The 67,979-nt window shown below is 36.6% G+C and overlaps 2 protein-coding genes across 2 annotated transcripts; both read right to left on the bottom strand.

The window, feature by feature from the left end:
- Positions 1-15,183: 15,183 nt before the first annotated feature.
- LOC126811075 (zinc finger protein 235) lies at positions 15,184-23,794 on the bottom strand. The gene is made up of 2 exons (XM_050536550.2): positions 23,691-23,794; positions 15,184-20,019 (listed from the first exon to the last, which is right to left on the bottom strand). Exon 2 carries the CDS (start codon positions 20,001-20,003, stop codon positions 18,978-18,980), a length of 1,026 nt encoding a protein of 341 aa, XP_050392507.2. The 5' UTR covers positions 20,004-20,019; positions 23,691-23,794; the 3' UTR covers positions 15,184-18,977.
- A 15,717-nt stretch (positions 23,795-39,511) lies between these two features.
- LOC126811233 (uncharacterized) lies at positions 39,512-49,716 on the bottom strand. Its single transcript, XM_056103218.1, has 9 exons — positions 49,602-49,716; positions 48,303-48,477; positions 47,681-47,808; positions 47,136-47,361; positions 46,046-46,179; positions 45,552-45,780; positions 43,957-44,007; positions 40,409-40,525; positions 39,512-40,148 (listed from the first exon to the last, which is right to left on the bottom strand). The coding sequence occupies exons 1-9, from the start codon at positions 49,713-49,715 to the stop codon at positions 39,772-39,774; spliced, it is 1,551 nt and encodes a 516-aa protein (XP_055959193.1). The 5' UTR covers position 49,716; the 3' UTR covers positions 39,512-39,771.
- Positions 49,717-67,979: the final 18,263 nt, after the last annotated feature.

Raw genomic sequence — 67,979 nt, 5'->3', positions numbered from 1 at the left:
TAGGTCTTAACTGTTCTATTGATTAGAATTTATTAACATGATAAGACCATAATCAATTCTCGATCTGATGCCATCTGGTGGGTCTGATTTTCAACAGATTTGATTAACTATAAAAATGGATATTCAAGACTTTGTTTATTATCGTAACGATGGTAACAATTACATTCGAGTGAAGTAATTTGACTGAATTTTTCGTCATATTCTCTGTATATTATCGATTTTTATACGCCCACATAGAAATGTGGACGTATATTGCCGTCGCATCCGTCCGTCTGTCACTCAGTCTGTCCATCGTCCACAATTTCTTGTGAACGCTCTAACGGCAAAATTTAGCATCCAATTGTTTTAAAATTGATATGTGTTGTTTACATTAGTGGGATGAAGAAGCCTATTTAATTTCAATAATTTCTGTTTATAACGTCTAGAGGTATGGCCCTTGTTTCACTTTGTTGAACCTTGTGAACGCTCTAATGCCAAAAGTTAACATCCGATCTTTGTAAAATTTATTACTTCTAGAGTTATGGCCCTTGTTTCACTTTGTTTAACTTTGTGAACGCTCTAACCCCAAAAGTTATCAACCCATCTTTCTGAAATTTATATGCATTATTTAAATTAGTGAAACGAAGACGCCTATTGAATTTCAGCAATTTCTGTTTATTACGTATAGAGGTTTGGCCCTTGTTTCACTTTATTGAACCTTGTGAACGCTCTAACATGAAAAGTTATCTGCAGATCTGTATGAAATTTATATGCATTATTTAGATTAGTGAAACGAAGAAGCTTATTGAATTTCAGCAATTTCTGTTTATTACGTCTAGAGTTATGGCCATTGTTTCACTTTATTGAACCTTGTGAACGCTCTAACATCAAAAGTTATCTGCCGATCTGTATGAAATTTATATGCATTATTTTAATTAGTAAAGAGAAGAATCTTATTGAATTTCAGCAATTTCCGTTTATTACATCTAGAGTTATGGCCCTTGTTTCACTTTATTGAACCTCGTGAACGCTCTAACATGAAAAGTTATCTTCTGATCTGTATGATATTTACATGCGTCATTTAAATTAGTAAAGATAAGAATCCTATTGAATTTCAGCAATTTCGGTTTATTACTTCTAGAGTTATTGCCCTTGTTTCACGTATTACGTACAGAGGTTTGGCCCTTGTTTCACTTTATTGAACCTTAAAATTGTGAACGCTCTAACATGAAAAGTTATCTGCAGATCTGTATGAAATTTATATGCATTATTTAGATTAGTGAAACGAAGAAGCTTATTGAATTTCAGCAATTTCTGTTTATTACGTCTAGAGTTATGGCCATTGTTTCACTTTATTGAACCTTGTGAACGCTCTAACATCAAAAGTTATCTGCCGATCTGTATGAAATTTATATGCATTATTTTAATTAGTAAAGAGAAGAATCCTATTGAATTTCAGCAATTTCCGTTTATTACATCTAGAGTTATGGCCCTTGTTTCACTTTATTGAACCTTGTGAACGCTCTTACATGAAAAGTTATCTTCTGATCTGTATGAAATTTACATGCGTCATTTAAATTAGTAAAGATAAGAATCCTATTGAATTTCAGCAATTTCGGTTTATTACTTCTAGAGTTATTGCCCTTGTTTAACTTTGTTCAACCTTGTTAATGCTCAATTAATGAAAGTTATCATCTGATATGTATGAAATTTATATGCATCAGTTAAATTTGTGAAACGAAAAAGCCTATAAAATTTCAACAATTTCTGTAGATTACTTCCAGAGTTGAGACCCTTGTTTCAATTTGTAGAACCTTGTGAACCCTCAAACAGCAAAAATTATAATTTGATCTGTATGGAACTTTCTTGTAAAGGCCCCCAGTTACCTACAAAGGAATAAATATGTGACTGCCCGGACGATTTAGCTGCTGTGGGCGTATTTTCGTTGCCTGGCAACCTATCTTTAACTATTATTGTGCGAACTGTCAGCTCTTTATCTAATCATCCACAATGCCCCTTTTTGACAGTGACAGCATTGTATGAAAAATGAACGCAGAAAGAATGTTTTTGTCAGTTTGTATACGCACAGAGGCTAAAGTTAATATCCGATTGAAATTTAAATTGATACAGTGTTAAACGGGGACATAACTCTGGTACGTAAGGTCTCAGAATACTGCATATCGATAGGATTTGTCCTCTCAAAATCACAGTGCTTCACATTGAATGTACGTGCTTAACTACGCATGAAATTACATACATATATATCATGTGACACATATCATAATATGATCGTAATTTACTGTTTGATATGGCTCAGTATAATCAGTTCGTGGATCTTTCTTGTTCTCACAGTAAGCTAAGCTGGGTCTAAAATAATATAGTAGAATTCCAAATAAAATCTATATACTGATGAAGACTGGCAGAGTGGGTAATACTGCCATATACATGTAGAAACCAAACGGACGTTAAACCGCATTTCATTTTACAAACCAAAAGTTATGATCATTTGAGAAATTAACGATACGGATGAACAATGACCGGTACTTGCTACTGCCATATGAAATTTAAAACATTTAAAGATGCATTATGTAAGATTTAGATAAAGAGGTGACAGTTCTCGCTATGATAGCTTAAAAATAGATATTGATAATGAGAAGAGAATTTGTTCAAAATGTCAAATTACATCATTCTGAGCTAAGTTAGGACTGTTTTGGAAATAGCACATTCTCGAATGTCATTACTACCGTTGTGTGTGAAATAGCTTTATTTAACGTCCGCTTCCATCGAAGTGATATTGCAGACAAGCTACCGTTGTTATGACAGTAAACAGATGTAACATAAGATCTAATGATAACGATGGCTGTGAATTTGACGACTTTATTTCAACAATATCAAAAATTACTATTCACTACATCTATAATTCTAACCACCAATGTACACAGGAACATAACCTATAGCATTTTTTAGTCATTACGGCCATCTTTCTAAGTCACACCTGCTTCCATTGCTACCGAGCTCACTTTCCCCACATCTATTGTTTAGAGTCTGGGTCCACCAGGCCATGACTAATTAATCAACAAAGGGGGTTTAAAGTATAGTATGTAACAAGTTTGTGACACTTCAACAAAATGATTTAAATAATATTATTGAAAAAGATTACATGTAAAAAAAATACATATACTATTCAAAAAAGTAGGGGATATTTGATTTTTAAGTGTTATTAAAGTCACCTAATGAAACTGACGAAGAAACAAATGACAAAATGAAATGAAGTTCACATTCATCGATTTATTCCAAATGATCGTTAGACTAAGTAAGGCACAGACTGACCATTATAAGGGTAAAATGATACCCGGGGTCAAACAGCAAAGTTACCACAGCATCACAACCAAGTCAGTAACGGGTAAATCCTCCTCTGTTTGCCAAACAAGCATTGATCCGACGTGGCATACTCCTAATGAGACGTCTAAGGTCATTTTGGTCCAGATTGTCCCATTCCTGTTGCAACGCAGCAGCAAGTTCTTGGACATTGGCAGGACGTTGTTGACGTTGACGTAACCTCTGTCCAAGCATGTCCCAGACATGCTCGATGGGGGAGAGGTCGGGACTCAGTGCTGGCCAAGGTAATGTGGTGATGTTCTGTTGTTGGAGGTAACCTGTAACGATCCTGGCCCTGTGACATCTTGCGTTGTCATCCGGGAAGATGAAACGGCGGCCATGACGTCATGCGAACGGCACAACATGGACTGCCAAGATGTTGTCCCGGTAGTACTGGCCTGTAACACGCCCTGCAACAACATGTAAAGCCGTTCTTCCAGCAACAGTGATGCCTCCCCACACCATAACAGAACCACCCCCAAATCGATCATGTCTGATGACGTTAACGTCTTGGAAGCGCTCGTTTCGACGACGCCACACCCTCCTACGTCTGTCCAAAAAATCAACAGTGAACCTTGACTTATCTGAAAACATCACATTGCTCCAGCGTCGATTATCCCAGTGTTGACGATCCCTACACCAACGACGTCTTGCCTGAATGTGATGATCTCTCAAACAAGGGATCACGCGAGGACGTCGGGCGCGAAGGTGACCCCTATGCAGTCGATTTCGAATCGTCTGGCCACTCACTCTCACACCAGTGTCTGTTTGAAGACGAGCGCTGATCTGATTTGCTGTGATGACACGATTTCTCAAGGCCAAGGTACGGATAAATCGATCCTGGGCTTGAGTTGTCGCCCTTGGTCGACCTGAGCGTGGTCTGTCCTGTACAGATTGTGTATCACGGTATCTGGACCATAGCCTGCTTATGACAGACTGAGAAACATTCATCGTCCGCGCCACAACCGCCTGTGTTGTGCCGATCTGTAGCATGCCAAGGGCACGTAACCTTTCATTTTGGGTAAGCCGACGCATATCAAAATTTGTTTTCTGGTCACTAAAACAATTAAACTGATGTTTCCACCCTGGAATTCAATGCCACAATGACTGTAACATTCAAAGTCAGAGTCGTGCAAATCTTGGGTTGGACCCCCATGATGATCCCAAGCATCACCTGCATTCCATGCGGTAGCTATTGGTGCGTTTGGGCGTCACAAGTAACTGGAAATGTTTCTTCTGTTCGGTTCTATAGTGACTTTTTTCGTAGTCATTTGCATATTTAAGTATTATGCCCCCAAAATCAAATATCCCCTACTTTTTTTGAATAGTATAATATGGATTCTTATATTATACCATTTCCAGAATTTTAATAATATACAAATTAATACATATATAATATAATAAATATATAATAAGTACAAATATATAATAAATATATATATGTTATATTATAATAAGTAATACATAGTAACTGCATATATTAAAATGAGTAAATGAATAAATAAATACATTTTTATAGTATAAATACATTTTTATAGTATAAATATTTATAAACAGTTTGATAAACATGACAATTCACAGTCCAACAAAATTCATTATAGTGTTGAGGTATTCAATGGGTGTAAATTTATTAGTAAACTGATTTCACCAATTTGCCCAATCTACTGAGAGTGGGAAGTGTTCACCAGTAACAATAATTAGAGTGAGGAGTTTACACCAGTGATACTAATTAATTATGTTGTGGAAAGTAAGCAGTGGTCTGCGTCCCGGTAATAGACGGGACTATTTCGGACGAATCCCTCCGCCAAAGTAGGCGATGTATAAAAACGATGGTGACCATGTATGCGAGGCAGATTTTCTAGAAGTTACACAGAGTTTAAAAGGTATTGTTATTTATGTTCAAGCGGACATATTCTGAAGTTAGACTTCAGGGCCACCAACACATTAATTAGAACAGACTATAGTTCTACACCCCCGGTCTAGTAACCTCCTAATCCTTTATCAAAACAATCAAATGTGGGGAAAGTGAGGTTAAACCGTCAAATAGATCACCATTGCGTGAACAATCATATTTTTAGTGTTGTAAATTGTTTCGTTTCAAACGAGAGTGTCCAAGTTTTATGACTCCGAAACAGAGTACGTCCATATTATCTAATCAGACTTCACAGCAAAAACAGGTCAGTTTTGTAAGTGGTGATAATCAGTGTTTAAACTATAAGGATCGAACGAGTGGACGAGCGTTTGATCCACGATGCTTTACCATCGCCGATATTACTTTCAAAAAGTGAGGCGTGGAGCGAAGCTGCGATTGTAAATGAAAGTGAAACCGTTAATTGTTCTACCGGTTGTAAATCCAACGTTTCCGCCAGTGACGAACAATATATCACTACTCCTGGCAGTGTGTGTGTTTGGGGGGGGGGCAAAAGTTCCAGGATGCCGTTGCCAATGGTGTCATTCCATGAACCGACTCAATCGATTCCGCGGGTATTGAGGAAACGTCCGTATTAGCTTCTAAGTCTATCCTCCGACTCGATGTATAAGCTTAAGCATATATTATACAAGAGCTAAATCTGCCTATATTGCAGGTCTTTCTTTAGGCCTGAAATGTTATAAAAACTATACTCTTAAAAAAAAAGTAGGGGATATTCAGAAACAATACAAAACTGCGGAAATGCACTGTTGTTTTTATTAGAGGTAAGCAGTGTATGTTAATAACAGGCCAATTGCCTACTCATTAACATAAACAGTTTACATGGGCGGCTTATCTGACGGCCCCATTTCACTCGCAAAGAGATACACTGTCAAAAGTGAAAATGGACGTTTTTGATTTTTGTCTTAATAATGAGTAATTGCTACACCAATCCTCAGACATTCAGCAATTCGTCGTGGCATACTCCTATCAACCGTCCAATCACGATTTGGGGCAATCTGACCCACTGCTCTTGCAGTGCCACAGTCAATTCTTGCAGTGTTTTCCGTTGACATTGATGACAACGAACACGTCCCCCGATCATGTCCCAGACATGGTCTATAGGGGAAAGGCCAGGACTCATGGCTGTCCAAGGCATACGGACAATATGGTGACGATGGAGGTAGTCATTCACGACACGAGCGCGGTGGCCACGGGCATTATCATCTTGAAAAATGAAACGTCGACCTGCACGTTGAGCAAAGGGCAGAACTATCGGTGCCAGGATGTGGTCACGGTAGTACACACCAGTGACCCTTCCTTGAACAATATGCCAGTCCGTTCTGCCAGTCATGAGTGATTCTTCCCCACACCATAACAGACCCACGCCCGAATCTATCATGCTGTCTGACGTTAATGTTAGCATGATGCTCATTTACACGCCTTCAAACGCGAGCACGCGCATCGGTGAAATCCAGAGTAAATCTGGACTCTTCTGAGAACATTACACGCGCCCATCGACTTTCTACGCTGCCTACACCATTGACGCCTGTTTGTCATGTGCTGGCGAGTTAATGGAGGCACAACACGCAGTCGTCTCGCGTGCAAATGGGCTGCATGTAGCCGATTTCTAATCGTTTGGGGTGTAACTCGAATTCCTGTAACTTGGTACAAATGTATCGATCCTGGGCTTGTGTAGTGGCCCTAGGACGACCTGAACGAGGTCTATCACCAACATTGTGTGTTTGTTGGTACCGGTTCCACAGTCGGCTGATCACAGACTGTGACACATTAAGCACGTTGGCTACTGCTCGCTGTGTAGAACCCATTTGTAGCATGCCAATAGCACGTAGACGTTCATCATGTTGAAGACGTCTCATTGCAAATTAAACGTAACACACTAAAGCAAAGATACGCTAAACAGTAAATCTTATGCAAAAACCGATAGGAAAGAAAACATGGATAGGATAAACCAGCACGCGACAGTTTTCATCAACCCTTGAAGTGTCAAATTTGACAATGAACCCCTCCCACGTGTATGGCGCTATTGGTTCTGTTAGGGCGATACGTTCATCTGTGAACATACTCTCAAAGCATGTCCAGTGTCCATGACTATTTATCATATCACAACCTGCATAGGTATTTGCATTTCAATATCCCCTACTTTTTTTGAAGAGTATATTATAAAACATGGCACAAAACACAAATTTAAAAACGAAACATACATTCATCTAGATTTCGAGAGGACAATTTATGTTGAATTGCATTGAAGTCTCTTTGGTAATAAGGGGCGTCTTCCTTTTTCTGTAACGCTGGGTTACATAATTATTTCTGCGCCGTACCAGCCTATGTAAATAAAACAAGTGGAGAGTTTTGGTCATCGCGCACACTATCTTCTTATATCGATTTAACCACGAGAGTGTTTGTTCCGCTGTTCTCAGCTTTTTTCAAATTACACATTATTGTCATAATATGCTAAAACCAACCCAAACCAAAAGACTCTATGACCACAGACCAATTGATTTTTTTCTGGTGGAATGCACATACAAGATGATAGGATAAAATATACTGAGCGCCATGGAAAACGCATCACTTTTTTTTCCTAAATATTTTATTACTAGGTGGTTTTGTATGTATAATATTATGCAATACTATGAACTATTGTTTCACACAATGCTCCCAAACGCAAAAAATATCGGCCCGTGTGCACAAAAAAAAATTGCACAAGATGCACATAAAAAACCCAATATTCACGTGCGGCATTGTGTGTGAGCCCTTTAAAAGCATGTTTTCAACTTAATGTGCAGTACATGAACTGTGAAACGTCAATCTGTCGTAATTTGTTGTTGGACGTGTGAAGAAATCGAGCTAGAGATGCCGAGACTTACTGAAAATCAACGGAATGAAGCCATGGGAATGTCCAGGGCTGGCATGTCTACACGTGCTATTGCCACTATTGTAAGGTTGGTGGAACGTGTTCGAGGTACTGGATCAACACGTCAACGTCCTGGTCCACAACGCGTCCAACTCATGCTCAAGACCGCTACATCCGGGTCACTAATCTGCGTGACAGATTCCGCCCAGCGACACGAACAGGTGCAGCAGTCGTCGGAAGACAAGGACCAGTAAGTGCCAACACCGTAAGACGTCGTCTAAGAGAAGTATGACTCCGTGCACGACGACCTTATGATGGAGCTATCCGCAGGGATCATCACCGTCAGCGGCGTTTGATATGGGCTCAAGGACACCAGACATGGAGAAGAGTAGACTGTCAAAGTGTGCTCTTCAGTGATGAGAGTCGCTTTCATCTTTATCACGCTGATGGCCGTCAACGTGTGTGGAGACGTCTTGGGGAACGTCTTGCAGACTGCTGCGTCTTCGAAACGAATCGATGGGGTGGGGGAAGTGAAATGGTGTGGGGAGGCTTCACATTTCATCAGCGGACCGCCCTACAAATTTGCAGGGGTCACGTTAATGCTGTAGCCTACCGTGATGATGTTTTGCAACCAATTGTTGTTACGATGTTTCGAGCGCACCCACATCTTCAGCACTTCCAACAGGATAATTCACGTCCGCATACCGCCCGTTTTAGTATGGACTACCTGGCTGCTAACAACATCAATGTTTTGGACTGGCCAGCCATGTCCCCGGACATGGCACCGATAGAACATGTCTGGGATGAGATTGGACGCCGTCTGTATCGGAGACCACAGATGCACATCATTGCTCCTTTAGAAGCTGAGCTCTTGTCCAAGAATCGAACAATTTGCCCCAGGCCTTCTTTCAAACATTGGTAAATTCCATGCGACGTCGCTGCACAGCGTGCGTAAGAGCCCGTGGAGGACACACGCGCTACTGACATCTGTGTCGTACTTTTGGTGTTGACCCCTCTGACTTTGTACCGTTGATTACAGATTAAACATCCATAAGTGTACAAATGCGTGTTATTGATGTGTTCCCATTTGAATATTGTTCACAATAAGAAGCAAAATAAATAAGATATGTTTACAGGATCATTTTGATATACGAAAAACTAAGTGATGCGTTTTCCATGGCGCTCAGTATATTAGCTTAACAATTACCCATATTCCAGGGCATCAGAATGTATCAGCTGATTGGGCTTCTAGGAATTTTTCAGACAGAACAGAATGGTCTTTGAAACAATCTGTTTTTGATAAAATTTTGAACTTGTTGCCTTTGAAACCAACAGTAGATTTGTTTGCTACTCGTTTAAATAACAAACTACTAAGATATATGTCATGGATATTCACCCAGCCGCGTGTTCTGTGGATTGTTTTAATACAACTTGGAACTAACATTCTGAAGCTTTATAACTTTCAACAGATAATCGTGGACTTTACAAGAGTGACAGGAACAACTAAAAGTATTATTGATCACATATTGTGCAATTTTGGTGAAAAAATTTGTAATTCTGGGGTAATAAATATAGGTCTCAGTGATCATTACATTACCTATTATACTTGCATCACAAGGTAACAAAAGGTTGAAAGAGAGGTTAGTTGTGTTTGCTGTATTTTTACATTTACATTTGGCGCTGCGTTGGCTCATTGTTTTTTTCAGGTTGTAGCGATGACAATTTATTTGATTCTTTGACAATTCTTTAAATACAGTATTATTCATGTTTACTAGTATATTTAATATTGGCTTACTCATATTAACCTTACTTATCTGTAGCTTTCGTAATATCCAAATTAGCTTAAACAATCATAAAATGGCATCCGGTGGTAAACTAGATGACATTGAAGAACAAGAAATTCAGCATATGATTGAAACACTTCGTGAAAGTCAATATGTAGTATTAACTAAGGAGGAATTCAACAAGCATAGGCCACCTCCGCAATTTTTAGAAAGTACTCCCAAGACGAATGTTAATCCGTCTCGGTTACACCGTTTTCAAGAACTACTTTCACGATCTCAGCCTTTACCCGGTACCGCAAAATCTTCGTCGCCGGAAAGAGCTATCAATCCAAATAGAAATGTAACCGGTATTCCGTATAACGAAGCCCCTAAATTACCCATGTTTTCAGGTGATGAACCTCCTCAAAAGGGTGACACAACGTTTGATGTTTGGCGGTTCGAAGTAGCATGTATTATATCCGACGAATCTATTTCAGAGCACAGCAGTTTGTTAGCAATCCGTCGGTCATTACGCGGCACTGCGCGACAAATTCTTATACCGTTAGATGAAGCGGCTACTGCTAATCATATTTTAAAGAAACGGAGACGCAGAAAGAAGGCGAATCGGTGACTTCATTTGGGTGTAGATTAGAGAGTCTTTTACAAATTGCTATTGCTAATGGACATGTAGGTATTGCTGCTAAAGATGATATGCTCCGGTCTAAATTCTGGACAGGTTTACGTAATGAGGCATTGAAAAGTCAAACGCGACATAAATATGACACTGCTCGATGTTATGACGATCTGTTGCGCGAAATACGGTCTGTGGATCAGGAATTAAATACTAATGATAGAAATAAATATGTTAAGATTCAACCTAAGGTTCATCATAATCCTGTACAAGTACCCCAAAATGACAAAATTGATAAGCTTGCCGAACAGATGGAAGTTTTAATGAGGAAATTCCGACAACTTGAGAATAAAGTAGATTCTTTTCAAAAGTCTGATGCGCGTAACGATTATTCTGCTGCGATTAATCCAAATTTTCGTGGAGGTATTATAAGGAATTATCGTGGTACTTCTAGGCCTGGGAGTTACCATGGTAACAGTAATCAAGAGTATCGCGGTGGTGTCGGACGCGGCACTTACCGTGGTTATCGAGGTTCCTCTTCCTATTTCATCTTAGAACGAGAACCTCAACCAAAATGTGAACACTGCCATGTTCCTTTGACAGTTAAACTCATTTTGATTTAGTGCAAGCATCTTAAAGAAATTAGATTAAATCATTCCCGTTGCCACTCTTTACATCAATTGTTTGCCCAACCTGGTTTATATGGTAAATTACTAGACTAAAAATATTTGTGATTTTCGTTTCTTGTTTTTTAATGATATACTGAGCACCATGGAAAACGCATCACTTTTTTCCCAAATATTTTATTACTAGGTGGTTTTGTATGTATAATATTATGCAATACTATGAACTATTGTTTCGCACAATGCTCCCAAACGCAAAAAATATCGGCCCGTGTGCACAAAAAAAATTGCACGAGATGCACATGAAAAACCCAATATTCACGTGCAGCATTGTGTGTGAGCCCTTTAAAAGCATGTTTTCAACTTAATGTGTAGTACATGAACTGTGAAACGTCAATCTGTCGTAATTTGTTGTTGGACGTGTGAAGGAATCGAGCTAGAGATGCCGAGATTTAATGAAAATCAACGGAATGTCCAGGGCTGGCATGTCTACACGTGCTATTGCCAGACACTTCAATTGTCATCAGTCCACTATTGTAAGGTTGATGGGACGGGAACGTGTTCGAGTTACTGGATCAACACGTGAACGTCAACGTCCTGGTCCACAACGCGTTACAACCCAGGCTCAAGACCGCTACATCCGGGTCACTCATCTGCGTGACAGATTCCGTCCAGCGACTCGAACAGGTGTAGGAGTCGTCGGAAGACAAGGACCAGTAAGTGCCAACACCGTAAGACGTCGTCTAAGAGAAGTAACTAGGACTCCGTGCACGACGACCTTATGTTGGAGCTATCCTCAGGGATCATCTCCGTCAGCGGCGTTTGATATTGGCTCAAGGACACCAGACATGGAGAAAAGTAGACTGGCAAAGTGTGCTCTTCAGTGACGATAGTCGCTTTCATCTTTATCACGCTTATGGCCGTCAACGTGTGTGGAGACGTCTTGTGGGAACGTCTTGCAGACTGCTGGGTCTTCGAAACGAATCGATGGGGGAAGTGTAATGGAGTGGGGAGGCTTCACATTTCATCACCGGACCGCCCTACACATTTGCAGGGGTCGCGTTAATGCTGTAGCCTACCGTGATGATGGCCCGTGGAGGACACAAGCGCTACTGACATCGGTGTCGTACTTTTGGTTTTGACCCGTATGACTTTGTACCCTTGATTACAGATTAAACATCCATAAGTGTACAAATGTGTTGTTATTGATGTGTTCCCATTTGAATATTGTTCACAATAAGAAGCAAAATAAATAAGATATGTTTACAGGATCATTTTGTTATACGAAAAACTAAGTGATGCGTTTTCCATGGCGCTCAGTATATATACATAAAGTATTGTGATAATTGTTTTTAATTATTATTTAATGTGATGTTTGTTTTTATTTATGTATATAAGTACACTGTATTGTGATTATTATTTAGTCTGTCTCATGTAAAGCCCCATATGTTTGGCACAATATTGTTGTGGTGTGGTGTCCCCCTATATGCATAAAGAATTTCAAACCAGTCGCCCAAACTCATCAATTATATCCACTTGCTTGGCCTGTGCGGACCAATCACCAACGCGCACGTGCATGCTTCGACTACGGCACACGGATACGGCAGCACGTATGGAACGGCTTTCGTACGGAAATGGTCCGTATAACACTGTCGTCTTTTTACCGTCGTTTTTGCTACTTTTAGACGCTGAAATGTTGCATCATAAGTCCCAAATATTAGCGATTTAGCTCCTTTAAATAGGCCACACCAATTTGAAGTTTTGTTCAAGCACAAGACTTGAGTGGAGTGGATTTTCTTAATTTAAACCCTTAACTGGTTTGTTTAATGATCATGTCTTTAAGTTGTCATGGATGATCCAATGGTTAGCACGTGCATGCTGTATCACAAGGCCTGTCATGGAGTCAACTGGCGTGGTTTCGAATCTCCGGTTGTACATGACAAGGAGTAGGTCGCCTGTTCAGCCTTGTGGGTTTTCTCCGGGTCCTCCGATTTCCTCCCACTGCTAAAGACCCCTACGATCAAGCGAATTGTTGAAATAAAATTAAACCATGTGTTAGTCCCAAAATGACCTAGTTTGTGTCGAGTGGACGTTAAACCCCATTTCTCTCTCTTTATTTCTTGGGTGATTTGCATAATATTACTAACTTGTACCTTGTTACAGGGGACAGGTGCATTATAAATATCATGAATAAAAAAATTAATAAGACACGTATTCCATAGTTTAATACAATACATATAGACAGTTGTTATTTGTATTTAATGTCAAAGCAACAAATGTCAACAGTTATTTGTATTTAATGTCAAAGCAACAAATGTCAACAAGATGACTAGTCATCAACATCCCACGCCCTTGCACTTGTTTGGAAGAAATAAGGAAAAGTAACTTGTTTATGCTATTGGTAATCAATATAAAAATGTATCAGATTTCGCAAACAGTGTCACTGGTCCTAATATTGTGGCCCTGTTTAGTAGATATTGCTCTCTATTTCTGAAAACTAATAACTGATTGCTATTTACTAGAAGATTTGAGATAATTTATGATATTAAGCTCTGCTTTTAAAAATTAGACACGACTACATAGAAAATAGAGATATTTTGCAAGTGGAGGGAACTGGAGCTTTAAACAAATCTCATATTCCGACGAATGGAATATCAATTCACAGAAATTCATACCCTGATCACAGTAGCTCGACAAGGCAGGGTCGCTACTCCCTGTAAGGTTTGCACAACAACCTTTGCCTACCTCAATCAGCTGCTGTATGTTAAACAATAAACTTATTCATCAGAAAATAAAATACTATAATAGGTTATGTTTGTACAAAGTTTCAAAAAAATATCTTGAACACATTATAAAATATGCTCCAGAAGGCTGGATTTCAGAAAACAAAATAATGGGTAAAATTATTTTAAAGGTATCTTGAACAGCCAAATGTGTTCCATGGAAACACATAAAAATATCAAATCTGAGAAATTCAAAATAAGTGCCAAGAAGATATCTTAAACGATTTATGAGATATGCTCCGGAAACAAAATTGTACACCAAAAACTAAGTCAAATTTGTTTCCATGGAAACACACAAAATATCAATTCCAGAAATTCCTAAATAGCAAAAGACACAACTACTGTAATGGGTAGATGTCTGTACGAAGTTTCAAAAAGATATCTTGAATGGTTTATGAGATATGCTCCGGAAACAAAATTATACACCAAAAACTAAAAACTAAGTCAAATTTGTTTCCATGGAAACACAAAATATATCAATCCCAGAAATTCCTAAATAGCAAAAGGCACAACTACTGTAATAGGTTGATGTGTATGTAAAGTTTTGGAAAGATATCTTGAACGGTTTATGAGATATGCTCCGGAAACAAAATTGTACACCAAAAACTAAGTCAAATTTGTTTCCATGGAAACACAAAAAAAATAAATCCCAGAAATTCCTAAATAGCAAAAGGCACAACTACTGTAATAGGTTGATGTGTGTACAAAGATTCAGAAAGATATCTTTGACGGTTTATGAGATATGCTCCGGAAACGAAATCGGACGGACGGAAGGACGAACCCCATTTCAAAATCCCTCCCTAACTTCGTTTGGCGCGGGATAACAAGATGACTAGTCATCACCATCACCATCCCACACCCTTGCACTTGTTTACAACGCATAAGGAACCAGCGGCTGCCAGGCAGGATACGCCCATATTTTGCAAGAGAAGGATAAAGAACAAGCTAAACAAAAAGCGATTTTTCGTACAAGCAGTGGTCATAATTCAGGAAGTTACGATCCGATATGCAAGAATATGCGCGAAACGAACCAAGATCTTTGGGTTATAAACTTAGATTTCAAGTTTCAACAAAATCGGATCAAAATTGTGACCTTTATAGGGTCCACAAGCTAAAAACGTGATTTTTCGTACAATCAGGGGCCATAATCCATGAAGTTTCGGTCCGATACATGCCAATATCAAAAGCAACCAACATCTTTTGGAGATAAACCTATAATTCAGGAAGTTACAATCCAATATGCGCAAAAGGAGCCAAGATCTTTGGGTTATAAACTTACATTTCAAGTTTCAACAAAATGGGATAAAAATTGTGACCTCTATAGGGTCCACAAGCTAAAACCGTGATTTTTCGTACAATCAGGGACCATAATCCATTAAGTTTCGGTCCGATACATGCTACTATCGAAAGCAACCAAGATCTTTTGGAGATAAACCTATTTTTCATGTTTTGTCAAAATCGGATAAGAATTGTGACCTGTAGAGGGTCCACAAACAATTGTGGACGGACAGGGGCGACGGCAATATACGTCCACATGAAAATGTGGGCGTATACAAATCAACTTTTTAAATATCAATGGGACTAGTCAGAAGATTCATACTCTCATCACAGTAGCTTGGCAAGGCAGGGTCGCTACTCCCTGTAAGGTTTGCACAACGACCTTTGCCTTACTCAAATCAGCTGCTGTATATGTATGCTAAACAATACGCTTATACATCAGAAAATAAAATATATGTACTATAATAGGTTGATGTTTGTACCAAGATTCAAAACGATTTCTTGAACGGATGTCAGAACTAACAAACACTGAGATTTTATTAAGAGGGCACTCCCGTTAAGGTGTCAGTCATGAAAATTTCATTGCGTACCTGCTTAATACAGATTCTGTTGTATAATGGAATATGCTCCGGAAACAAAATCCGGATGTAAGGATGGTCATCAGAAAATAAATAGGTATCTTGAACAGTTTCTGAGAATAATAATTACATACCAAAAACTAAGTCAAATGAGTAGTACAAATTTAAAAAATCATTCAACAGAGAAATTTGTTTCAAAGGAAATTGTAAATCCAAGAAATTCCTGAATAGAAAATTTGTTTCCATGGAAAAACAAAAATGATTAAATCTGAGAAATAAGCAAAAGGCACAATTACTATAATAGGTTGATGTTTTATACAAAGTTTCATGAAGATATCTAGAATGGTTTAGGAGATATGCTCCGGAAACAAAATTGTACACCAAAAAATATAAATCCAAGAGATTCCTAAAGAGCAAAATGGACAACTACTATAAGAGGCTGATGTTTGTACAAAGTTTCGTGAGGATACCTTGAATAGTTTATGGGGTTTAATGCCCTACTGTTCTGCTCCGAACTGGGCTAATGAAGATGGGCATACGCCATTCAGTGTGCTATAAGGGAAATTTTACCCGGACAGGACAGCAGCACTACAGCCTACTCTTATATCGAATTCCAACTGTCAAGGGATGTTTTACGTGCACGCCAATCTGTACACGAGACCTCAGTTATTCGTCCCATTGAAATGACTAGACAGCTGTCCTTGTCAGGCCCTCCGTCCTGCATCACTGACAAGGGTGAATCCCGCCAGAAAATCTGGATGAACTTTCTCGGCCAATGCAGGGATCAAACACCCGACTTCCAGTTACCCACTTGGCCACCGTGACCTCCTAATAATTATAAATAATGTTTTGTAGTAGTTTTATCATAGCCTTATCAACAGTTTACAACATAATAGTTACCAAAATATACATTTTACAACATAATCAACAGTTTACAACATAATCAACAGTTATCACAATATACATCCAATATAGTTTTCAAAATAGATGTATACAGCCAAAAACACATTTTACAACATATATGTAGAAAACCAATTATACAGTTTACAACAGATCCAATATATACATCCAATCATAGATGTACATACTTGTATGTATATAGCATTCATTATCTTGTACCAATTTTCTTATGCATCTTACATGTACCTAGAGCCAGCTTATATTTCTTTACTAGCAGGATACCTGGGTCATAACTCCTAAACCGGAAGTGGTAGACTAACACCTCCTGGCCTATGTTATTCCCCGGTCCGAGCTACCCCTATACCCCAAATTTCAGACTTGAGGCAGACCTAGTGTAGCCGCCAACCCCGAACAGACCGACTTCGCTCGGGGGTCATAACTCCGAAACTGGAAATGGTAGACTAACGCCACCTGGCCTATGTTACTCCCCGGTCCGAGCTACCCCTATACCCCAAATTTCAGACTTGGGCCAGACCTAGTGTAGCTGCCAACCCCGAACAGAGAGACAGACAGATACCCGGCTTCGCTCGGGGGTCATAACTCCGAAACCGGAAGTGGTAGACTAACGCCATCTGGCCTATGTTACTCCCTGATCCGAGCTACCTCTATACCCCAAATTTCAGACTCGGGGCAGACCTAGTGTAGCCGCCAACCCCGAACAGACAGACAGACAAACGACAGTCACAAATATATATATTTGTTATTATTTAAATGTGAAAGATTCATTAGATAAAGAGCTGGCCATTCTTGCTATAATAGTTACAAAATAGATAATACAAAATGAAATGAAATGAAATGTGGTTTAATGGCACGTTAGCTCCAACTGGGCTATTTTGAGACAGACTAAATTACAATCACAGGAAAATTTATATGCATAAATAAAAACAATATAACAGTAAGTAAAATTAAAAATAAAATCAATCTTTTATGCAAATAAAATAAAACCAAGTACGAACAATCCAAACCATAAGACAGAATTCGAAGTCCTAAAAAAACGTTCTAGGCAAAATAGTGTATTCAAGCAAAATAGTGTAATCAGCAAATGGACTGCTCCTCACGTACAAAATACACGACAAACAGTGGTAACAGGTGTCCGGAAGAGTAAGCTTACCCTGCCTGGCGCTGCATCCAAACTATTAGACGAAATCTTGGCAAAATAGCGTGACTGGCCAATGGACTATCACAGCCTAGACCGGTTGTGTTCCAAAACAAACGGTATAGGCAAAATAGTGTAATCAGGCAAAATAGTGTAATCAGCAAATGGACTGCTCGCCGTGTACAAAATACACGACAAACAGTGGTAACAGGTGTCCGGAAGAGTAAGCTTACCCTGGCTGGCGCCACACCCGCCATAGCTGCATCCAAACTATTAGGCGAAATATTTAAAAACAAAAATGAAATATAATGAAATGTGGTTTAATGGCACATCAGCATCAACAGGGCTATATTGCGCCAAACATATGTTATTTGACAGACAGATTTAAGCACAGGCCGTGTGTGGATGTATAAATATTCCATCAATAAATCTAGCCTCTGTAATACATGTAAATTACCAACTGATATAAGAATATAGCTGATTTTCTTTTATTTTAATACAACAGCACAGGAACCAATATCATTACTCATCCATATATAATTATAATAACTATAATATACATGCAGAACACACACAGGAACATAACATTTAATTATCAGGCTGTAGTAAAAATGATCAGGGTCCAAATTTACATCCGCCTCCATTCTCTTTGCATTGTTCTTCTGTTTCTGTTGGTGTTCTGCTTCTATGAGAATTTATCTGTCCGTTTTCTCAAATACATGTACAGATCATGTGTAAACTTACACTAAATGTACCTGTATTACTATTCTTCACTTATCACTATTCTTAATTCAAGCACAGACTACATGTACGTGTTGGTTTATACAAAATTCCATTAAGAAATCTAGCCTCATCAGAATATGAATTTGTTGACAGAAATAGAAAACAATGAAAAGCGATAGCTGTCATCCTTCCTTGTTCTAAATTCAATGCTTCATACCATAAAAATCAAATGAATCGATCAATAATTGTGGTCTGTTGAGAGAGCACATGTTGGTACATACTGCTATTGGAATAAATAGCCCATACATGTCGCAATGATAGGACGGTTGCCTTTATTGCATCTCAAGGTGGCTTTGAACACTCACAGTTATCATAAAATATTTTTCAGTAACTTCTCTCCATTATGGCATTTCAGTTTTCGCATGAGCATTTAGAGTACCTTTTTGTGTGAATGGTTTCTCTTCAGAATGAGTTCTCATGTGTGTTTTTAGATTACCGCTTTGACTAAAGGATTTATTACAAACATCACATTCAAATGGTCTATCTCCTGAATGAGTTCTCATGTGCCTGCTTAAGTTACTAGAAGAAGTAAATGATCTATTACAAACCTCACATTTAAAAGGTTTCATTCTAGTATGAGTTCTCATGTGCATCTCTAGAGCACCTCTTTGAGTAAACGATTTATTACAAACATTACACTCAAATGGTTTTTCTCCTGAATGAATTCTTATGTGGGCTTGTAGAGCCCCTCTATGACTAAATGATGTATTACAAATAACACATTCAAATGGTTTTTCTCCAGAATGAATTCTGGTGTGAATGTTTAGTGTATCAGATGCAGTACATGAAAAACCACAAACATCACATTTATATGGTTTCTCTCCAGTATGGATTCTCATGTGTTTGTTCAGATTACCAGCAGTAGTAAAGGATTTACTACAACCATCACATTTAAAAGGCTGACATAGTTTCTCACCTGTGTGAATTTTCATGTGTTCCATTAGATTACCTTGTTGGGAAAATGATCTATTACAAACATCACACTTAAATGGTTTCTCTCCAGAATGAATTCTCATGTGAGATTTTAGATTATTAGAAGAAGTAAATGATTTAACACAAACATTACATTTATAAGGTTTCTCTCCATTGTGAAGTTTCAAATGTACCTTTAGATTACCTTTTAATGCAAAAGATTTACAACAAACATCACATTTATATGGTTTCTCACACTTGTGAATTTTCAAATGGTGGCGTAGATTACTACGCTGGTTAAATGATTTACCACAAACATCACATTTGTATGGTTTCTCCCCGGTATGAATCCTCATATGTGAGTGTAGTGAGAACTTGTGAGCAAGAGATTTACCACATATTTCACACTTAAATGATTTTTTGTCAATGGTTAATTTTGTCCCATTATCTGCCATGCTTTCACAGAAAAAACTGAAAAAAAAATTGCATGAATTATTTTTCATTTTATATACATGTACTATAGTTTAGTTCAAACATAGGTTGCCCTGCAACAAAACAAATGCCCAGCAGCAGCCACTGCAGGGAAAGCACTGTATACCAATAGGTTAATTCCTTTGAATAAATTAAATAACTCACACACATTTCCAGTCTCTAAGATTTCATAATAAAGGAGAATCACTTTAGAAATCATTATTGAAAATCCATAGGTTCTCCCTTTCAAAACAATAGACAGCAAATATATGAAAGATTCATAATTGCAGCCTATAAAGTAGTAACAAGTTTCATAACAAAGGGCTTAACTCAGGAGTTTCAAAAAGATACATGGGCTGAAGTGAAATGAGGTTTAAACATTAAAGTCCTATTTCTTTGCTCCATCCAGGCTAATGAAGAACAGCATACAAGGTACAGTATGCTTTGAGGGGAAATATGGATCTGTTAGCGACGCTATAGCCTTATTTAGAATTGCAACTGTCAAGGATTATCTTGCTTGCAAGCTAACCTACATGTACAGTATAAGCCTACAGAGGATCTGGGTTTCTTGTCCTATCCCTTTTCTCCTTCCTTAACCGTTTAACCGTCGGTTTGTTTTGGGGTTTCGATCCGGAAAAGCATATTGTTAAGAATATATCTTGTAACTCTTTAAATTTATGAATAAATCATACAAATGTGAAAAGAGAGAAATGGGGTTTAATGTCCACTTGACACAAACTAGGTCATTTCGGGCCTAACATATGGTTTTAATTTTATTCCAATAATTCGCTTGCGCCGCTTCCGCGTAGGTGACTTTAGCAGTGGGAGGAAACCGGATGACCCGGAGAAAACCCACGAGGTTGGACAGACGATAAATTTTCTGTTCGATGATGACCAATTTCTGCCATTTCAATCTGCTCTGATGTTTGAGGGGAAACTATGAGGTTTTTCATTAAAAAAAATAGGACGGAAAGACAAGAGGAAATTTTCAATTCATGGAATGAGTATAGAGAAGGTAATATCAGTGTGTCAATGCTGTTACAGATATGTACCAGAGTACATGGACCAGTAGTGTTAAGAAGAAAAACCAGTAAATATCTTGACTGTAAATTATGTATTTACTGTGTGAACCATCGTAAATTTTAAACGGATTTCTTCGATTATGAACAAACTACTTAACTTTGGTTATTATAAACTTACCTGTGTGTTTGTAATAAACTCCCGTTCGATAAAATCCATTGCACAACTAATTATCACAACGATGAGAACAAGTTCTCTCTTGAAAAATTTGAAAATTTACTTGTAATTTCGACAGAGTCGATGTCAACAATGTCTTCGTGACGTATTGGTCGAATCCAATATACCGGTTGCGGGGGTTGGTTAACATTGAAAGATAGTTTGACAGCGCGATCATTTTGATCGTATATGGGTTTGGGCGACGAAAAATATCAATTGAAGGCAATTACATAGGAGATTTATATGGAAACCATTGATCGCCAGTCTATCAAATTTTCTTCACAATTAAAATATCACTGATTGCACGGATACTCGTAAAAATAAAGTCATGTATAAACTATAAATATCCTATCTTCTTTATGTTATAAATAATTTAACAAGGATCATGAAGCTTACCTCCGAATTCTCTGAGTGTATATTTAATTTTATACGCATTCTTTCGATCGAATTATAACTGCTTCAGTAACATATATAATGGTATATAATGCTACTAAGCCCGTATGACCCCGTAAGAAGCGGAACATTAATTCTCGAATTCGACAGTTTTGACCGAAGTGTTATAAAGCCCGTAAAACGAATGTATAGTTGTGTTTGTGCGGCATGCGTGTTCAAAAGTAAATAATCCCATCCGAGTCGCTAATCAAATAATTAGAACAAAATATTTCAAAAAGTAAAGCTATAAAATTTGCAGAGATTTTACTAGAATGTAAAAGACAGTAACTAAATACAGGAATGCGGGTAGTTATGTGTGCGAACGCTCAAACTCAATGCCAATTGTCGTAGGTATCCAGACCACTCGGACCAAAGACTACTCGGACTAAGACCAGTCGGACCAATTAAATTATATTATAAGGCTAGACAATATGCTATTTATTTATTATTAAATCACAATACAAAGAAGCAAATAATTCTTATAGGGAATTCTTATATTTAGAGTTGTTTAGTTCAATTTTGTGTACGGAAAATAAATCAACGATTAGTTTTAGAATTAATTAATAATGGTGCCAAAAAAAATATCAATCTAATTTTTCTTATTTACTCTTGCAATGAGACTCGGTATGTCCAGACTTTTGACAGTTTCTACATATACGGGTATACTGTTCTTGTCTGATAGCCTAATTTTACTTTTTCCACATTCGCGGTATCCCCAGTGGTTTCATTCCGTTCTACCCCACTAACCCCTGGGTTACTATATATGGGGGGGGGGGGAGACACGTTTTCAAGTTATCCGCCCTTGATGCGTTAATATAAACAGCACATAATAATACGAAGACCGGACGTTTATATGCCCCTTTTTAAACGTGACTACAAGTGTGGTTCTCGATATTTTGCGATTTGGAATACAATTATCAATTTATTCAAACAACACGTTATTATTAGTTCGAGTAGTCATATTAAAACACACACAATTAGCAATTTATTCAAATAACACTTTATTATTGGTTCGAGTAGTCATATTAAAATAAACACAATTATCAATTTATTAAAATAACACTTTATTATTGGTTCGAGTAATCACATTAAAACAAACGCAATTATCAATTTATTAAAACAACACTTTATTATTGGTCCGAGTCGTCTTTCTGTTGGGTCCGAATAGTCTTTTTGTATGGTCCGAGTAGTCTATTTGTTTGGGCTGAGTGGTCTATCAGTTGGTCCGACTGGTCTTGAACCGAGTGGTCTTTGGTCCGAGTGGTCATGGATTCTTGTCGTAATTGTACTTGAATTTCCTATGCTGTCACCCCTAATACGAAATGATATCTTCCGCAGAGTGACGTAACCATCTTCCATATTGGTATTTTTCTCTGGGAAAAGTTTGTGATATTTCAATTTTTCAAGAGAGAACTTGTTTTCATCGTTGTGATAATTAGTTGTGCAATGGATTTTATCGAACGGGAGTTCATTACAAACACACAGGTAAGTTTATAATAACCAAAGTAAAGTAGTTTGTTCATAATCGAAGAAATCCGTTTAAAATTTACCAAGACTCAGACAGTAAATGTATTATGTATGTGAAATAATATTATTGAAATAAATATTTAGTTTGTGTATCTTTTATACAATGTATTATGTATGTGAAATATTATAGTTTGCATTATGTTAAATGTCTATGTAAATTTAAGTATTAAATGCTTATGTAATGTAATGTATTTATATTATCTATTATGCAATATATATTTATGTCTATATAAATATATGTATTAAATTAATGTTAATGTTTATGTAATGTATCTAATCTATTATGCAATATTTATGTTAATAAATATCATTTCGTACATGTAATAATGGTTTGTTTTGGGTTTTTTGGGCCGTTATGACCAAATTTTTGGGCTGTTATCAGTAAATTTTTGGGTCGATAATTACACACAATAACATTGTTATTGTCAATCTTGTGATTAATCTCTTGTCTTATTTACCATTGGTTTATTTCTGACTTTATAAATTATTACATTAATGTCTGCTTATGTTAACACTTGATCTCGATGAATGACCAAAAGTAAATCCATATTCGAAGAAATTAATTCTGCTTCTAAATGTAACAGCCTGTCCAGTGTATCCGGTTGATCAGTTGTATATAAAACTTAAACCGGCTCTTCGTCAACCCAAGTAATTCATGCCGTTACTTGTACTATTATAGCTCAGCTCTGAACGTTGGTCTCATTACACTCGCCCTGTATGTTCAGGAACCGCCCTATTGAATCCTTGCCGCACAAATTTCGGAACCAATCAAATGTACTAGCCAACCTTTTACTGCTAAACGATCGGGTTTCAGCCCTGTGAACGCCTTTACAATGTAAAAGAATATTTTAGTGAGAAAATAATACCTTGCTTACCTAGCTCGCTAGAGTCAGTATGGGCGACACAATACGTTGTTACTGTAGTGTTAGATGATGATGATGACGTATACGAATGTCGTGATGTCGTGTTGTCGGGTTGTTGGGTTGTCGGGTTGTCGTGGTGTCGGGTTAAAATGTCGTGATGTCGGGTTGTCGCCTTATGAAGGGCGACACCACGACATCCCGACATGATACCAATCAGCCACCATAATAAATGAGCTTTCTGAAACACGTTTTAAGATTGCGATGGGCGTGTTATAGTGCTATTAAGACGGCATTTGACTATAAATAAGTGGTCAGCCTACAGTAGATCGTAAAATTCACAGCCAAACAATGATTCCATAGTAAAGTCTTTGAGCGTCAGTTTGGGGAATCCCTAAAAGGAATATCACTCCAAAAATGCTGCAATTTCGTTCAGTAATTTACGTTCGATATCATGTTTGGAAGACCAAACAGCTCTTTACTGTATTATCGGTTGGTAGAGCCGTTTCACAGCACACGACTAGCGTCCTTTGTTGTCATATATAATGTTCAGGTCAAATGAATTTGGAGAAATGTTGTTTGCAAGATTGGTATTTTCTAGATTTGTATTTGAAAAAATGTGTTGTTCTAGATTTGTTTTTCGCTGTATGTTTCTGATGAAATGCAAAAATATAACCTTTTTTGTATTTTCTATCATTATATTAAAATACAATTACATTAAACAAAAATATAATTTAGAAATCTCAAGTGACAAATGTTAATTTTAGTATACGGCAACAAATGAAGAAATAAGAATTAAGAACACTGAATAAAGAGTTGAGAATTACGAACACCGAAAAAAGAACTACAACACCGAATTAAGAGCAAGATATAAATGGGACGTGGTTAAATGACAGCACCATCACATGGTACATGTTATCGGCTAGATGTTGTAGAACTTGAGGTCGTTGCTTCAGGAACATGGCACCATCAATCTGATTAAAACACAGATCCTATTTCGTTTCGTTTTTTATAGTTCAAAATTTCGCGTTACCCGTCTTTAACACACTAGGTTCTGGAAGGAGTGTTATATAACCCGCGTTCTGGATGATGTGAGGGATTAACCAATGAATCGGTCTGTTTTGGCGTGAGGTGCACGGAACTGTGGGTAACTCACTAGAAACATCAATACTGATTGATTAATCAAATACATCACAATTCCCGAACTTATGTTATCTACAGACACGTGAGCAGTAGCGTCCAATCAGAGGTTGTGACATCGCGACCTCCACGGAAACCTTGACATTGAATGAACCTTGAACTTTGCAACTCGATTATCCCATGTAGACATTTTAGCTTGAAAGCGCGAGATTTGGTATTCGCGACGATCAAGGAATCTGATAGGCTCACAAGCTGGCCTTGTTCCCAAACGAAATTAGTGCCGAAATATGCAGGGTATTGCGAGAAGGCCTTGATAAGATGTACGTAGTTAAAGCGAGATATCAAGCCTTCTATTGAAGATGCCCCCCCCCCCACACACACACACACATACATTCCTCGATCGTCGCGAATATCAAGTCTCGCACTTTCAAGCTAAAGTGTCTACCTGTGATAATCGTATTGCAAAGTTCAAGGTTCATTCAATGTCAAGGTTTCCGTGGAGGTCGCTCACATGTCTGTAGATAAAATGTGAAGTAAACAAGCAACGCCAAGATGTAAAACTTGCAGTCGTTGCCTGCTTTTTTTGAAGAGTATATATATATATATATATATATATATATATATATATATATATATAAATATATATATATAAATATAAAAAATTTTGAAAAAAGAACTACATTATTTGTCGATGTACTTATAACAGTGGTTGCTTGTATAAGAATGTAATACATTACTTGGTACATACCATTTGTGTACGTAATGCTGAGTTTGAAACCCGTTTTTACACTCCCGTCTGTTTTAAATCTCACAGTAGTGGAGTAACCTGTTTGTATTATGATTGGGCCTGGTGGTACCGATCCACAATATCTATAAAATATTCAATATAAAATATGATGAGTTATTTATCCAATTGATATTCTTTGTGTTACGGCTACTTGGCCACAAACAATAGAGTCGATCGGGAAATATTTTACATTTTTATTATTTACTAGCAGGATACCCGGCTTCGCTCGGGGGGGGGCATAACTCCGAAACCGGAAGTGGTAGACTAATGCCACCTGGCCTATGTTACTCCCCGGTCCGAGCTACCCCTATACCCTAAATTTCAGACTCGGGGCAGACCTAGTGTAGCCGCCAACCCCCAACCCAAAACAGACCCGCTTCGCTCTGGGGTCATAACTCCGAAACCGGAAGTGGTAGACTAACGCCACCTGGCCTATGTTACTCCCCGGTCTGAGCTACCCCTATACCCCAAATTTCAGACTCGGGGCAGACCTAGTGTAGCCGCCAACCCCGAACAGACAGATAGACAGACAGACAAACAGACAGACAAACGACAGTCACAAATATTAGTATAGATTTTTACGCGGAGTGTATATTATCTATTGCCTGGTATTTCTAGGATAAGTACATAGTAAGGTTCTTGAAATTAATACCAAAAACTTCACTTTATTTTTACGCGGGGTGTATATTATCTATTGCCTATAGTATTTTTAGGATAAATACATAGTTAGGTTCTTGAAATTAATACCAAAACTTCACTTTTGGAATTTTTCTAGCGCAAATAACCAAGGTTGAGTCATAGAGCCTGGGAAATAAGAAAACAAAGTTTAGCGTCGGCGATTGGATAACACAAATAGTGTCGGTCGGGTAACCATTAACACCGGTATTTCTTTTTTATTTTGGCCTTTATAGCCTATAATTGAAAATAAATGGTCATTATCTCGCCTCTAATTATCTCGCCTCTAACATCCACATCATGCAGGTAGTCGAATAATGAACACTGTAGAAGCCGACCATTGCGTTCTGTTCGTTTAGTCATGCATCAGATGCATGTATGATCTTATTATTGGATTCTGTGGTCAACTTGTATTTAGTTTGAGAATCACGTTGCCTGGATAATCTTAATTATTTGACACACCGCGCCGTAGTCAAGTGAACGCAGTACTACATTTCAATTCGGCACCACTCGTCATAGCCAAACATGTGCCAGTTGCTTTTATTTTAATACATACGATTCATTCAATGAACTTAACAAATGCGATGTATAGGCATTAAGTACGATTCGTTATATATTCACATGTTTTACTAGGACAAAGCGAAGTTGTTATTGACAACGGCAAATGTAGATTTGAGATACCACCATACCTTAAGCCTTGTAACTCTAGATAATCATATATACAACCATCATCACCTTTTGTCAGGGGACCATTGCATTCTCCACCTGTTGTTTCAATGCCAAGCTTGGCGTCAAGTGTTAGTCTGATATTCTGACCAGCTCGGCCATTTATAGTATAGCACTTAGTAACACCATTTGTATAATTGGCAGGGTAATTCGGTGATGTTATTACTGAAAATATAACAATGTAAAACGAAGTTAATTCTTACGATACTGGTTAAATCAATAATTGCATATACAAAGTTATGGTCACTCATCCACGACTACTTGTACATAACTTGGGTAGTTTATATTACAAGTGAGTGCAATCATCTCAAGTATGTATATTAGATCTAAATATTACCGTTGCCAGTCAGCATGTCAGCTATTTGCTCAACCGGAGTTACATGATAAATTGCTAGCATTATTAAAAGAGACAAACTTTTATTCAAAATTTTAATTGTATATATTTATCTAGTTCCTTTTGGAACTGTCTATGAGCGGACGATGTCCACTAACAGTTCCTATCCGGCCTTATGTAGCTGCAATATGAAAATTACGGTAAAATACCGCACTTCCCCACCTCTGTTCTCGCACTGTTTTAGAACCCTAACCTTCTATTTTCACCACGATTCATTGGTTTCCAACAAAAAGAATCATTTGTTACTATATTTGACGCAAATTTATAATAATTCAACACCATTTTCAAGTAGAATTTAGCGATGAAAAAAACATGCAGTTTGTGCATGTTCGAGTCTCGCAATCAGATCAAACGTATTTTGTGTATGTTTATAATCGCAGAATTCTACTTGAAAATAGTGTTGAATCATTATAAACGTGTGTCAGCTGTGGCAAGGAATGATTCCTTTGGCGAATAAAGTAGAATCAAGGTGAAAAATAGTAGGTAAGGATTCCAAAATAGCCTTAGAACAGAGGTGGGGAAGAGTGGTATTTTCATATTGCAGCTATATAAGGCCGGATAGGAACTGACTGCGATATCACCTCGGTGGAAGCGGACGTTAAATAAAGCTATTTCACACACTGTCAGTGGACATCGTCCGCTCAAAGACAGTTCCTAAAGGAACTAATATTTATCATATTTTGCGTTTTAAATATTTATATATGTAAAGGACTTGATATATTTATTTTTAATTATATTTTCTGTGATATTGGTTTTTATTTACATATATATATATATATATGAAAAAATCTATGTGATATCGTTTTAATTTGCTCGTTAAAGTCACCATATGTTTGGCGCAATATAGCCCGGTTGGAGCAGATGTGCCATTAAACAACACTTCATTTCATATATTACAAGATAGTATGTAGCAACATTATCCGGATAATTGACAGGATAACTCGTTGATGTTATAACTGGAACTATAAACAATGTAAAACCAGCGGATACGCCCACATTTTCGAGAGATGGATAGAGAACAAGCTAAAACTACAATTCGATATGCGCGAATATCGAAAGGAACCAAGATCTTTGGGTTATAAACTTACATTTCAAGTTTCAACAAAATCGGATAAAAATTGTGACCTCTATAGGGTCCACAACCTTGATATACCATATTTTACGCTATTTGAGAACGAAGGTCGGGCATTTTATCTGTCAGTTTTCGGCCGATTTTCACGAAATTCGAACGAAGCCGTCCTTAGCGCGTAACGGTGATATAATAATACGATTTTTTAAATCGGATAAAAATTATGACCTCTATAGGGTCCACAAGCTAAAAACGTGATTTTTCGTACAATCAGGGGCCATAATTCAGGAAGTTACGGTCCGATATGGAAAAGAACCGAGATCTTTGGGTTATAAACTTACATTTCAAGTTTCAACAAAATCGGATAAAAATTGTGACCTCTATAGGGTCCAAAACCTTGATATACCATATTTTTACGCTATTTGAGAACGAACGGTGGACATTTTGTCTGTCAGTTTTGGGCCGATTTTCACGAAATTCGTACTCAGTCGTCCTTAGGGTGTAATGGTGATATAATAATACGGTTTTTTAAACGGATAAAAATTATGACCTCTATAGGGTCCACACGGTAAAAACGCGATTTTTCGTACAATCAGGGGCCATAATTCAGGAAGTTACGTTCCGATATGCACGAATATCGAAAGGATAAATATTTTTGGGTTATAAGCATACATTTCAAGTTTAAAGCAAATCGGATAAAAATTGTGACCTCTATAGTGTCCACAAGCTAAAAACGTGATTTTTCGTACAATCAGGGGCCATAATCCATGAAGTTACAGTCCGATACATGCCAAAATCGAAAGGAACCGAGATCGCAGGGTGATAAACCTATATTTCAAGTTTCATTAAAAATTGTGACCTGTAGACTGTTCACAAATAATTGTGGACACAGTTAATAATTACGTTTAGCAAGCAATGCTTAAATAATTATTTACACCTAAACCACTATGGTTGACACATCGGCTGCTCATGCTCGACTGCTTATAAATAAACTGTAATTAAAGATACTCTGTCTGAAATAATATCTACTTACTGTTATCATCTAGAATATTAATACATCGACATTCGATTCCATCATCAACAGGAAAACATGTTTCCCACTCATTACTACATGGATTCGGTTCACATATATAAACTACAAAATAAACATATTATTATTTACCTTAGCACACAGAAAAGTACATTCATCAAACAGCCAAAGATAAAAAGTCTCGGTCAATGTCTCAAGGGAGAAGTTTATAAACTGGAACTGGATGATTATAAAAAACAAAATCGAAACAGACAGTATTGCCCTTTGACCTTTCCTATACCCCCGGTAAACATCGGCTTGTAGATAGTCAGATTCAAAACATTTTTGTCCCAAAGTTTTTTTTATTTTTTTCAAAATTGTTTTTCCCTAAGCTTTTTTTTTTTTATATATATTTTTCATGTTTAATCCTTGTATGTCATCACACTTTCTCTGGGTATTCATGTAATGGAATAAAAACACTAGATTTTAACACTCTGGCAACAACTGTTATTCTTTTCCAATAGGTGTGATAACAGAGCAGCAGGTTTTGTTTTGTCAGCTTGTTATGACGACGGATTTAAAACTTAGCAAAATTGAAAAATTCTTTAGTTTCTAGATTTTTTAGCAAGTAAAATATCAGCCATATATATAAACATCATTAAATAAGTAATTGAACAAATCATTTCGCAGTTACAAATTCTTGTCTAACATTTATTGAATTTTAGACCGATTTAAACACTGTAAAATGTACAATAAATTCAAATCATTATATAATTTCTTTCTTGCACCACCACACTTACTCCAACTGTCTCATGTATGTAGGTTAAAAGATCAAGAACGTTTTAATTGTAGGACTTGTTTAATACCAGTGATTATTATAAGTTAAAAATACGTCGTTAAAAAACCACTTTACTTCATTCTGATATATTTGTTCGGATGGGACGAAAAATCGAGGTCCCGTGTACACATTGGCGTGTACGTAAAAGATCCATTGACAGTTGGGATTCGATATAAGAGTAGGCCGTATTGCCGCTGTCCGGACAATATTTCCCTTATAGCACACTGTATGGCGTTCTTACATTTCCTACCCATGGGGATAATATAATTTGAAATAAAATAATAATAAACAATCGGGAAAACCTGTATATTTTATATGTGGTATGAAACCACAAATTCAATTATCAGTGCGCGTTTTCTAATGTGACCTTGAAAGTAGAGACTACATCAACTTCCTAGGCGAAAAGTCGCCAGTACGACAGCAAGCCAAAATGATAGGTCGCTTATAGCGCGTGTGTTTATTTCCTAATTTCTACTTTTCGAATTGCATTATGGCTTGGTATGCGTGTTGGCGCCTTCTTACTGACATCAATAAATACAAAAATATGACTACGTCGAAAGTGGACAAGACGGTACACAAGCCAAAATGCAAGTCGAAAATAAGAAATTAGGAAAAAAACGAGGGGCGCTATTATCGCAGTGTATTATTTCTTAATTTTCTATTTTCGAGTCGATTTTGGCTTGTATAGCGTGCTGTCGCATCACATTTTGTCGTAACTTCTACTTTTCGACTTTCGTGTTTTGAAGGGGCGAAAAGTAGAAATTATGAATGGTAGTTACAGGCTTCCATAATTATGTATCTACTAGTATATACCAGTGGTTTTAAACATATATATATACACACACACACACCAGGTATTCACTGTAAACTATGTACATGTCAGCACCATTACAACACAGAGTTGCGGGGTGGGTGTTATTTAAATAATAAAACTTACCGCTACTCATACAATATTGAAATCCATGGCTGTAAATCATATTCTGTGTAGAGTACATTCTATCTGGTGCAATTATACAGGCCATGGTATCGGGATGATAGAAAAATGACTGATGTCCTCTATAGTCTGTCATAAAGAGAGAGAGAGAGAAATGGGGTTTAACGTCCACTCGTCTGTCATAAAGGCACATTCTAATTTACAACTGGTGTAAAACACAGAACTTTGATCAGGTATAACATAGTTAGATATAAATAAAATAAAGTTAAAATCTGTTATATCCATCTTCCGTGTTTGTAAAATATATCCAATTCTATCAAACTGTGTTTAGTCCACGGTGGCCATTTTCACACAAGAGTAAAATTTGAGACATACGTTTTGCTTTAATAGTCAACAGGCTTTTACCTTGTGTAAAAAACACCCCAAAGACCAGCCTGGTGTTAAAGTATTATTATATATTTATACGTGCATAATAGCGCCATAATACAACAAAGCAAGAAACTAGACTTGTTTGTGTATATTGATTGAACAATGATGTCATCATATAGCACGGCAACAACGGAATACAACGCTTGTTAATTTCCAAATGTAGGGTCGAGATAACGAACTTTTTATAGTTATGCATTCTTCCATATTTTCCTATATACATTTAAATAATAATAATAATAACTTTATTTAATGAGGCAACGTATTTAGTTTTCAAAAAAAAAACCCCAAAAAACTAATCTTCCATAGGTCCCTCCTAAGCTACAAAGACATATATACATGTAATATTAGGATAAATTCAAAATCATTTGAAATGCAATAGCATTTGAAAGTTGGAAGTTTGGGAAGTCACTCCCAAACTACAAAACATATACATTATACAAGTAGAATATAGGAAGAACACTATAATTACACACAAAATAAGATAGAATGCAGTTGCAAGTTAAAATAATAAGTATGTCATCAGTTGAATATTATGGTTCCTTCAGTGTGCAAAATAAATGAGTTTTCAGTTTAATCTTAAAATTTTCAACATTTTTACACATCTTTATATCAAAAGGCAGATTATTCCATAAAAGACATGCAGAATAATGAAAAGTACGTTTCATGGATTCCGTTTTGCATTTTTGAAGAAAAAGAGATTTACTCGTCTATGAACGGAGTAAGATATCCGTTTCGGAAACAAGAGAATTTTCAATAAAATAGGAATTTAGATAAAGTGGAGTATTAAATGTAATAATTTTGAATAAAGAAATGTTTTGTTTATCAACGATAAAAAATATATTTTTAAAATGAATCCGTCCGTTAAACCAAGTTATGGGATTAATACTTGAAAGATATCAGCAGGAAAATTAACAGAAGTTCTGCTTTGCGTATCTTTTTGTATTTCCGAAGTACGGCCAAGTCATATACATTTTTAATAACAATAAGTGTCGGAACGCTCCTTGTATATAGATATTATGTCCATCTTAGCAAATTGTAAAACTAAATTACGTATTTTGAACTGCTAACATATGTATTTTGCACCGTGAACATTGTAATATTGGCAACGTTATCCTTCCTTCCTTCCATAGGACAACGCTAGAAAATCAAGATGAACTTTCTCGTCCAAAACAGAAATTGAACACAGTACACGCCAATGTGTACACACATCCCCGTCTATCCGAAAAGCAAGCCGCTGTTCCAGCACCACTAACAATTACTGAGCCACCATTGTAAACTGCTATTGAAAATTGATAATCAAGTAGTATAAAATATAGGTAAATACAACTCTCAGCTAATATATATATAGGCTAAACTAAATTAAAGAAATGCACCAAAATACTAATTTAACGGCTAGTACTTTCTGTTCGTAATGAACATCTTCAGGCCATTTATGAAAGAGTATGTAGAACAATAGACGTAACGGCATGGTCTTACTATAAATATAACTTAAATACAACATAATAATATTTACACATTTAGTAAATAATATGTAAAAAGAGAATTATTTCATCTGTTACTATAATATCCGTTTATTTATTTAATTCTGGTTTGTACCTTTTGATGAAACAATTTTCTTTACATTCTAGTAGTAAATCATTATTTAAAAAATTCAATTTGTAGAAGAGAAATATATAGCTTATGATTTGATGTCTATCCGAATTAAGTAAACGTGGTCGATTTGTTTATTTGTTATTTATTTAAATGTGAAATGAAATGGTCTTTAGCGTCCTACTGCTCTGCTCCTACGGCAATATCCAATTCGTTCAATCGCAAAGACAGCTACCTAATCTGAAACACTTTCTAACCCAAGCTTTTTGTTATGTATTTAAATGTCCCGATGTTCGATGTAAATGTTACGACCATATAGCGCCAAACAGAAAATATAATTTTCATTATTCAACTTTCAGTTTTAGCGTCAACGGCAATATGGATTTTGACATAAAACACCTCAGATACTATGTCTTGTAATGACCTTCGCCATTTTTACATCGGAGAAACGGGCACTTATCTTATGGATAGAGTACGAAACCGTCGACGGGATTGTAAAATAGAAAATGGGCCAATATTTGTACAACTAAGACCAATCTTTAAAGCGAGAATTTCAAATTTTCTAAGAAAGTCAAAACATAATTATTTCTATGTCTTTTGCTCAGTAGGTTATCAAATCACTATTATACGATCATGGGCATTATTTCCCACCCTTAAAAATCTATGACACAGGAAATAACAACACAATTACCTCCCCTGTTTTGCTATTGACAACATGGGGCAGCCATTTTCCAACGTTGGAATTTGAAGTTAAAAATGATATTTTTGCCAATTTCTCAGCTGGCAATAGCGAATTATAGGATTAATAGGATTATTCTTTAACAAGGTAGGACTGTTTATGGATACCATCTATTTTAAGGCTTTATTTTAATACATTTTAAAAATATAACTTGAAAATTTTGCAATTGCAACTTTAAATGTTTCCGTTTTATAAAATGACAGTCAAAACATTTTATCCTCAACTTAATAGTCAATAAGTAACAATTGCCCATTAATTATCTTAATCTATCCCGAGATTATTTCCTAAATTATAGCCATATGCAACAGATTAACACACGTGTATACATGTTCTCTGTTATAAATTAATTACCTACATAATATGTGATCATAGACTATTATAACTTTAGGCAATTAAAACCACCGAGTTACTGTGTAAATATGCATAAATTGTCCAAAACTATTTTTTCAGTCTACAATATATTGTATATCACTGTAATTCCGATAAACACAATTATCACAAACTAGTGCATTTCAAGTACAACACAAAATTAATATTGATGTGAACACACATCTATTTTAAACTAAATATTGTTACAATTGTCAGCGTGGTTACTGATGCCTAGAATTTAGCTACTTCATGAAAAAGTTTTCGATTAAAGATACATTATGTAAGATTTAGATGAGCTGACCGTTATTGCTATAATAGTTAAAAAATAGATAATGCAAAATGAATATATTGAAAGTTTCATTCAAATTACTATATTCTGGGCGAAAATATTAGCTTTTTTAAAAATGTATAACAAGATGTGTGCACTGATCGTCATAACCATACTGGTTTTTCGAGACTAAGCCTGGCGTCATCAGTCTTATGGTAAATTATTAACTGGCTGAACCGTTCTAATCTACTTAAAATCAGACCTATCCGATGGCATCGAGACTTGATTTTGGTCTAATCGTGTTAATTAATAGTTTATGTAACACTTAAGGCTTAAGGAAAGATCTGCACTAGACAGATTTAGCTCTTGCATAATGCCTGTTTAAGTAACTAAAAGCCAAATACGTAGATATATTGGGTATATATGGGACAACATCAATATCCATAGGCCGACCAGAAGTTCAGTGCATTATTTGATCCCACAAACTACCACATGGTGTTTGGAAAAGTATGAATTTCGAAAGGAACAGAGTCGATATTCAGTGGTTTCATTATTCATTTTACCTCTTGTAAATGGCCATCGACTTTCCGTTTTTTTTTTTTCGAAAAGGACTATTGAAAGTTTTTTCAACAAGCGGTTAATCCAAATTATCTTTAGTCGCGATATTATAACATAGTATGACATGCGCTATCCAGAGTAAATGATAGTGTACGTTATGCATAATGTATGATATATTGACATTCTGCTGTGTCTATCATAAACACTGATCAGGTGAAATCTGAAACACCTGTACTGTCTACATAATGAGATCCAATGTTAACTAGGCTAAATTTAGATGAAATGTCCATTAAAGAAGTTTATTAGCACGAACACTGGAGCATTTTCGCAACTAAAGACATATGCATGATGCTAATAATAAACGCCATAAATTGTTCCGGATATCCATAAATCTTATCCTTCATATATTACAGCTATCATAGTACATTATAATGCACCATATAAAACTGTTTTCTGCCGCCTGACTCGGAAATCTTAGAAAACATGCGCCAAGTGTATTTTGAGTCATCTGTCGGGCTTGCACACTCCGCTTGAGTTTGCTTTCCTATCGGTTCTTGCATAAGATTTACTGTTTAGCGTATCTTTGCTTTAGTGTCTTACGTTTAATTTGATCGGGAGATGTGTTTGTCGACAACACTGCAAGAATTGGTCGTGGCACTGCAAGAGGGGTGGGTCAGATTGCCCCAAATCGTGATTGGATGATTGGTTAGGAGCATGCCACGACGAATTGCTGAATGTCTGAGGATTGGTGGAGCAATTACTCATTATTAAAACAAAAATCAAAAACGTCCATTTTCACTTTTGACAGTGTATCTCTTTGCGAATGAAATGGAGGCCGTCAGATAAGCCGCCCATATGAACTGTTTATGTTCATGTGTAGGCAATTGACCTGTTATTAACATTCACTGGTTACCTCTAATAAAAACAGCAGTACATTTCCGCAGTTTTGTATTGTTTCTGAATATCCCCTTTATTGTTTTTTTTTCAAATGGAACAAAGTTAATTAGGCTGTACTCAACCCTATAGAAAGACCCCAAAATACGGGTATTAATATCAATACGAAATTACTGGAAAGTATGTTTCTTTATTTTGGCTCTTTGAATCTATCAATTATTTCCTGGCGCATTCAGGATTATGCACGGTCGTCTAGATAGTTTCTTATAGTGTGCCAGCTTGATTTACTGTTATCGTGCGGTGAATATCCTTGTAGTGTGCTGGTTTATAGTGTACCAGGTTTCCGTATGTGTCAACAAGTCACGTGATATCCTACGTTTGCATTTGAAAGTTGATTCTGTGCGAAAGATGCTATGTAGAAAGCGTGATGGACAAATGAGAGGTGGCAGAGCGCAAATGTAAAATGTAATGTAAGAGATGTAAAATGTAGACACGTCAATAAAAGCATTTTCCAACAAAACATGTCATTTGACACTTAACATTAATTGACGTTATACATTTAACTCTTGCCTTAGAGGTATTATGACTTTATCATTATCGGTATTAGGACTTTGTACATTGTACTTTTTATACGCCCACATTTTCATGTGGACGTATATTGTCGTCGCCCCTGTCCGTCCGTCCACGATTGTTTGTGAACAGTCTACGGGTCACAATTTTTATCCGATTTCAATGAAACTTGAAATATAGGTTTATCCCCCCAAAGATCTCGGTTCCTTTTAATATTGGCATGTATCGGACTGTAACTTCATGGATTATGGCCCCTGATTTTACGAAAAATCACGTTTTTAGCTTGTTCTCTATCCATCTCTCGAAAATGTGGGCGTATCCTGCCTGAAATGTATGCTTATAACTTCCTGAATTATGACCCCTGATTTTACGAAAAATCGCGTTTTTAGCTTGTGGACCCTATAGAGGTCATAATTTTTATCCGATTTAAAAAAACGTATTATTATATCACCGTTACACCCTAGGGACGGCTGAGTTCGAATTTCGTGAAAATCGGCCCAAAACTGACAGACAAAATGGCCTCCCTTCGTTCTCAAATAGCGTAAAAATATGGTATATCAAGGTTGTGGACCCTATAGAGGTCACAATTTTTATCCGATTTTGTTGAAACTTGAAATGTAAGTTTATAACCCAAAGATTTCGGTTCCTTTCGATATTCGCGCATATCGGACTGTAACTTCCTGAATTATGGCCCCTGATTTTACGAAAAATCGCGTTTTTAGCTTGTGGACCCTATAGAGGTCATAATTTTTATCCGATTTAAAAAAACGTATTATTATATCACCGTTACACCCTAGGGACGGCTGAGTTCGAATTTCGTGAAAATCGGCCCAAAATTGACAGACAAAATGGCCGCCGTTCGTTCTCAAATAGCATAAAAATATGGTATATCAAGGTTGTGGACCCTATGGAGGTCACAATTTTTATCCGATTTTATTGAAACTTGAAATGTAAGTTTATAACCCAAAGATCTTGGTTCCTTTTGATATTCGCGCATATCGGAACGTAACTTCCTGAATTATGGCCCCTGATTGTACGACAAATCGTGTTTTTAGCTTGTGGACACTATAGAGGTCATAATTTTTTATCCGATTTATAAAACCGTATTATTATATCACCGTTACACCCTAAGTACGGCTGAGTTCGTTTTTCATGAAAATCGGCCCAAAACTGACAGACAAACTGGCTGCCGTTCGTTCCCAAATAGCGTAAAAATATGGTATATCAAGGTTGTGGACCCTATAGAGGTCATAATTTTTATCCGATTTTGTTGAAACTTGAAATGTGAGTTTATAACCCAAAGATCTCGGTTCCTTTCGATATTCGCACATATCGGAACGTAACTTCCTGAGTTATGGCCCCTGATTGTACGAAAAATCGCGTTTTTAGCTTGTGGACCCTATAGAGGTCTTAATTTTTATCCGATTTAAAAAAAACCGTATTATTATATCACCGTTACACCCTAAGGACGGCTGTGTTAGAATTTTGTGAAAATCAGCCCAAAACTGACAGACAAAATGGCCGCCCCTTGTTCTCAAATAAGGTAAAAAAAATATGGTATATCAAGGTTGTGGACCCTATAGAGGTCACAATTTTTATCCGATTTTGTTGAAACTTGAAATGTAAGTTTGTAACCCAAAGATCTCGGTTCCTTTCCATATTTGCGCATATCGAATTGTAATTTTCTGAATTATGGCCCTTGATTGTACGAAAAATCACTTTCTTTTTTGCTTGTTCTCTGTCCATCTCTCGAAAATGTGGGCGTATCCTGCCTGGCAGCCGCTGGTTACATATTATTAATGGAAACGACATTGTCGCAGAGCAGTTAACATTGGCAGCGATACCCTTCCATACATTCATCTTGGATATGAATGATATTCACTGCGCATTCAGTGTGGCGCTTTTTATTTTGAATTCAATCCGAATAAGTTGTAATATGACGCACCGCTTTTAATTCGGGACAAACCAATCCGAATTCCGGAGGCCGGTCTCCGGAATTCGCATTGAATGCACATGCAGTGTGAACGCAGCTTAAGATTCAGTTCGGTTGTTGGCGAATTGAGGGTGACGCCTAAATCCGGAATAAGACTATATTTTGAATTCAATTCTGATTAAACCCCCATTGTATACGCACCGAATATATTCTTTGTCGGGGAAAAACTTGTGAACACGATAGATTAGATATGTTGAAATATTCTAGGCCCTTATTAAATTTGATAAACATTGAAGTTTTCCTTTCGGGTAAGCTGCTGTTGAGATAAAGCTGTTGTATGTGCGTATGTATCTCATGAAAAGCTCCAATCCAATTCTTTGTTCTATTTTACAATCCAACAGACCGATTAATCGTGATATTTTCTGAGTACCCTGTGTTGTCGAAAATAAAGATAGTTATTTTGTTGTTGGTATGATTTTATTTACGGCTCAAGATGTTATTTCGGTATCATTGGGAGATTTGTACATTGATTTGTCTCCCAATTCATGCAATTAAAGATTTATCAAAAGTGAACAAACAATTTTGTTTCAGCATTATCTGTAGATTTGTACATTGATTTGAACAAACTGTTTGCCTTAAGTGGTACCACTTCTCTTGTAAAAAAAACCCCCAACACTTTGGGATTGTGCATAGCCCGATACAAATATGTATATTAACTCGCTTTTCGAGACTAGTATCTAGTCTTAATCATACATCCTTAAGTACACGACAATGTCTAATCCAAAGGTGAAAGATGAACTGGTGTCAAATAGATCGTCTGGTCTTCATCTTGAGAAATACTTGTGACGGGATGATTAAATGAATCATTCCGAACATGTCCAGCCTTTTTCCTTATTGTAAGTTTCAGATATCCATCAGCATCAGTGTCTGATGACGACTGGCTAGAGTTGGTTTGTTCTAAAATAGATTCTGATCGATCATCAATATTTGTTGATTCAAAGCTGAATTCTTCATTTTCAGAAGATCGTGGACGTGTTACATGCTCTGCAGTATTATCACTATTGTGAAATTCGTACGGTTCTTCGTACAATGTTTCAGCTCTGTTGTTGGTCGTTGACTGTTCATGTCGTGTATGCTGCGTTCTTCTATAACCTAGAGAATAAAAACTCACATTACGACAATTCAGTTATATATATATATGCATCAGATTTTCAGGCATTGTGATCATCACAAACAAGTGTTTGGTAGAATAAAATTATTTTATACTATGCGCATTTCTAATCATTTTTGCGCTACAGTTTAATTTTCCAAGTCATAAGAAATATCTTGAATCCATTACATTGAGGAGTTCACAGTCACTTGGGATATATCAATAATGGACGCATGACCTTAATTCAGTAATCATTACTTACGGATATATACGTATCCAAACAGAAGAACTGTCACGAAGAGGAATAAGGAAGGTAAGAGAATAAAGAGTATCTTCATGAGCAGGCCCGTAGAACCCAGTGGAGTAGCACTAACTGTATCTAAAAATTACAAAAAAATTCTTGGTCATGAAGCAATCCGATAATTTCAATATATAATGCAATGGAAGCGATTGTGGTGAAAACAATAATTTTATCGGCATCAATTCAAAATCTATTAATATAATACAACGTTATTGGTGATGGTAACAAATATATTTATAATATAAAGCTGGTTTAGGCCGTGGACTGGGCAAGATAAAATGGCCTAGATCTTTACTCTCGTTAAAACGCCTGGGACTGCCTTTTCAATTTTTTAAATTGATAGATACGGCAAAAATGATGTTAACTAACACACTCCACATTTCGTCGAAAGTGTGTATAATATTTATAACATTATCTGAATAAGAATTATATTTTTTCTCGCCACAACACAAAGTTGCTACGCGGTCAAGTAATTGACTAATGAAACTTGTTGGATTGCGGCATGTGAATATTAGTCACGTGATCATTTTTTATAAACAGAGCCGTGATCGGTTTAACTAAAATAATTATTTCTTACGGCTGGTTATTGCCATTTTAGGCTTTGTGGAAACGGTGTGTCAACAAGGATTGGTAAGAAATTGATTCAGGATAATCGGGCACACATGAAACCGTAGAAACGTTGAATTTGAGCTTTAAACTCAGTGCAAATAGCGTCATTACGGTATTATCTATGCGTACACTCACCGATAAGATAATCATGCAGTTTTCAATAATTGCTGGGGAAGGCCTGGGAACATATGGCTCAGAGCTATAAAGCGTTATTTATTTTAATTTGACATAACTCTTAGCTGACCAAAACAAATTTTTGTGGTTTGGAGAGGGGTCAAATGAACCTATGAGTCCCCAAACTATCATTTCCATCAGGTCATAATTACATTAGGCCTCTATACTAAAATTTAATTTCTCATCATTTTGTAAAATAAGTTGGTGCATGGCAAACCAACATAAATATGCAGATTTGAAGAAATGTTCGATCAACCACTGGTTATTGCTCGTGTCTAAGATTGACAGGCAAAACAATGCTACATGTTGGTGAAGAGAGTATAGCAATTGATATCCCCTAAAGGCAATGCACAAAATAAGACCAAAAACATTGTTAATTTTGTATTTATTAACAAGCCCAACAGGGAGATAATTCTAGAAAAACAGTCACAACAATAACAATGCATAATAGTATGTTTGAAAGATCTCAAATTATTTGCGACAGCAAAATCCAATTAAGACGGGAAATAACATTTTTCATAGAATGCCTATGGATTGAAGCCTGATAGTTACGGCATCTTTAGTTGGTGGGGAAGAGGGGGGGGGGGTGTTCAGAAGAATTTTTAAGCAGAATGATTTATATCTGGCACTGTGCACACTATTAACTTTCTGTATATACAAATCACAAACAAATTCTCCTAAAGTGATATGAGGGTTTCATCGAGGATGAATCTACTTCCAAGTTTTATGAAGGCTTGAACGTATTTCTGATTCCTAATCATTACTTCATAAGGCTTTTTCTAGCCTTTTCCTTGGAAGCAGCTTTTTGAATCACAGCCAGTGAATGTATGAAGTCCAACCAAGGCTAATGGAATTTCACGCCCAAGTGACTGAAACACTTTTAGTAAGGTTATTATTCGACTTCTATTTTTTCCCCGGTGTAAAATAACAAATTTGCCATAATGTCCACAATAATGGAAAGTTAAATATGATTGCCACATAATATCAGGGCTTTTGATAACTATGTCTGTAAACATCGGAGTAGAAGCATGGTTAGCATGGAGAATAAGTTTCTTCCTCTTCATGATCCGGAATAATTCAGAAACAATCTCTATATTTAGGACATCATTATCAGCACTTAATTTGGTACATAAATTTCCATGGGTAACATACAGATTAATTATACCTGGTGTAGAAGACTCTATAGTTTGCCAAGGGCCTCCTTGTTTGTTCCATTACTAAGAAAACTTGATCACTGCTGTGGAATGTTTTGGTCCTTGCTGTAAATTTTGACACCTTTATTAGCTCGTCTACTGCACTCGGCATTCTTGATGCTTATAACTGGGCACTGATCAAGTTACATTGTGGTAGAAGATGTGACGAGTTGAGAGACTATTTTTGGTGTTGCTGGTGCGGCCCTTTTCAAGGCTCTCTTTTCCAAACGTTAGACCCATTGCTTATCACAGGAGCGAGATAGCATTTGAAGTGGTAAGCATAAATCTTCAATAATTCTTCTTTTGAGCCTACAAAAAGTTAAAAATTACAGCCAACTTGTGAATAAAGTTTATATTTCGAAAAAAATAAATGCATGGCCTAATTTTCAACATTTTACAGTATCTGGTCAGTATGAATTAGATCTCCTGCAATATCAAAACAAGTTTAGACATTGGGTCAAACATTTATTGTTTCCAAATCCATATAATTTATTACCCTGTATTTATTGTATATTTCGTGCAATTATATATTAAATATTGTTTAAGCCTAACATGTATCTGTGTGAATTAGGCATAGACGTAAAGAATAAAATCCGTTGTCATTTCATTGTAAGAGAGATAGACAGAAAAGAAAATTATTTTAAGCCTACTTTACCTTCAAACACATCACGATAAGAAATGGCAATTTTCTCCTCCTCTCCTTCTTGATTGCTTGGTGGGTAAAGCACTTCATAATTCGTTAAAACTCGCGTAATGACGATTTTTAGGATTGCTGATTGGCTGATATCCCGGGACCAGGACGTTTAGTTGCAAATTCTTCCAACCTTTTCACCGGCGCATTACTATGGTGGACGGTGGTAAAAATGACCAAGTCCGCGAAAACAAAATAATTAAAAGCAATCACTCATGGAAAGCGAGGTGTAAACAACTGTCATTATTCATTTTATGTATTTTTAAATTACTCAGTGCAGAAAAATTACCAGCACTATAAGCGTAAACAATAACTCGCTCCAGTCCACGACCTAATTATTTTTATAGTTTGAACCATAATATCTATAAACTGGCTATTGGTGATGATAACAAGTCTATTTATAATACAATCATTTCCTATAAGCTGCTTATTTTTATATTTTAAACCATAATATCTTTAAATGATAATATTTATAAACTGGCTATTACAATTGGTGTTGAAAACAAGACTATTTATAATACAATCATTTCCTATAAGCTGTTTATTTTTATAATTGAAACAATAATATCTTTAAATGATGATATTTATAAACTGGTTATTGCAATTGGTGTTGAAAACAAGTCTATTTATAATACAATCATTTCCTATAAGCTGTTTATTTTTATATTTTAAACCATAATATCTTTAAGTGATGATATTTATAAACTGTTTGGTTATATTTGTAACATTTTAATTAATATCTTTATAGAATAGTGTTTAAAATGGGTTTTGTTATTTTATTAACCTATATCTTTATTGAATGAGGTTTATGAACTGGGCATTATAAACCGAATTGAACATACTTTTGAAATATCCACTCGTTGTCCAGGTACCAATTTCTTTCGGTTCTTCATCTGGGGAAAATAAATACAAGAAACACAACAAACATTGGTTAAGCTACACGTGTGATATTACACGTTCAACAAAGTTATAGCGTGTCCTACCCCGTGCACGAAACCCACTGCCTATAGTTTGGATCTGGATTACAGATGTCGCATCTACTGAGTAGATGGTAATCTCGGAGTCATCAAACCACAAACACAATTCCAGTGGATTAAATAGCACATCAATGATGTATGATCACTATTTCGCTGTTGAAACTCATTATAGACAATTTATTGGACAAATTTCAGTTAATTGATAAAGTGCTGCGCTTTTGACAAGATGAAATGAAATACATGTAGGTTTAATGAAGACGGGCTTTGGACAGTTGTGTTTTAAATTTGTAAATATGTAACGTTTCAGTATATTTATATACTGTTGGAACGTTTCCAGCATTATGTTTTCTACAAAAACGGCAATACTTCCACGTCTCGTGTATTCTTGAAACAAATGAAATTGGTTTTAACATCTTACTTTCCGATACCGACTGGGTTAGGGAGCAACGGTGGCTCAGAGGTGCAGGAAGGAGGACCTGGCAAGAACAGCTGTCTAGTCCTTCGGACACTTGGGATTCCATATAAGAGTAGGCCATAGTGCCGTTGCCCGGGCAAAATACCCCTCGTAGCACACTTTATAGCGTATACCCGTCTTCATTAGCTCAGCCGGAGGAAAACAGTGGGACTTTAAACCCCCATTTCATATCATTTCCGACTGGACTAAGAAAGATGGGATACATGTTCGATATACAATTATATTTTACTCTCTATAACACTTACTATTCATTTGAAACGTTCGGATCACGTGGCTAAGTGGGTAAGACGCTGGCTCGCTAGCCTGGAGGTCGGGTGTTCGATCCCTGCATTGGCCGAGAAAGTTCATCCAGATTTTCCGGCGTGGTTTTCCCTTGTCAGTGACGCAGGACAGCTGTCTAGTCGATTGGATGGTACGAAAAACCGAGGTCAGGTGTACATATTGGCGTGCACGTAAAAGATCCCTTTGCAGTTGGAATTCGATATAAGAGTAGGCCGTAGCGCCGCTGCCCGGGCAAAATTTCCTCATAGCACACTGTATGGCGTATGCCCGTCTTCATTAGCCCAGTTTAGGAGCAGAACAGTAGGACGTTAAACCCCATTTCATTTCATTTTTGAAGCGTTCGCGTATCACATTTCCTTACATTAGGTCACAGAGAAGAGTACTATATAGCAATGGCATTTAAATCATGTCGTATTTTTGTTCCCACGTTTCGAGATTAGCTTACCTTTTAATTTAAGGTATACTTTTGCCGAGCTTATTTCGTGGTCATCAAAGGCTAAATAACAGACATATGTTAAATTATAATCACTTGGTATTGGCTTGAGTAATGTTAGATTTATCTCCCCTTGTATACTTTCTGATGCATTGCGCCATTGGTGATGGTTTTAGAAAACAAAAGTCTCTATCGGAAATCCACCATTATGATATCTTGGTTCTTATGCCAAGAGCGCATAATTTGCATCTTTAAAAAATGAAAGCTTACCTTTTAATTTAAGGTATACTTTTGCCGAGCCTAGTTCGTAGTCATCAAAGGCTAAATAACAGACATATGTTAAATCATAATCACTTGGTATTGTCTTGAGTAATGTTAGATTTATCTCCCCTTGTATACTTTGTGACGCATTGGTAATGGTTTTAGAAAACAAAAGTCTCTTCCGGAAATCCACCATTATAATATCTTGGTTCTTATGCCAATAGCGCATATTTTGCATCTTTAAAAAAATTAAAAAGGAGACAATTAAAGAAAACAAGAGCAAGCCATTATTGCTTTAAAAGCATCGCATTTCTGAGTTGTAACATGACAAAATAAAGGACTGATTTTTTTTGTGGTGGGGGGAGGAGTGTAAAGTGACGAGTATCAAATATCAACCCCGATTAAATGAGATGGGGTTTAACATACTACTGCTCTGCTCCGACTGGTTGGCTGTGTATTTTTTTTTGCCTACAATAATGAAGAAGATTGTTTTGTAACCTCACCTCTTTATTTGACATGTTATATCTTGTAATATTAATTGTAGTTGGTAGATGGCTATATTTATAGTACCATACAAAATAAATATCGTCACTTAGGTCGCCTCTGATTTCTGGTGTCGAGGTGTAGACACGCGGGGCTGAAATAATGGGTCTAAATAATAATTAGTACGCTAATTAGTGATTTTCCTAAATCCAGATAATAATGAGTGGAATTCTGAAATAATCGAGTAACAGTAATATCATAAATGCGGGAAGGATAAAGCAAACTCTGCCTAGTGTGCGATTCTTGCTACAACTTAAAATAGGCCTACATATGAAGAGTCCAGGGGAAGAACGATCTAAGTCACATTTTTGTCTTTTCACATAGAAGGCAAAACAGACTTTTGGACGAGAATGTTTGATGCGAACATAATAACGAATGGGTTTAATTACAACTTCAAAATGATGTTAAATACGAATAATGACGAGTACAACAACTGACTTCCACTTTTCAGCCAATTTAAGGTCAAATAAAGGGTACGATGGACGTATTTGTCCGGGATGCCATTTCAGAAGGGCGTTGGTTCGATGTGACTTTGATCGTTTTTACCTGAAATTGATTGTTCCACAGACAGCTAATACAATTTGCTACCAGATGGCGCCATTACATGAGGTTCGTTGAAAAAGTGACTTAGATCGTTTTTCCCCGGGGCTCTTCATATAGATATTGAAGAATTATCACATCATCTTCTGAAAAGGACACATTTGTCTCAAACATAATCAAAGGTAGGGTATCAACTCTCCCTGAAAATGTCTGTACGCTCTGTCCCGTGTGTTGGTTGGTATACAGTTATCTATACGCTTTGTAATCTGAAAGAAACAAATCTTCACATCTATATACATTTATAAAGAAGTCATAAATATCGGTGCGAATGTGGTGCCCAAGACAAATTAACTGCCAGAATGTTTTGTTAAGATTTATCATCCATAATGTATTAATATTTTTACTCTTAATATTCTTATGTACAGAATATGTATAACCACAATTACGCCTCTAAGTGTACCAGAATTAATGATTATCTTTACGGTTGTTTTGTTTTATTTAATTACTAACCTTCCAGAAGTTTAATCGACTGTGCATGTTTGGTACATGTTTGAGTAAAATCTATTTTGATGTTGTATGTATATTTAAAGTCATCAACAGTTGTATTGTGTATCGCCAGCATTACTTTTTCTGTATCGCCATTTTCAATCGCTGTTTTATAAAATCCAAGCCTTCGATCGTCTCGTGTATACCTCAGAATATCATGTTCCCATTTACCAAGACGTTCTGTCTGTGTCTACAAAAACAATCATACCAATAATAACCCTTATTTTACTGAACGAAATTAAAGGAGAAACAATATGAAAGTCATAATTATTATTAACACCACTATTAACTTGTCACTGAATTGAGTAACAGACACACATTTAAAAGCGGGAGGGAGGGGGGGGTAGCTTTGGCGAAGTATTTAACGCATAGTGCGTCGCACACCTAACAAGAGCTTGGGTTTCCAAGTGTTCTAACGCGTACTCTTTAATCACCAGGAATATTGCTTTTTAATTGTCACGCAATAACGCATATGCTCAAATGAAATTAATATATATATAATAACTTACGATTGAAGACACTCGTCTGTAAACTGAAATATTTTTATCATAATAATCAGTAACATATTTCCACGTCATTGTTACATCATCTCCAACATAAAGTTTCTCTGCTGGTGAACTATCCACCCACTGAAAATCTTTAAATTCAATAGTAATTCGATATTAAATATTGCCAAATTTAGCATTAGACTGTATGATAAGCTAGGAGAAGTGAACATCTAAACCAGTGTGGCTAGTGGGTTTGGGGCCAACACTCGTTTTTCTTGTTCACTGAAGGAGAAAACAAACGAAATGAAATGGGGTTTAACGTCCTGCTGTTTAGAAAACAAACAACGTACCATTAAACGGATGACGAAAAAATCATATCAGCTGTGTGCAGTGAGATGTCCCGGAAGGAATAAGTACACCATGACCTATTTCAGACACCTTTTAAGGCTTCTAGCTCTGTGGTCACAACTAGTAACAACTTGTGGAAAATGTAATGTCCCAAAGAATTACTTCAACTGTGCGTTTCGAAATCAAAAACACAGCTTTGTGTTTACGCAGTGTGTGTGTCGGTGTGTGTGTGTGTGTGTGTGCAATGGAAATCAGTATCAGAAGAATCACAGTCGGGGAATGAACCAATAACTACCTTTGACAGAGAGATGCAGATCTGCGAATTCATCAGTGAAATTTATTCTACACCTGTAGACACCGTCATCAGTTTTTGCTGCGTTCTTTATAGTAAGAATTATTTTTTCTGTTTGTCTTCCCTTTATCTGGTACTTTTTGCTTCCACCACTAATACCCCTTTCGTTCGCTGCAACCTTTAATAGAGATATAAACGTGTCTATGGCTACGTGCTGCGAACATATTCTAATCGTTATTTTCAGTTTGCAATGGGTGAGGATAACAGTAAGTATTGTTAAACATGAAGTAAGTATTTTTTAACATAAAGTAAGTATAGTGTAATCGTATTGTCATATTGCAATGGGTGAAGATAAAAGTAAGTATTATTTAACATAAAGTAAGTATAGTGTAATCGTATTGTCATATTGCAACGGCTGGGGATAAAAGTAAGTATAGTGTAATCTTATTTTGATATTGCACTGGGTGAGGATAAAAGTAAGTATTGTTAAACATAAAGTAAGTATAGTGTAATCTTATTTTCATTTGCTTCATTATTTTTCAGATTTCGTGTGCTCTATAAACCTGTGATGCCCTTAATCCTGAGTATTTTATTTGTTTTGTAATAATTTGTTAACATTACTTACATTTAATGATTTGTGAAATACAGTGTTGCATTCTCGTCATTAATGTAATAAACTATAACACAAACTTAGGGAAAACAGCTTCGTATTTATTTGGGCGACGTTTCGAAGGCCATTCTCGCAACGTTATCAAGCTAATGGCGCAATAAAGCCCGTTTGGTGCTGAGGTACCATAAAACAAAATTGCATTTCGTTTGTTATTCTATGCTGTACCACGTTTTATATTGGTGAAAATGTATTGTATGCATTTTAGTATACAAGCCATGTGTGTTTCTTGTGCGGTAGGTATATCTAACATAAAATGTTTTTATTCGATGCGGCATTTTAATTTAAAAGTCCCGATGCGCCATTTGCATTTTCGCTAAAATATCAAAAATTTCTCACGACTTAATCGACGGCTAATATGTACTCAGATTGATTATTTAACATTTAATAAGAAATCAAAATCAAAATATCGACGCTGGATAAACCTAACAGGTTTCTCCGCTACCGATAGAAGATGGCAGGGTCTTTTTACGCTCGAGTAGCGTAGATCGAGGAAATTCCAATTCCACGTGTCTTTGTAAATGGTGAACGGAACTGAACTGATGTTCCTATTAGATTCGACTTTCCCAATATCGTAGTTTGCGAGGGACTCACATTGCTTTAAATGGCACATCGGAACATTAATTGAGGCCTACCTTATAAATGGAAACATCGTTTTTTTGTATGTGTAGCTTCCAAACCAACTCCACACTACAACCAACAATAACACTTCTATTCTTGGTTCCAGATATCCATTTTCTCAAAAACATGGCACCTATAATGGAAATACAGTCAGAATAAAAGACAGACAAGGTAATGAATATCAGACAGGATTTATGTGAAACTGTATTTCAATGCTGCATATCTAGGTTGAAGGTGACGTAAAACACGCCGATTTACAACAAAGCTTGTTGGGAGTTCAATTATTTGCAGCGAGTAGTGGTTGGGTGGCTGAATGGTTAACTCGTGTGCGTTGCATCATGATGTCTGTCATTGAGTTCAGTGGCGCGGTTTCGATTCCTCGTGTGTACATGACAAAGAGTAGGGTCGCCTGTCCAACCTCGTGGATTTTTCTCTGGGTCCCACGGTCTCCTCCGACATCCAGAGATTCATATGCGAGAGCAAATTATAGAAATAAGAATTGAACCATATTGACCTCTCTCTCTCTCTCTCTCTCTCTCTCAAATTGAGACATTTTCGTCAATTCATTGAGATGATACAGACATTGAATTTGTGGTTCAATTTCAGGTTGAATTTACGATGAGTACAAATTTGTGGTTTTCTGGAAATTCAGCAAACTGTGGTGTAAAATGTCGTGCTGTCTCAATTTTCAATAATTAGGTGAATCGAGTGTTGATGTATAAATTAATTATATTTGTTCGTTGCAAAATATATTTGATCATAACAATGATCAGTAATAGCAAGGCTATATGACGTCATTGAATCGGTAACGGTCTGCTTATTATATTACTAATTCTCTATCTGTTAGTATAGACTGCGTCTACATTGGCATCACTTATCGACTAGTCTTGCCCGGGGTGTAGAGAGAGAGAGAGAGAGAGAGAGAGAGAGAGATGGTTGACAATTTGGGGTTGGGCGATCGAGGCTATATTACCGGGTAAAAAGCTGAAAATGATCACTATTGTCTGACAAATGAAAGGTGGTTTAACGTCTTGCTGTTGTACACAGCAGAGATTGAGAGAGAAAGGGGTTTAACGTCCACTCGACACAAACTAGGTCATTTCGGGACTAACATATTGTTTAATTTTATTTCAATAATTCGCTTGCGCGAAGGGTCTTTAGCAGTGTGGGGAAACCACAGGACCTGGAGAAAACCCACGAGGTTTGACAGGCGACCCTACTGCTTGTCACGTACAACTGGGGATTCGAAACCACGAGTGTAGAGGGTGATAAAAATATACATCTCTGTTATGTATTGTTTAATGGTCGAGAGCGAGACATTAAGTAATATATTGTAACAACATGAGGGCCGTGAGGCCCGAATGTTTTTACAATATATTACGCAATGTCTTAAGCTCGAGACCATTAAACAACTTAAAATACAGACACTTGCACGTGCTTTGCAATGAAATACGTCACTCGAGTTCAATATTTTACCAAGTTACGCTTGGCACATTGCCCGTACGATTATTTGAAATAATGGTACTCCATCATCAAAGGATGACGTCACATCTGTATTTTAAATTGATTTAATTTGTCTTGTTAAACTCACCATATGTTTGGCGCAATATATCCCGGTTGGAGCTGACGTGTCATTAAACAACATTTCATTTCATTTCATTTGGTAACCATATTATAACAGAGTGTCACAGATAAATTCCATCTATCATGTCAGTATAACAAAGGCAATATGACAGATAAAGTCTGACTGATAAACAGAAAATACCTTGACATATGACTACTACAAATCCTAGGTTAACATCTATGCATATACGTATCGCATTGGCTTTTACATCTCATTTCTATAAGGATGTAAACAAAAACAAATGATTGGGGTCACGTGACATACTACTTGGCGGCGAGTGGGTTTTATGCATAACTAACCACGTCACGAACAAATTGCATACAAATTACACTGTGAGGATGATGGCTTATACAATAAAATATAACAAAAGATATAATGATACCTGTATCCCTTACGCAAATGAAGTGACGATACCACCCACATGAAGTGTGAATGATACTACACAAACCCAACTATTTTTGCGTAGAATACGGTGCAGTGTGGTAATCAGTCCGCCGTTGGGGCATTTTCGAGATATTCGGAGTCAAATGACGTGATTTACACTGAAAGTTAATACGCAACCATTCTTGTATCATGAAAACATGCTGAAAAGGATCGAAACTAATCACTATTTCAAACAAAGATATAAACTTGATAAATTCAACTTTATTCTTTGTGACCACGGAGGTCAAATGGTCAAGTTTTCCGTTTTTGCACGAGGAAGATTTAACGCAATACACGTCAGCGTAAAATATAAAAACTAAAGAGGAACGTTAGAATTTATCTTGAGGGGGTTTTAGCACCATAAGTTTACTTTGGAATGTCGAAAAAGACATCGAAACCCGTTTCAAAATACGTATAAACTGTCAAATTGAAATCTCTCCGATTTAGTTTCACAACGATTGCTATACATAATGAAACTAGTTGCCCGAAAAAACAATTGAATAGCTTCATGGTTGGACTAAAGCCTGCAGGCCGCGTGGATTTCCGGGAATCCAAATCTTGGAAAACCGATGTTAATCTGACGACATGATTAAAAGTTTGGATATGAGTGCAGATTCAACAAAAGTGGACTCGCCCCGAAGACAATCTTAAAGTTGATGACATAGTTTTGATTAAAGACGATAATCGGCCAAGAAATAATTGGAAGGTAACTCGTATTCACGAAGTGTATACCAGTTCTGATGGTCTAGTTTGATCTCTGGGGGGTTGGATGGTCGAATGGTTAGCACGTGCGCGCTGTATCATAAGACCAATCATTGAGTCAACTGGCGTGGTTTCGAATCCCCGGTTGTACGTGACAAGGAGTACGGTCGCCTGTCCAACCTCGTGGTTTTTCTCCGGGTCCTCTGGTTTCCTCCCACTGCTAAAGACCCCTACGCGCAAGCGAATTATTGAAATAAAATTAAGCCATGTTAGTCCCGAAATGACCTAGTTTGTATCGAGTGGACGTTAAACCCTCTCTCACTCTCTCTCTCTCTCTCTCGTTCGATCTGTTAAACAAGCTATTGGAGACATCTCAATAGATAAGGATGGAAAACGTGTAGAACCCACAACTTTCATGGAATACCTATCCACAAATTGGTATTGATATTATCCAGTTAAATTAAGCCTGTATGTATATTCACGAAAGTCAATACAACCTATTTATATTAAAGGCCACATGAATGGTATTGTATATCACATTAATAGTGATAAACGTTGACAAACATTTGCCAGTTGATTGTAAATATGTGTATCTAATTTGTGTATCACTAGTAAATATATATACACTCTTCAAAAAAAAGTAGGGGATATTCAGAAACAATACAAAACTGCGGAAACGTACTGCTGTTTTTATTATAGTTAACCAGTGTATGTTAATAACAGGCCATTTGCTTACACATGAACATAAACAGTTCATATGGGCGGCTTATCTGCGGCCCCATTTCACTCGCAAAGAGATACACCGTCAAAAGTGAAAATGGTCGTTTTTGATTTTTGTCTTAATAATGAGTAATTGCTCCACCAATCCTCAGATATTCAGCATTTCGTCGTGGCATGCTCCTAATCAACCGTCCAATCACGATTTGGGGCAATCTGACCCACTCCTCTTGCAGTGCCACGGCCAATTCTTGCAGTGTTGTCGGTTGACGTTGACGTCGACGAACACTTCTCCCGATCAAATTAAACGTAACATGCGCTAAAGAGTAAATCTTATGCAAGAGCCGATAGGAAAGCAACCACGGATAAATAAACCAGCACGCGGCAGTTTTCATGAACCCTTCCTTGAAGTGTCAAATTTGACAATGAATCCCTCCCACGTGTATGGCGCTATTGCGTGTCGCATGTGCAGCTCAGTCCCTAGCATGTCAAATGTCCATGACTATTTATCATATCGCAAACTGCATAGGTATTTGCATTTCAATATCCCCTAATTTTTTTGAAGAGTATATATTAAAGCATGTGTGATAGAATATGGTGATACTTAAAGTGGCTAAAGCCTTAACTTTACATCATCCAAAGTCTTCGACATTGAAAACACGAATTATTTGTCAGTTTAATTCAACATGGATGTTGTAATCTTACCGGGAAACGATGGGTTTCTGATATCCAATATTTAAGACAAAATAAACATTTTACCATTGGTACACGAATCGTTTACCATAATGTGTTTCAGCGTCATTTGTAACAAGGGATTCGAAGAACGAGGCAAGACATAATCCATAAGCCATGTTATAGTCCGGTGTCTGGAGGGGGGGGGGAATCGCCACCCGATCTGTGAATTTATGAGACCAAGATTTTCTAGACCAGGTTTTTGCGTAGATTCCCAATCTGGGTGGTGATCACGCGTTTGAGGGGGGTCTTCGAGTTATGGGGCGTCCACTGTCTACAGTTGAGGAAAAATGTGATTATGTTGACATAAATGATGACCATGTTTTATATTAATAAAACATAAATTTCTAGGACTGTCCATCTGTAAATAAGTGTTTATGATGCCCCTGGACAACTCTTTTGATTTGTGGCGAGGTGAAGTGGGTGGTTGCAGGTTTGCGTGTGTGGAGAGGGGAGCGGTGGGGGGGGGGTAAAATTGGCGGGAAATGAGCTAACGTCGATTTAAATGATGATTTTCTTAGAGCTTGATGAAACATCTCTAAAACACCATTTTGTTATTAACAATCTTGACGAACAATTTCAATCAGCATACAAGAAAGGTCACAGCACTGAAACAGCGCTGCTGAGAGTACATGTATATAACGATATTGTTACTAACATAGATAATAAAAAGTTTGTCGTATTACTGTTACTAGACTTAAGTGCCGCGTTTGATACTATTGATCATGATATTCTATTAAACCGGTTACAAACACGTTTTGGCGTTAACGAACTATGTTTAAAATGGATACGCTCTTATAAATCAGACAGGACACAGTATGTAGTCGTTGATAAAGCAGCATCGTCTCCCAAAACCCTATGCTTTGGAGTTCCGCAAGGGTCGCTTCTTGGTCTTCTTTTATTCACTGCCTACACAACACCAATTGGCGATATCATCCGAAAACATGGAATTAACTTTCATCTTTATGCTGACGACACGCAACTATATCTTGCTTTGAAACCATCGAGTGACTCCACCGAAATCTGTAAACTTGAGGCTTGTATAGATGACATTAAAAATTGGATGAATCTTAATTAATGATGATAAGACAGAGGTCATCTTGATCAGCAGAAAATCTCTTTCTCAATCCGTTAAAATCGGTGATTTAACAATAACATCCTCTGAATCAGTTAAAAATCTTCGAGTTTACTTTGATCAAGATCTTAAAATGAAAAGCCACATCTGTACTATTTGCAAGTCATTAAATTTTCATCTTTACAACATTGGTAAACCATTTATAAAGTCAGATATCGCTAAAATGTTAACTAACGCTTTTGTTCTCTCCAAACTAGATTACTGCAATTCACTTCTATACCCATTACCAGCATCAGATATAAACAGACTCCAACAAACTAAATAATCTGAACACATTACTTCAGTACTTCAAAACTTTCATTGGCTACCAGTTTATCAACGAATTAATTTTAAGATTGATCTTTTAACTTTTAATTGTCTAAATAATAGCTGTTCCCCAAATATCTTCTTGGTTGCTGACCAACAGCTCGCATATATCCTTTGCATATGCTTCAGATACCAATTCACATTATGAATCTTCATTCCAGCCATGCAACAAAAGACAACTACGGCAAAGTGGTAATAAAGACAGGTCTGTTATTTTTTCACCCAGAAAATCTTTCTTCTAGCGTCATCTACTGATGTATGTCGCCTTCCGCGATATTTTTCTACCTTTGCCCGTTTGATTATCGATCAGAATGTGTATATTTGGATCATTGTTTGCGAGGAGAATGATTGGGATTTCTATTTCGCTCGAGCAAGAACGCAAAATACAATTTGTTTCAGCGCCTCCATTAATTTGCAATGTGAAGAGGAGTAGGTAAGCTACTTTGGTGTCCTCGTGGTTTGTTGTCAGTTCTAGGATATTCTCGACACTTTCAATTCTAATCTTGATATATTTTTTTATCCAATCAAGATTAGTATTGAAGTGTCAAGAATATCTTGGCCTACATGCTTTCAGTGGTAATGATAATCTGTCTTTCTTTTTCCAACTTTCTAACAATTTTTAAAGAGCTGGGACAGACAAATGATGTTTCTGATGACGAAATTGCTGGTTTAGAAAAAAAGAGTTGTGCCATGTACGGCGAAAGGCGATTTACATCAATTTTAATTGTGATGAAAAATAACAAACCTTTCTTCTTTATTACCATCTTGCCCGAGTAGTCTTTTACTGCACATTAAACGCAAGAATTATGTTGCAACAATATGGAGACAGGCTGCAAAACCAATGATCGAACAAGATGATCCTGCGAAATAAGGCTGTAATGAAGATTTACAATGTGAATGGGTATCTGAAGCATATCCGACGGATATATGCGAGCTGTTGATTAGCCATCCAGAAAATATCCATCCCGCTCATATTATGAACTTTGATTTTGAATCTTCTGGTGAAGACTAAGAATAAACTAATATCTAAACATGTCTCTAATTTACTGTGGGGTTTTTTATGTACATTTCCAGATCTCTTGAAAAGAACCATTATAATTTAATATTATTATCTGGAATGACGAAATTGGTACTGAACGAAAAAGCAATCTGATTAAATTACAGATGTATATTTCGTTTCGTTTTTTTATACTTTCGATGGCCTACACTACATGAAGATCTGACCAGTTGTACTGGGAGGTCGCGTCAGGGGTCATACGAGCGGCTTTTGACATTAAGACATCAGCCATTGATAAATCAATCGGCGTTGACGTTTCTGGGGGTTTACCCACAGTTCTGTGCAGAGCACGCCTAGAACTTGCCGTAACAGACCGCTTCATTGGCTAATTCCTCACATCAACTAGACCGCCTTTTGTATGACAACTCTTCCAGATCCTAGTGTTGTGAAGACAAGTAAAACGAAAGTTTGAACTAAAAACCTAAAAAACGAAACGAAATAGAATCTGTGTTTGTATCAGATTGAACGAAAAAGCTTACGAGAAAAAACTTTTCGGGTCAATTCTGAACCAAGTGGTTTTTGTCCCCACAATTACATTCCCCTCCTCCCCTCGCCCCCGCCTCATACAATGGGAATCTTACACCCATATTTATAGGTGTGCAGCGGAATTGAAAAGTAATATTTTTACCAAGCTCTAAGAAAACCATCATTTCCCGCCAATTTTACCCCCACCCCTCCATACACGCCCACCTGCTACCCCCACCCCACCTTTCCACAAATGAAAACAGTTGTCCAGGGGCTTCATATACACTTCTTTAGAGATGGACAGTCCTAGAAATTTATGTTTTATATATAATATGATAATCATTTACGTCAACATAATGACACCCCCCCCCCCTCAATTGTAGACATTGGACGCCCCATATCTGGCAAACGGCCCCTTAAACGCCCGATCACCACCCAGATTCTGAATCTACGCAAAAAATGTTTTAGAAAAACTTGGTCTCATAAATTCACAGCCCGGGTGGCGATCCCCCCCCCCCCCCCTTCAGTCACCGGACTATTAAGCGGTGACCTCATATTCTTACCTGGAGAGCATGCGCAATAAATACTATCGGTGTAGACTGAAATAACCAGACACTAGAGATTGACATTCGATTGAGACTCCTGGTGTGTCCTTTAAACTATTCATTCATTAGAAATTCCTCGGAATCACACTTTTAACAGTGACAGAGAAGAAATTTTTTATTTCATTTTTGTATATTTAATTGAATAGTAAATCGTCATTTATCATATCAATTTAGGGGAGCCATGTAACGACCAGCTTATTATATTATTAAAGTCTCGGAAATACTGTATAGAATCTGTTGTCATACACGTCATATAATAGATTGGCGTACATCCGCTCAGACGAATTATGTTGCATCCTGTTGACGTGACAGGATGTAACAAAAATGCTCTATATTAATAAACGTGGGTCATATGTTAATAAGTAATTAATAAATCGACGTAACAAAAGAAGCCCAGAAAAAAGTGATTTATAGGTTAAGAAGTACATTAAAAAGAACAAAACTGCCTCTAGAGTCTAGGAGTAGTTTGTTCAATTTTATATTTCAAAATTTAAAAAAAAAAAATGAAAGCGCTTTCAGATTGATATTATTGACAATAGTTTCATAGTATTCAAAATATATTATTCGAGCTCACCTTTGAACATAATAATAATCAGTAATAACACGGATATTTGATAGAACTTCATAACGTCATTGAATCTGTTGTACCCGTCATTTTCTTTAACTCTTTCGCAAATCAAACCAATAACGGTTTGCTTGGGCACTAGCAACTTTTGTGTCTTCACCTGTTAGTAAACTAATATTATATTCGACTATACCGGTACTTCAGAGGTATTCAAAATAGATTACATGCAATATGAGAGAGAAAAAGAAATGAAATTGGCTTTAACGTCCTACTGTACTACTCCGACTGGGCTAATGAAGACGGGCATACCCCATACAGTGTGCTATGAGGGAAATTTTGACCCGACACGGGCTACGGCCTTCTCTTATATCGAATTCCAACTGTCAAGGGATCTTTTACGTGCACACCAATCAGTACACGGGATCTCGGTTTATCGCCCCATCCGAACGACCAGACAGCTATCATTGTCAGGCCCTCTATCCTGCACCACTGACAAGGGGAAACCACGCTGCAAAATCCCGATGAACTCGGCCAAAACCGGGAGCAACCCGCGACCGCCAGGCTAGCGGAGCCAGCGTCTTACTAACTTAGCCAAATATGAGAGAAAAACGGCAATAAATCATATCACAAAATTTTATAAGCTTAAATAAAAACAATATCACAGTATATCAAATTTAAAAATAAAAAAAACAATCTTTTATCCATATAAATATTTAAAATAGAAAATATTACATATATATTGTTTAATACAAACCTGTCACTTTAGCATTTCGCAATATAACCCAGGTTGGCCAACAAGTGATGTAATGACTGACAACGGTAATTACGTGATCGTGCATGCTTGATATCACGTGAAGGAACAATTAGCTTGATTAAATTCCCACATTAACCTTTATGCGATAGAGATTGGCATACCAGTGCATCCTTTATGGCAGAGATGACGCAATGAATCGTTGTGATAATAATAAAATAAGTAGTACTCATTATTTTTTTTAGCGATTATTTTATTTCGCGTACATACTATTTAGCAAATGTTATCTTCTTGTACAATAATCTTTTTCCAGTTATCTTCTTTATCAAAATCATTAAATATAAAACAATATATATGCTATGTAAAAATGCTAATTATGTCTATAAACATATTTTTATAAGAAATAGATGAGGGTACGAGAGTTGTAAGGCGCATCTGAATTAACGTCTAAACAAACTGACGCATGTTATGTAAATGGATGGTCACCCCTGCTTTATGAGAAAACAAGTTCATACATGCGGCTACACATCGCAATGATGTATAACGTTTTTTAAATATTTTAAAAATAAAGGTATAGGCACTCACCTTGGTAGCACTGTTTCTTTACCTAAATATTTCTAGAAATAGGTCTTAATAGGTTGTTTTCAGTTCGGGGACATTAAATCAACTGTAACACGCAGTAGTAAATCGGATATGAATTTATTTAAAGTTCCAATTTCATATTTTTAAGTTATATTTTTAAAATGTATTAAAATAAAGCCCTAAAATAGATTGTATCTATAAAAAGTCCTACCTTGTTAAAGAATAATCCTATAATTCACTATTGCCAGTTGAGAAATTGGCAAAAATACGATTTCAACTTCAAATTCAAACGTTTGAAGATATCTATTCCATAGTGGGAAATAGGAAAACAAGGGAGGTAATTGTGTTATTATTTCCGGTGTTAAGATTTTTAAGTGTGAGAAAGATAACCTATGATCGTATAATAGTGAGTTGACAACCTAATGAGCAAAAGACATAGAAATAATTATGTTTTGACTTTCTTAGAAAATATGAAATTGTAACTTTAAAGGAGCAACATTATTTTTTTTTTTTTTTTTAAAGTATCATCTAACTTTTAATCATCTACGATTTCCCATTCAACAATTGACGATTCTCTCATGAATGACCAAGGTTTCATGTCAAATATCTCAAGGATATTACATCTCGATATTATTGTTGTCAGTCGTTGACCGCAGATCTATATGATGAAAAATCAAACTATTTTAAAAGGAGACAAAGTTTTTATATTCTAAATTTTAATTGAATATGTAACCTGATTTTTTGTTTACTTTTTAAATATTTATATACATGAAGATGTTGTGATATTAGTGTGGTTTCTTTTTTTAAATTTTTATTTACATTTGTGATAATAAATTCAACATAATATGTTTTGCGCAATAAATTCCAGCGCTATAAATAGCCATTTGATTTCATTTCGGTGGTTTAATGACATTATCGTGGGGTAAAATAGCCAATATTCTTTGTTTAGTCGAAGGGTTGACAATTTGAGGTTGGGCGATTGAGGCTATATTGCCGGGTTAAAAGCTGAAAATGAGGACTAGTGTCAGACAAATGAAATGTGGTTTAACGTTGTACACAGCAGAGATAATGAAGACGCGCATAAAGTTATTTTACACAGTTAAAAATAATAAGGAAGTTTACACCAATTCGGGTGGCAACTAGTTGCCACCTGAATAGGGGTAACTAGTGTAGAACATTACACCAATTCAGGTGTAAACTAGTTGCCACTTCCAGTAGTGTAACCTGCCTGATGCACTCAGACAGTGTAATGTTACATATAAATAGTTTACACCCGTGGGTGTAGATTAAGCATTATCCCCTCAAGGATGGTTTGTAAATTACACTTCCATTTTAATTATTACATCAACACGGGTGTAATTTGTTTTGTTGGATATTGATTTCAAGCCAACGACTTCTAAGTTCAGAAAACTTGAAATTGGCTATCGGTCTCCATTGGTATAGGGCGTTTAGCCCGACCCAGATTACATATAGCCCGTCGGCTACTGTGTTTCATTTTACAATGACATTAAATTGACAAATACCCATCAGACTGATTCAAATTCTGTTGGGCAATTAGACAATGTGCATCAAATTACAATAAATATAAATCATGAGGAAAAATCCATGCACATATCTTTACAACTTGGCTGAATAATGTGGTTTATTTATTTATGCACCTCACCTGAATCAAGAATTATTAATTAAGATTTTGTACTTAGTAATATTTTGGAACATTTACACGTCTTTAAGTGTATACAAGCTAAAATAATCTATACTTTTTACTCGTTATGTGTAAACACTCTAAAATGAGTTATAGTTGTGTTACTGGTGCAATTAAACCCATATTTTACAAAAAAAACCCACTTAAATTGGAGTACACAAATATTTTTGTAACGCATCTTATTCGTAGGAATTTTTCCCTAAAATAATTACACCTGTAAATGCAATGTAACGCTTGTATAGGGGTAGCCCAAACCAAACACCCATTAGCGGCTACAATTACACCTATCCTGGTGTTCAATACTCATGAATATCGATTACACTTTTGCAACCCCATAAACGCTGTAAAATTAACGCCGTTCTATGATTTGTTCCCCAATAATAGTTACACCCTTTGGTGTAAATGGAGTATAACACGTGTAGTGGTGTAGCTTATTCAAAACACGCCACAATTACACTTATTCAGGTGTTCAGTAGTCATGAATATCGGTTACATTTGTTAGGTGTAGTTCTTTTAGTCGGTTACCCTTGGAAAGGTATTACATTTAAACAAAGCTAGCTGTGGTGTAAAGTTTACAATAAAACACTGCTTATAATTTTTAACAGTGTACGAGCACACAAACGTGTATACGTTCCTCCGAGCGACTTTAAGCTGTCCCCTGTCAGGACCTCATTGCTATACCATTGACAACGGGAAACCACGCCTAAACACCCCGAGGAACTTGCCCCGCCAACACCTTACACTTTGAGCCACCGTGGCTCCTAAAATCCATACCAGGTGGCCATCCCAGCTTACAGATGTCCTTTAAATTCAATGGTGCAGTAAAATACCTTGTGAATATATGTACATGTGACTTATGAATGAAACCCAGATTTTTTTGATTCATAAAGACACTGATAGGAAACAAAACTAAAACATCACACAAAATAAAATTAATATTGGGACATTAAAAACCCAAGATCGCCTTTAATAGCAGAAATGACTTTATGAATCAAACTCACGCGACCTTATATCATGATTTTTTTTTTAAATTATTATTTTATTTTCATCACCTTGATATAGTTTGCGCCTGACTGTGTTGGTGCTTTTTTTTTTTTTAAAAATTGACATCAATATGTTAATCATTGCAATGAAATGAAACGGGGTTTAACGCCCTACTGTTCTGCTCTGACTGGGATAATGAAGACGATCGTTCGCTATACTCTCAAAGTGAATTCCAATGGATCTTTACGTACACACCAATGTGTACATGGGACTTAGTTTTTCGTCCCATTCGTACTACTATACGTTGTCCTTGGCACGCCCGATGTTTTTCGCAAAATGTCCTTCATAGTATACTGTATGACACATGCCCGCCTTCATTTTCCCAGTCGGGGCAGAACAGTAGGACGTTAAACCCCATTTCATTCATTTCCTTTCAAAGTCCTATTTTTCTACCTCGATCGGACTAATACAGACACACCCTTTTTCTTTGACATCAATTGAATTTCAACTCGCGTTTTTTTCGACCCATTCGAACGACCAGATACTGTTCCCTGCCAGGCTCTCTGTCCTGAAGTAGGGTATTTAAAAGTCCGACTTTATCGTCGTATTACATGTGCAAAAATAAGTGAAAAAAAATGACAAAAAATGTCAATTCGAACCCTTCAATACAACGAATTTAATGATGGTCCGTCTTTATACTAGTATACTAATGTCTATGTAAACGGGAGCCACGGTGGCTAGGTGGTTAAGACGCTGGCTCGCTAGCCTGGAGGTCGGATGTTCGATCCCTGCATTAGCCGAGAAAGTTCATCCAGATTTTCCGACGTGGTTTCCCCTTGTCAGTGGTGCAGAACAGAGGGCCTGACAAGGACAGCTGTCTAGTCCTTCGGATGAAACGAAAAACCGAGGTCCCGTGTATACATTGGAATGCACGTAAAAATTCCTTGGCAGTTGGAATTCGATATAAGAGTAGGCGATAGTGCCGCTGCCCGGGCAAAATTTCCGTCATAGCACACTGTATGGCGTATGCCCGTCTTCATTAGCCCAGTATAGGAGCAGAAAAGTAGGACGTTAAACCCCATTTCATTTCATTTTCATTTCTGTCTATGTAAACATTTTTGTCTTGACGTGAAACAATTTTATAAACCTCCGCATATCAAACAGCACGTCATCATCAGTTTTTATGACATACTTTACTTTGGAACAGAAATGTAAAACCGAATGTAGCCACATAACCGATTTAAATGTTAAATTATGGTAGACATCAATAAAATTTCCTTGGATTATGTCCCCATATTGTGAATATTCCCTTCGAATCTCATTCTGCATTTCCGGAGTTTTCACTCGTCCTAAAAGAAATCATCCCAAACTTAGGCTGCCTATCTACAGCTAGCTTCGGCTGAGAATAGGCCCTAAGCTAATTAACCGACATTTTAATTCCTACATCGACGATTTTAGTCGAAAACATTGAGTATGCTTTTAGAAATTTTTAAAAGTATTTATTTCTCTTCTATTGTCATATTGAATGAAATTAAATATGTTTATTTAGCCTCTGTGTGTATGAAAGATTTTAAACTAATCAAAGCCGAATCACAAAATAGTCCTCTAATTATTCAATATGGCGGCGCCCATGAAACATAATTTCAGAGAGGCGGTTTTGTTTGCGAAAACAAATTTAGGAGTATCTAACCTTGTTTTGAAAGATAAACAGATTGAAACTCTAAAGGCAGTTTACAATGGTAAAGAATTTATTGCAATATTACCCATAGATTATTATATATCGCTTTTACGCGAGTGTCAGCGACATGGCGTGTTTACATAAAACACACGTCCGTGGGTTATTTTTACTCTGTTGTCCAAACAAAATGATCACGTGGGCGTTTTAAATGGCGGGTAATCGGGGCAGTGTCACATTCTGGGAAGTATGGCGTAGATGGGTCGCTGCGTGCAGTATGAAAAGAAATATGACGCTAATCTCGAGTGTTAAAAACAATTCCCCGAAACCGTAGGTGGTCCGAATATTGTTCTTGTGACCAAAATGATTAGAAGCAGTGTGAACAACTATGGTCGTTATGGGTGTAGTCCACAGCAAACACTTTTATTATTTAATATATATATATTGGATTTGTTTTTCTGTCGAAAGCAATTAGTGTTGCATCTTCGGGACAAATGCTGGTGTTTCAAGATATTGAGAGAGAGAGAGAGAGAGAGAGAGAGGAGAGAGAGAAATGGGGTTTAACTTCCACTCGACACAAACTAGGTCATTTCGGGACTAACATATGGTTTAATTTTATTTCAATAATTCGCTTGCGCGTAGGGGTCTTTAGCAGTGGGAGGAAACCGGAGGACCCGGAGAAAACCCACGAGGTTGAACAGGCGACCCTACTCCTTGTCACGTACAACCGGGGATTCGAAACCACGCCAGTTGACTCAATGACAGGCCTTATGATACAGCGCGGACGTGCTAACCATTCGGCCATCCAACCCCGCGTTTCAAGATATTGAACAGGGACTTGTTTACTTCTTGATGACATTTCATCTTAGTAACTTTCTCAGCCAATGTAGGGATTGAACACGGGACCTCAAGGTTGGCGCGCCATATGATACCGATGGATATTCTAGTTCCAAGCTCGGACATACAATTTAATACACGGTGTCCATATGCTCATCAACCAAATAACTCAGTATAGCAAATGCCGAGAAATCCGAGATAATGTACAGGTAAACCAACAAGTGGTCAGGTAACTCCTGGCTGGAAGTGGTAGACCGTAGCATACCTGTGTTTTTCACAGGGAATTTTTTAAACTTATTATGACCATTAAACATTTTGACACTATATTATTATTGAAAGAAATAACAACCTTGACTACATTATATCGTTTGTTTATAGCACATTGCTAACAAACTGACAGAATATTCTCTTTAAATTGATTATTGACAACACATTGAAAATTCCATGGCAACATCGCGAGTTAAACAGGTAAAATAATAAAAATAACTGATATTCCCACACAGTCGTTAATATTCGTTTTATGATTAATCTCAACAAATTTCTGCTTAACTGGGAACGATATATTCAATACATTTCAGTACATGTGTTAAAGGAGACCATTAAGCCCCATTTCATTTCACATCTCATTAATAATATACGTTACATATCTCCGGTACAAGAACATAATATAGAAATATATTTTTCTCAGTTGTTCGAAAATATTTTCAAATCAAGGAATTATGTATATTGGAAAATTTATCTTTAAGTGGTTTGTGTATCAATTTTTATCCAGCAGTGTTAGTATAGAATATTTAAAAAGGGCGCGTTTGCCCTTTTAATGTGTGACGTTAACCCTCTAACTCAACAACGTAATAATATGTGTCGATATTTTAAAACATTGTTAAATGCATTTTTTTTTTAAAAAGCACCAACTTTGTACAAAATACAGATACATCTATTAAATTGGACCATTGTGTCTTGTTTTTTGTTTTTGTTTTTTAAAAACCCAGTAATCTCAATAAACATACAATTTATACATTCGTTCCACTATTCAATCAACAGGAAATTGAATAGAACACTCAAATTCTAGCACGGTTCTGCATCAGAACAAGAAAGGAAAAGCTTAATTAAGTCTTAACTGGCTTGTCCATTTTAATTAGTAGATTTTGTTGTGATAATTGTTAATTTTTCTCGCCATGCACGAGAGAGAGAGGTGCAAAAAACTCAAACTAATTATAGATAATTATGGAAGAATAGATGAAGAGCTGACAGTTCTAACTAGAATAGATAAATAATAGATAATGTAACGGGAATATTCTGAAAATTTCAGTCAAATTACTTCATCTAAGCCGAGAAATGCTTGTAGCCTCGATTATCATTGTTGTCGGAGTGACAAAAAATCTCGATTGTCCAGTCTTGCGTTTAATCGTCAGTGGTTGTTGATCGGTAGACTAGATTCAAATCTAATGAAAATCGGAAACATCAGATGACATCGAGAGTTGATTATGGTCTTGCGATGTTAAGAAATGTCTAATTCATAGTTTATATATATACCTCTTGCATAATGGGATCTAAAGCATACGCAATTAATTAGTATCGCTATTTTGTATTTACCATTTCGTTCTTTAACTCTCACGTTTTGTTTTCAAACAATATTTTAATTCAGGTTGTCTGAATGGGATTGGGGAACAGGCTTAGCCTAAGTTAAACCCCTCTCCCTAAATGATTTGTGTATATATAATATATGCAAATGGGTGTATATACATACATAATAAAATTGATGAAAATGTACAGTATATATAGTAGTTAATAATTATATAAGCATAGTAAGATTTTTTTTAATAATAAGCAACATTAGAGAGACAAGCCAAAATTATACATAAAATAGAAATAAAATACTATTTGGTCGAGATAAAAATCTGTTTAACATATCTTTAAACTTGTGGACTTGATTAAAAATTTAAGTGTTAACATCAAGACTGTAGGTTGTGGAGACGAATAAAAGACAGTTTATATTTTTAAAATCATGTTGTAGTTTGTCTATAGTTTCTGTTCGTGCATTTGAATATAAGGAACATGCAAAGGTATGCGGGACTCTCGGCAACATGTCTTAGGAATTTGTGACCCTGCAGATCAGAGCGTCGAAATCGTAATTTACAATGAATTATTTGAGGCTTTCGCTGACCGTTATAATAAAACGGCCCCAATACGCTGCCCTGTGGGACAGCAGCGGGAATTCCCCTGGGGTCCGAGGATATTCCGTTTATGACGACACATTGTTGTCGATTATCAAGATAGGTCTTGAACCCCGACAACAGCCCTCCTCTGACCCCCCTCTGACCCTAGCAGCTTCCAGCTTGTGGCAGAGTCTGGTGTCAAAAGCCTTGCTGATGTCACAAAAGACGATCCTGGTATATTTCTTATGTTCAATGGCTTGACAAAAGAAGTGATTTAGATCTATTAATTGGAAGATAGTTGAATCACCCGGAAAAAGACCACTTTGAAGCACTGTTAGTATTGAATTGTCCTTGAAGAAGTCCTTAAAGACGTGTTTATATATTATTTTCTCAAAATTTTTTATAATAACTCCCACATTGCCTACCTAAATAAGGCAATTAATTAATAAGCAATTAATTAGTATTGCTAATTTACAATTTCGTTCTTTAACTACCACATTGCATAAAAACGTGCTTTCAAACGTGCGAATAGCTAAATGAGGAATCAAAAACACACTTTTATGGATAACAATTACTATGGTTTATTTCACCGCGACGTTTCAACAAGGTTTCACAAGTCGTTATCAAGCATATACACAAATAGATAAAAAATGATTCGTTCGTTCGTTTCTGGAGTTTTACGTCCACTTCCACCTAAGGTGATATCGTAGACAAATAAAAAATGAGAAAGATATGAATATATATACAAACATCAGTGCGAACTATCCAATGGAATGCAAGGTGGGTGAGCGTGATTAGCTATAACAAGCTGGTCTAGAGTGTCACGCTTCGACCTCTAGCTGGCCGGTCACCTCTGGCTTGCGGCTGTGGTTTCGATCCCTGGTGTGAGCGTATGTGGCATGGAGATAGGGGCTCCTTCTCAACCTCGTGGGTTTACTCCGGGTACTCCGGTTTCCTCCCACACGAAAGACCCCTGCGCGTGCGCTAAGATCATGAAAATAAAAAAAAAAGACAACTTGTCTGCGATATCACCTTCGGTGGAAGCGGACATTAAACACTAACAACAACAACAAATGTGCATAATCATATATATTAGAATTGGCTTATTGTACAATTAAAAGATGAAACAGGGGATTAACCGAGATTAACAAATATTGAAACCATACACATTGTACCATAACTGAAACCAGTATATACTAAGATTGACTAAATAAACATTCAAGAAGATCAAACTGAGGGTTTAGAGAATTATATCGAAACCATAATCTTTACATTGATTATAACAGTTAAGAAATATAGAATTTTATGGTTGTGTTTTATAGTTAAGTAATAAGTTGCATATATGTATTTACAAGGTAAATATATATCAAAGTG

The sequence above is a fragment of the Patella vulgata genome, chromosome 1 (assembly GCF_932274485.2).
Source record: "Patella vulgata chromosome 1, xgPatVulg1.2, whole genome shotgun sequence".
Taxonomy (NCBI): domain Eukaryota; kingdom Metazoa; phylum Mollusca; class Gastropoda; family Patellidae; genus Patella; species Patella vulgata.
Note: the sequence above shows the minus strand (reverse complement) of the source record. Positions and strands in the feature narration are given on the sequence as shown.

Excerpts from the sequence above, each read along its gene's own strand:
- LOC126811233 (XM_056103218.1), bottom strand. The coding sequence starts at position 49,715 with ATGTTTTTGAGAAAATGGATATCTGGAACCAAGAATAGAAGTGTTATT. Across the intron at positions 47,362-47,680 it reads ACAGACGAGTGTCTTCAATC|ACACAGACAGAACGTCTTGG; the intron begins GTAAGTTATTAT and ends TTGTTTTTGTAG. Across the intron at positions 40,149-40,408 it reads GTTTGGATACGTATATATCC|GTTATAGAAGAACGCAGCAT; the intron begins GTAAGTAATGAT and ends TTTATTCTCTAG.
- LOC126811075 (XM_050536550.2), bottom strand. The coding sequence starts at position 20,003 with ATGGCAGATAATGGGACAAAATTAACCATTGACAAAAAATCATTTAAG.